General features: G+C 31.3%; 3 protein-coding genes across 5 annotated transcripts in view; 2 read left to right on the plus strand and 1 right to left on the minus strand.

Moving 5' to 3' along the window:
• Positions 1-19,122: 19,122 nt before the first annotated feature.
• On the minus strand, positions 19,123-41,136 carry LOC134691097 (protein PFC0760c-like). The gene is made up of 12 exons (XM_063551326.1): positions 41,030-41,136; positions 31,099-32,523; positions 29,343-29,480; positions 27,508-27,711; positions 26,894-26,995; positions 25,883-25,993; positions 23,898-24,079; positions 23,187-23,332; positions 22,120-22,165; positions 21,518-21,704; positions 19,979-20,105; positions 19,123-19,518 (listed from the first exon to the last, which is right to left on the minus strand). The coding sequence occupies exons 2-12, from the start codon at positions 32,432-32,434 to the stop codon at positions 19,467-19,469; spliced, it is 2,631 nt and encodes an 876-aa protein (XP_063407396.1). The 5' UTR covers positions 32,435-32,523; positions 41,030-41,136; the 3' UTR covers positions 19,123-19,466.
• A 60-nt stretch (positions 41,137-41,196) lies between these two features.
• On the plus strand, positions 41,197-51,282 carry LOC134691098 (MRN complex-interacting protein-like). 3 transcript variants are annotated; one of them, XM_063551329.1, is made up of 5 exons: positions 41,197-41,311; positions 43,868-43,987; positions 46,136-46,276; positions 49,279-49,487; positions 50,335-51,282. In XM_063551329.1, the coding sequence occupies exons 2-5, from the start codon at positions 43,868-43,870 to the stop codon at positions 51,233-51,235; spliced, it is 1,371 nt and encodes a 456-aa protein (XP_063407399.1). In that variant the 5' UTR covers positions 41,197-41,311; the 3' UTR covers positions 51,236-51,282. The 3 variants fall into 3 exon arrangements, with proteins under 3 accessions (XP_063407399.1, XP_063407397.1, XP_063407398.1); XM_063551327.1 differs by lacking the exon at positions 41,197-41,311 and adding an exon at positions 41,341-41,407; XM_063551328.1 differs by lacking the exon at positions 41,197-41,311 and adding an exon at positions 41,360-41,424.
• An 8,443-nt stretch (positions 51,283-59,725) lies between these two features.
• Positions 59,726-72,089, plus strand: part of LOC134691100 (endoplasmic reticulum-Golgi intermediate compartment protein 3-like) — a 21,294-nt gene continuing 8,930 nt past the window's right edge. The window contains exons 1-8 of the mRNA XM_063551332.1: positions 59,726-59,921; positions 62,485-62,643; positions 63,133-63,252; positions 66,466-66,497; positions 66,965-67,032; positions 67,432-67,655; positions 68,131-68,162; positions 69,569-69,665. Of these exons, the coding sequence (XP_063407402.1) occupies positions 59,825-59,921; positions 62,485-62,643; positions 63,133-63,252; positions 66,466-66,497; positions 66,965-67,032; positions 67,432-67,655; positions 68,131-68,162; positions 69,569-69,665 (829 nt within the window). The 5' untranslated portion in view covers positions 59,726-59,824. The remainder of the gene's footprint in view (positions 59,922-62,484; positions 62,644-63,132; positions 63,253-66,465; positions 66,498-66,964; positions 67,033-67,431; positions 67,656-68,130; positions 68,163-69,568; positions 69,666-72,089) is intronic.

The raw sequence follows: 72,089 nt of genomic DNA on the forward strand, positions 1-72,089 counted from the left end.
ATATTTGACTGAGACATAAAAAGTTATATAGTATTTTTCTGTATGTACATGCATGAAGAGCACTAGTAACAATTTGTTCTATTATTGTGGGTTGATTTTTTTTAGAAAAGACGTGCAACTTAAAGAGATAAATATTTCTGGAGATAATACACTTCTCTACAAACAATGTTGTTTTAGAAATGTATTAAAATATTTTTAGCGGAGATAAATCAGATTTTTTTTCAAATGTGTAACATCCCTAATTCTAGGTTGCTTGATTTGCTAAGAATTGCTTATTTATTAAGTTCAAACCATGCAAACATAACTGAAAAAGGAGAGATGCAACGCTGTCAAAATATTTGTCTCTGAACTAACTAGATGAATAAGCTATTATAATTCAACGTGAGTGTGAAGATAAGACAGTTTAGTTCTGACAAAAACTTGTAGAGATACATAATGTAGTCCAGAAGATCAGTAAAAACATTGGACTGATTATCAAACCACCAAATTTGGGATGGTAGTAGTTCTGGGTGTTTCAAGCAATATTACCTATTATATGGACCCACCTCAATATGACAGCTGTTTTAAAGAAATTCGACTTCATAGATCTCTGGGCTTCAGAGTCGCCCTCTAAACAATTAAAAGCATTTTACTGTAATATTTAACATTGCCTAAAAGTGGGAGGTTTCGCTAGGCACAAAACCAGGTTCGACCCACATTTTTTTCTTAAAATGTCATGTACGAAGTCAGAAAATGGCCACTGTGATATTATAGTTCGTTTCTATGTGTGTTGCATTTTAGTGATGTGTTTCTGTTGTGTCGTTCTTGTCCTCTTATATTTGATGTGTTTCCCTTAATTTAATTGTGTAACCCAGATTTTGTTTTTTTCTCAATCGATTTATGAATTTCAAACAGCAGTAAACTACTGTTGCCTTTATTTACTGACAGTACAAATTAATATAACACTTTTAAAATTGTACTGGAAAGAGGATTAACTGTATAGGTATACATAAATTCAAAGAGGTTCTATATCTATTAAAATTATTCCAAGACTGATATCTTGAATTTATTTCAATATACATTTTACTTAAGAAAGTATCTGGAAAATCCAATCCAAAACTTGCTAACCATTATCTAAAACATCAGGATATCAAAGAGTTTAAATTCAGACATTCCAAGAAATAAAAAAAATGCCAGAAATAAGGAAACGACTGAAAAACAACTATCATATTCATTGCTTTTTACTGAAATTTTCCGAAATTAGTTAGTATCAGCTCATAACACAACTTTTTTTTTAATTTATCACTTATATAAAAGATAAGAACATGTTTGAAAGCCTCAGATCTTGTTTTTTATAACTATTCATACAATGTCAACTTTTTTTGTGGAAATAAAATCACTTGAGCATGTTGAGACTTTAAATAGATGGGATTTAAATTTAAATCATTTTTAGGTTATTAACTTCTATATAGTTAGATGCACCATTGAAATTTAAACCTTTTTTTAGGTTATTAACTTCTATATAGTTAGACGCACCATTGATATTTAAACCTTTTTTTAGGTTATTAACTTCTATATAGTTAGACGCACCATTGAAATTTAAACCTTTTTTTAGGTTATTAACTTCTATATAGTTAGACGCACCATTGAAATTTAAACCTTTTTTTTAGGTTATTAACTTCTATATAGTTTTGGTGTTATCAGATAAACTTCCTAACCTTTATTTAAAAAATGCGTTTTTATCAATATGTAAGGGTCGTTCATTTCTGTATTCTTTAATGCATTATGTAATCTTTTTTTAATCTTCATATTTTTGCCCATTTTTTATCTGTTCGTAAGATTTTAGCATCCGATTATTAAATATTTTTTGGGACTTCGTAATATTTATAATCCTTTGTATTACATTGACATGATAAGATATTTGATGTAATCACACTTATCAGATTAGACAGAATTTTTTTTCTCCAGCAAAACATTTCTCCTCACTGGTGTACACATTCATTGTGTGAATCTTATAATGATGTATTTCTCATTTTTCTATAAACTGTTGGGCAATTGAATATTAGTTTGAGATTTATAAGAGCAATGTCATAAATATTTGACTGAGACATAAAAAGTTATATAGTATTTTTCCGTATGCAATTACATGAAGAGCACTAGTAACAGTTTGTTCTATTGTTGTATTTTTTTTTAAATAGACGTGCAACTTAAATAGATAAATCTTTCTGGAGATAATACACTTCTCTACAAACAATGTTGTTTTAGAAATGTATTAAAATATTTTTAGCGGAGATAAATCAGATTTTTTTCAAATGTGTAACATCCCCAATTCTGGGTTGCTTGATTTGCTAAGAATTGCTAATTTATTTGGTTCAAATCATGCAAACAATCTTAATAATAGTTCAACTAAGATAAGTATTTTACAGCAAACATAACTTAAAAAGTAGGAAATGTTATGCAATCAAAATAATTTTATCTGAACTAACTAGATGAATAAGCTATTATAATCCAGTTGGAGTGTGGAGAGAAAAAAGTTTAGTTCTGACAAAAACTCGTAGAGATACAAAATGTAGTGAAAAACATTTTTATGAGGAAGCTAGACATGATTCTGGCATTAAAAATAAACTGAAAATTTTTAATTTGAAACACTAACACACGAAGTTTCAACAAAAAATCGGAATTGGACAAGACGCAAAAGCGAAACTCCGCTTTAAAGCGGAAGAAGATCATGTCTGCAATGAAAGCTTCAAATTTGACATGGTTGCCCCAGTAATATTATTCAGTATCTAATGTATACAATCATTAAAACTAGACTTTAAAAATACAGGTTAGGGGTACCTGATGAGGAATGCCTTGGCCTAAAGCCTAAACCGAAACACCAGGTGTATCAAATGATAATAGACTAGACATGTGATTATAATCAATGCTATTTTATGACGAGATTCAATCAATCAAACATTCATATGTACCAATACGGATCAATTAAGCCTCTTCATGGCTCATTGGATTGGTTCAGGACACGTCTTATATTTAAAAGCTCATCCATCATCTGTATTTAATGGTTTTATAATTGGTGAAACGATTCGCTTTATCAGATCCTCAAATAATAAAGAGGACTTAGACTCTCAAATTTCGCTCTTCAAAAGTAAACTCTTAAAAAGAGGATACAAAAAATTAGAAATAGATCCTTTGATATTTAAAGCACTCGATAGAAGCAGAGCTAGCACATAAAAATATAGAAACAAATCACGGGAAAATATTCCCCTATGCTTCATAACTAAATACAATCCCATGGTTAAACAACTAGGCAAAACCATACGAAAGCACTGGCACATTATTGAAAAAGACGAAACTGCTAAACAGCTCTTTCAGAGACCACTCATTATAGCCTACAAGAAGCAAAATAGCTTGAAGGACATGCTTACATCATTAAAACTCAGATAATTCATTGAAAAAAACAAAGCTAATACTGTAAACCATACTTTGAAAATCTAGGAATACGCCAGGTGTCGTGCCCCAGTAATATTATTCAGTATCTAATGTATACAATCATTAAAACTAGACTTTAAAAATACAGGTTAGGGGTACCTGATGAGGAATGCCTTGGCCTAAAGCCTAAACCGAAACACCAGGTGTATCAAATGATAATAGACTAGACATGTGATTATAATCAATGCTATTTTATGACGAGATTCAATCAATCAAACATTCATATGTACCAATACGGATCAATTAAGCCTCTTCATGGCTCATTGGATTGGTTCAGGACACGTCTTATATTTAAAAGCTCATCCATCATCTGTATTTAATGGTTTTATAATTGGTGAAACGATTCGCTTTATCAGATCCTCAAATAATAAAGAGGACTTAGACTCTCAAATTTCGCTCTTCAAAAGTAAACTCTTAAAAAGAGGATACAAAAAATTAGAAATAGATCCTTTGATATTTAAAGCACTCGATAGAAGCAGAGCTAGCACATAAAAATATAGAAACAAATCACGGGAAAATATTCCCCTATGCTTCATAACTAAATACAATCCCATGGTTAAACAACTAGGCAAAACCATACGAAAGCACTGGCACATTATTGAAAAAGACGAAACTGCTAAACAGCTCTTTCAGAGACCACTCATTATAGCCTACAAGAAGCAAAATAGCTTGAAGGACATGCTTACATCATTAAAACTCAGATAATTCATTGAAAAAAGCAAAGCTAATACTGTAAACCATACTTTGAAAATCTAGGAATACGCCAGGTGTCGTGCCCCAGTAATATTATTCAGTATCTAATGTATACAATCATTAAAACTAGACTTTAAAAATACAGGTATGGGGTACCTGATGCGGAATGCCTTGGCCTAAAGCCTAAACCGAAACACCAGGTGTATCAAATGATAATAGACTAGACATGTAATTATAATCATTTAATGCTATTCTATGACGAGATTCAATCAATCAAACATGCATATGTACCAATACGGATCAATTAAGCCTCTTCGTGGCTCATTGGATTGGTTCAGGACACGTCTTATATTTAAAAGCTCATCCATCATCTGTATTTAATGGTTTTATAATTGGTGAAACGATTCGCTTTATCAGATCCTCAAATAATAAAGAGGACTTAGACTCTCAAATTTCGCTCTTCAAAAGTAAACTCTTAAACAGAGGATACAAAAAATTAGAAATAGATCCTTTGATATTTAAAGCACTCGATAGAAGCAGAGCTAGCACATAAAAATATAGAAACAAATCACGGGAAAATATTCCCCTATGCTTCATAACTTAATACAATCCCATGGTTAAACAACTAGGCAAAACCATACGAAAGCACTGGCACATTATTGAAAAAGACGAAACTGCTAAACAGCTCTTTCAGAGACCACTCATTATAGCCTACAAGAAGCAAAATAGCTTGAAGGACATGCTTACATCATCAAGACTCAGATAATTCATTGAAAAAAAACAAAGCTAATACTGTAAACCATACTTTGAAAATCTAGGAATACGCCAGGTGTCGTGCCCCAGTAATATTATTCAGTATCTAATGTATACAATCATTAAAACAGGACTTTAAAAATACAGGTTAGGGGTACCTGATGAGAAATGCCTTGGCCTAAAGCCTAAACCGAAACACCAGGTGTATCAAATGATAATAGACTAGACATGTGATTATAATCATTTAAAGGGAAACTTCGCAAAAAAATCAAAAATTGATATTATGTTCATGCTGTATAAAAATGCTCAAATTCATAGATATTAAAGTTTTATTCCGCTAGATAAGCGATCACCATCGATTTTAAATTTAGAGTATTAATTCTCTGCGTTCCGCCATTTTGTCCTTCTTTACCGATTAGTGAAACGATATGTCTATAAACCACAAAGAAACAAAACTACAGTAACCGATGTAGTCGTAATTGCGTGTCGATATCTTGTCAATCGTACGGTTGTTTTATCCGACTCACTAACCATGGTCTGTTGTTTTTAAACTTGATATTGGAATTAGGTGAAAAGTCAAAGTTGAAATCATAAGTAAGTGTTCCGTGAAAATTGTTTTCGAAAATCTAATTTATTCATAATTCTTTAAAGTAATAAACTGTTTTCAAATAAATTTTGATCTTCCCTCTTCTGATCACCAGCATGGCTAAAGGTATTACTTCCAAAGGTATTGTGAGGGGTGTGAGGTGACACGTCCAGGTATTCAAGCGATTTCCTGTAGGGATTCCAAGTTCACGCATCGTTTCACTTCTGCAGGTACTGATCAGTGTACACGGCTGATAACATTTAACTTTCCATTTTGAACTATCAGATGTATAATATACAACTCTGTCTTACTTGTCATTACCAAACTCATACGCTTGTTTATAAATAACATTTCTGGTGTAAAGAATATTATTCATAAAAAATATAAACAATACCCAAAAAATAAGATTTGATGAAATCAAAATCTATTTAAATATTTTTTCCAAGGGTCAATTTGGGAAAATGTAATATATACTCATTGTCAAAAGTGAAGGACAGATTGGAACATACCAGTAATATTGATTTAAAAAAATGTACGCACTTGCCCACGATTCGTTTATACGACTGGATAGAAAGTTACGGAACTATAGCGCAATTTAAAATATATACATGTATACATTGAACATAAGAAAAAAACATATAATTTGAATACATAGGAGTAAAACTGTTGTAAATAGACTAGTCCACGTATGCCAACAGTATGTAATCATCGAATGTCGATAGACTATTGTATACCAGAAGAAGAGAACCAATTTGATTTAAATACAGGTCGATGTATAACTTTTGCTTTGGTTCATTGAAGTTGTGGACATAGTTAAATCACAGATTTATATTTCAATAAGATTGTTCTCGAACAAAGGAAAGAATTCTTCATCACAATTGTTATATATGCCACTGGACGAACACTAATTATCCCGATGGAATGTGAATATTTTGCTGGGAAACTTTTGAGTATCAAAGTTTCAAATTAATTTCGGGATTTTTTTTCTTGGTATTCAATAACAGAAAAAAGAATAAATTACTTGTCCGCTAAATAGGGATAATCTTGTCAGATGAAAGACTTTTAGTTATATTTAAAAAATAGGGAAATATGACATTAAATTGGTTCTGTCTTTTTTTAAACATTGTTAAAAAGAGGTGTGTCTAAGGTGAACGCCACAAGAGCCCTGTAATACTAGTACGAGAGTATAGCATGTTAACATTCCTTCTCAATAATATGGTTGTATTGGAAATCTTTTCATACAGATTGACAACTCATTGTCCGATATGCATGTAATATTCGCCACATGACGCCCATAGTTCTTTCTACCATCATCCTCTTATTCTCTATCAAGAAAATCATGATAGGAAATACAAGAACGGAAATATCGTATCAATTGTGAGATATATACTCCGTATGCAGGTACTGCTGGAATGTTGCTACTTAGAAATGGAAATTTCACAATTGGAAAGTTGAAATCATCTCTTTTGTCGTAAAGTTTTGTTTTCAACCTACCCTCATTGTCAATTTCTAGATGTAAGTCAAGATATGAAGCCGACTTAACTGTATCTGTAGTATCATGTATCTCTAGTTCGATGGGATAGATGCGTTCCACATAGTCACCAAATTTTGAATTCTTTACTGAAAGAACATCATCTATATAGCGGAAAGTAGAGTTAAAGGATATTGATAACTTCTTATCCTTATAGAAGTTCCTGCATGAAGTCAGCCTCATAATGATAAATAAACAAGTCGGCAAGTAGAGGGGGACAGTTTGTTCCCATTGGAATACTGACAGTCTGTTGAAGAACACGTCCTCTGAACGTAACAAATATGTTGTCAATCAAGAAATCATGCGTCTTGATAATATTAGTTTCAGAGAATTTTTTGTTTGAATCAGAGTGATTCTTTACAAAGTAGGATTTATCCCTCCCTAAGACAAGATAATTGTATCTACGTTGGTCATTATTTTTTATGAAGCAAAGTAATACCAACTCTTTCAATTTGTCTTTTAGTTTGGAATGTGGAATACTTGTGTAAAGAGTAGAAATGACAATTGTTTTGATACCTTTACAAGATGAAAGAGAGTTAGATTGTACTCTAAAAGATCTTTGGAATCTATATAACAGACGAGAAACGAAAAATTCTGAAACAAAGCAACTACTGAACATCTGAATTCTGACATGTTCGTTAAGTAATATCCCTTTGTTGCTAAATGGTTGTAGAAATAACCTCTTGGTATTACTTTTCTCAGGTTAGAAAATAAAACAACTATCTACTTAATGATTGCCAGATTGTAATGGCATTGGCTTGGTGTCAACAGACCAGAAAAGTACTCTTATAAAAGTGTTGATCAAAACTATAATTTTGTGAAAGTGTTCAAAATGTGCATATGATTTATTGGGCCCATTCACACCTCAGACGCGTACATGCAAGTACAATTTAATAACATGAATAAATTAGAACACTAGATAACAGGCTAAAAAGTGTACGCCATGGGACAGGGAGATAGGAGAATAACGTACTGAATATAAATGAGTGTAACCTGCAAATATATAAGAAACGGAATACATAGCTTCACATAGCTATGCACAAATGAGCATTCATTTCTAAAATCGACGTCTTTGCAAGTTTTGCCTAATGTCTCTTTATTAAATGCCTTGATTACCGCTAAAGTAAAAGACACGGTGAAATTGTTGGTTGCTTCCATTAAAAAATCAAAATCACAAAAACTCTGAGGAAAACAAAATCGGAAAGTTCCTAATCAAATGGCAAAATCAAGAGCTCTAGCGCATCAGACGAATGGACAACAACAGTCATATTTCTGACTTTGTACATGCATTTTCTTATAGAGAAAATGGTGGCTTAAACCTGGTTTTATAGCTAGATAAACCTCTCACGTGTATGACAGTCATATAAAGTTCTATCATATCGAACAAAACAAATAGACAGACATAATAGGAAAAAATGTCAAAAAATGCCTTCAGCAGTCACCGTTGTGTTATTATCTTAATCACTATGAAAACAGATATATAAACAAACATTTACCATGACACAATAAATGCAGAGCCATGTCAAATGCAAGAAGAAACAGAGGTGATGGAATCACTAGTTCAAATATGTCCTGATAACTCTGGAGATGTTTCTCTCGTTGAGTTATGGTTTCTCCTGATGGCCCATATTGACCTTTCGGTGCCTTCCTGATACCAAGTACGATAATATTCCAGTCAATAATGCAACATTGCCAATTTCGGGCTGTCGCTGGCCTTGATATTTATGCATTATGTACAATCCTTCGAGTGGATTCTGATTATTTTTTATGTTGGAGTCTCTGTACGCTCATGGTGGGTTACTATGCCTTTCTTCCTGACTGTACCTGGTAAAATCGTCTCGATTTGCTGTTTGTCGATTCGTTGGCTATTGAGATGTTTTTTTACAGAGGGTTGTCATGTGATATTAGCGAGAAAAACAAGAAACAGATCCGAATGATGCAAGACTTCAACGGAACTTTAAACTAATCTAGTGATAATAGCAGAAAAAATAGCAAATGCAAGAATACGTAAATGCAGGCGACAGTAGTTTGTCGATATCAAAACAGGTCAAATTTCATTCACTTAATTGGTTCATCTTGTAAATGAATTAAACCGTATCAATCACAAGAATCATTATCAAATGGACCAGTTTTATAATTTTATACGCCAGGTGCGCGTTTCGTCTACATACGACTCACATGTGACGTTCGGGTCAAATAGTTAAAAACAAGTATAAGGTTGAAGAGCTTTTAGCAACCAAGAAGACAGCTTTGCAAATTAATCCTAAAGTATTTACAACAGTTCAATTCTCATTTTTCAAAACTACCGAATTCAAATGAAAATTTTAAAAGGAACAGTCTATTTAACTGACAAAACCTAACGCTCTATTATATGAACCAATGGAACGAATAAAAAACCAATTCTAACATGACGTCCTTCAAACGCTTGAGTACACACCCGTGGTAAAATATGTATATATTGACAAGGCTATTTCGATTGTACTCCCATGGCATATGCTTTTTTATGAATGAGGTACCCGACGTCATAGAAAGATGACGTAAGAATATAGGTTGCATTTCTGTAAATATTGACAATGCAATTTCCCATAGGAACTCCTTTTACGGCTAAAACTGTACCACTTTTACTATGAAGTTTTGAAAAAAATCTTATCCTAGAATTAAAAGTTCATATGCACTACAATTTTTTTCAAAGGTCAAATTATAGGGCTGTGCGGCATATTTTCAACGTTTATATGCCCTGAACTTCTCAGAGTTTAACCTAACACTAATTTTCTTAACTACCCCTACCTCGAATGAAAGGTTACCACAGATTTCAATGTAAACAATATGCACATGTATATTTACTGGTAACATTCCCAAGGTATGTCTCTATGAAATGGAACACAGAGAGCATAACTGGGAACCAGAATGTAAACAAAATTAATTTTCTATGAATATTCAAGATCTCCCCAAAAGAGGCGTGTTTTGAGAAACAGCTTTACTTACAAAGTGCAACCTATACAAACATTTATTCAAATAGAAAACTCTCTAAAATCAGTTTTTCTCACATTAATACTCATTTATCAGAAGTATAGCCTTAACGAAATCACTGCCTATACTTTAAGTTTTTCTTTACTGTACATTTTATACCCCCTCCCCTGTTTCAATTTTTTAAAGAATTTGAAAAGAAGACTTCAATTATTGCCAGCTTACCCTGTTTGCATATTTTCTGATAAAAAAATGCCTAGAACCTTTTTGATAACATATTGAAAGCATATCAGAATACTATAAATGTAATGTTTAGCAGTCAATTCCTTACAACATTCAAGATTATATAAAGTATCTAATCCAGCCTCTGTCTCCAATCCACATCTTACTGTATGCCTATTTGTCTATTAAAGTACACATTTACTGTCTCAAATGGTCAATTTAGAATTTTTGTCACAACAGTATTATTTGTAACCATATATCTGACACAATTTAGAGTCCCTTATTACAGTAGAAAATTCAATAAAAAAAAAAAAAAAAAAAATCGTGAAAAAAATTTTCATTGTACTAATAAACTCAAAATCGTTCAATTTTTTTTGTCGCGTTTTTTGAATTTCCGGATCTGCGCAGAAATCTACTTCCGTTTCCGGTCTTGTTTACATGAGACTTTGAATAATGTATATTTATCAGTCTAAGAAAGAAACTTATACTAATTCATTTAAAAAAAAAGTGTGTTATTAAAAAAACTTTACCTGATGACAGCGTTTCTTTGTTCACATTGAATATGACATCATAACTTAAATAACGTCACAACTAAAATCCCTAACAACAGAACCAAAATCGGAAATGTTACGGTATTTCCGTTTCTCTTTTTAACATTGTTGATTTAAAAAAAAATCATAGACTTCGTCCCCATTCACAGGTAATACCTACCTCATATTATATATACAAGAAGTGTTCAAACAAAGCCATATTTGCAATAGTTGTATGTATGCAGATACCAGTCTGAGATATAAATTCACTTAAAAGTTATAGAGATGAATGCTAACATTTGATTTTTTTGCATAACTTTCAAGCAGAGTTATTTTTTTCTATATCAAGAACTTAAAGATCATAAAATCATCGCATTTACAACTTAAATATTTGTTTTATGACCCAGGGGTAGGCAATTTTCTCTGTTTTTTACCACTGGGACCTCAAATTTCCTAAATCATTCTGCTGTTTCTAGCAATTTGGAATATTTAGTACATATTCAGGATAAAACACTCTTTTGTAAGTTTTGTTGAGATATTTTTGTTTTTGTAGCTTGTATTCATTATGCCGTGGTGATACAAAAAAAAAGCAGATGTAGGTGTAGCGGCTTACTTTTGGGTTATCGAAAGGACACAAACACCCCATAAATAATATTCAGGAAGGATCTACGTGTTTCAATGACTGCGAAGAGTAAATATAAGTACTTCTTAACAATTTAACTTTCATATATGCAAATAATATGAATCAATTTTGTATCCAGGACTTTAAGTAAACCATGCATACTGTAAACTGTGAATTTATGATTTTTTTTAAATGGCGTTGTCAATTTGTTTTCGATCTATGAGCTTGAATGTCCCTCTGGTATCTTTCGTCCCTCTTTTCTTCTAGTTTTGGAAGAATCCTAAACCTCAACTTCATTTAAATCTGTAAACAAGTGAAATAAAACAAATGCCGAACTCCAGGAAAAAATCAAAACAGAGAGTCCTTTATCAAATGATAAAAACTAAAGCTGAAACCCAGCAAACGACTTGAAAACATCTGTCATATTTCTGACATGGTATATGCATTTTCGTATGTAGAAAGAAGGTGAATTAAACATTGTTTTATAGAAAACAAAGCCTCTCACTTGTCATGCAGTCATGTAAGATACACCCACTTACTAAAATGATAATCAATTATGATAAAATGGCGAAATTGTTGTGTTTTTTCAAAATTATTTAATTGCTAAATAACGTTTATCTACAACTTGATGAAAATGTAACGCTATAAAATCAGTTTAAATCCACCATTTTCTACATAAGAAAATGCCTGTACCAATTCAGGAATATGACAGTTGTTATCCATTCGTTTGATGTGTTTGAACTTTTGATTTAGTCATTTGTTTAGCGACTTCTCGTTTTTTTAATTTTCCTCAGAGTTGAGTATTTTTGTGATTTTACTTTTTATATGACTGTGAATTGCAATCTACCTCCATCTTAGAATATTTGTTGTTTGGACAGTAAATTATTTGTAATTTGATTTGATCACTTTATAGATATGATTTGTTTGTGTAAACTTTAATCATTCTTTGGTTTTTTCTTGGAGAGGCACATTTTGCCAAAACGTTTTTCATAAGTCAAGCAATTATTACGAATATAAAAAAATGTCTATTAGTGACCTAATTTTACATATGGACGGTTGGTAAAGTTTAGGCTCTCACCATATTAATTAACTGGTAGACTGTATTATGTAATATTTAGTTTTAGTTGAACAATTTTATGTATATAAATTCATCTTGGCATAATCTAACGAGGAAACATTTGTGGTATTCTATAGACAGTTGTTTGAAATTCATTCGTTTTTTTCTGTTTTTGGCTTCAATTATACCGTTAATATCATCTGCCTTTTATTTGCCGTTTCATTCCCGTTTACCAAATTCATGAAATTGTTTAATGTGTTATTTTCAATTATTCTACTTTTATGAACATGCAAATAGTTTGCATAAAATATTTTCCAGCCTAATCAGCAGTTTCATTGTTATTGTAGTTTGTATTCGTTCCAGTGTTCAACATTGGCTTATCTAACATTTTAAATTATGACCCTTATTTTATTATTTTTTTCGGTTATGTAAAGCTTTTAAACACGTTTTTGCATTATAAATGTTTCATATAGAATTACTAATCTAGCACGAAATTAACAGTCATGCGCACTCTGTTTGTATAACATTTTAAGTTTTCTTGTTTAACATAGTGCACCAAAAAACAGTTTCCGCCTTTATAAGACACTTAATTTTTATTGCATTATAACTATTCAAACGATATAAAATTATTTTTGTGAAAACAAAATCACTCGAGCATATTGAGTCCGTTTAAATAGATCAGATTATACGCACCATTGAAATATTATCCATGTTTAGGTTATTAACTTCTATATAGTTGGGTGTACCATTGAAATATAAACCATTGTTACGATAATTTACTTCTATAAAGTTATAGTGTCATCAGACAAACTTGTTTAACTTTATCAAAATATTTGAGAGTTCTTCACTTCTGTATTCTTTAATGTATTAGGTTATCTCTTTTAAATCTTTATACTTTTTGCCAATTTTTTCTCTATTTTCGTTAAATTGATGCATCCGATTATTTATTTTTCATTATTACGTTTTAGACCATCATTATCTGCTTTATTTTCTTGTCTGTTATCCTAATTTATATATATTCTTAACATTAATATATGTATTTTTTGTTTTTGGGTTAAGCTATGCAAACCTGTTTTGCACTTAAAATTTATATAACACAATAAGCAGTGTATATGCACTGGCATGTGCAATCTGCTTGTATAACATTAATAATCTTTTGTATTTTATTGACATGATAAGATATTTGGTCTAATCATACTTATCAGATAAAACATTTCTCCCCACTTTTGAGGCCCCTCATGGGGGTGTCCTAGTAATCACATAATCACCATTTGTTTGCCAATATAATCACATAATCATTAAATATGTGCTTATCTTTAGTAATCAAATAATCATAAACTAAAAATACAGTCCTAGGTAATCAAATAATCATGAAATATTTGGCTTAATAATCAAATAATCATTAAAAAAACGGCCAAGTAATGCATAATCAAAAATCCCATGAGGGCCCTCACTTTTGCACACATTGATTGTGTGGATCTTATAATGATGTATTTCTCATTTTTCTATAAACTGTTGGGAATTTGAATATTAGTTTGAGATTTATAAGAGCAATGTCATAAATATTTGACTGAGACATAAAAAGTTATATAGTATTTTTCTGTATGCACATGCATGAAGAGCATTAGTAACAGTTTGTTCTATTGTTGATTTTTTTTTAAATAGACGTTTTAGTTGAGATAAATCAAAGTTTTTGTAAATTTGTAACATCCCCAATTCTGGATTGTTTGATTTGCTTAGAATTGCTAATCTATTTAGTTCAAACCATGCAAACAATCTTAATAAAAGTTCAACTAAGATAATTATTTTACAGCAAACATAACTAAAAAGTAGGAGATGTAATGCAATCAAAATAATTTTATCTGCACTTACTAGATGAATAAGCTATTATAATCCAGTTGGAGTGTGGGGATAAACCAGTTTAGTTCTGACAAAAACTCGTAGATATGCAAAATGTAGTGAAAAACATTGTTATGATGAAGCTAGACATGATTCTGGCATTTAAAATAAACTTAATTTTTTTAATTTGAAACCCTTACACACGAAGTTTCAACAAAAAATCAGAATTGGACAAGACGCAAAAGCGAAATTTCATTTTAATGCGGAAGAATATCATGTCTGCAATGAAAGCTTCAAATTTTACATGTGTGTAGTTGTGGGAGTTTCAAACAATAAAATGTTGGACCTATCAACATGGCAGCTTTTTCGAAGAAGTTCGACTTCATAGATCTCTGGACCACAGAGTCTCCCTCTAAACAATTAAAAGCAGTTTACTGTTATATTTAACATTGCCTAAAAGTGGGTGGTTGGCTAGCCACAAAACCAGGTTCAACCCACATGTTTTCTTTAAAATGTCCTGTACCAAGTCAGGAAAAATTACCATTGTTATATTATAGTTTGTTTCTGTGTGTGTTGCATTTTAGTGTTGTGTTTCTGTTGTGTCATTCTTCTCCTCTAATATTTGATACTTTTCCCTCAGTTTTCGTTTGTAACCCTGATTTGTTTTTTCTAAATTGATTTATGAATTTCGAACAGCAGTATACTACTGTTGCCCTTATTTATTGATATTAACAATTATCATAACACAATATTGTACTGGAAAGAGGATTACCTGTATAGGTATATACAAATTCAAAGATGATCTGTATCTATCAAAGTTATTCCAAGACTAATATCTTGAATTTTTTTCAATATACATTTTACATAAAAAAAAGTATCTGGAAAGTCCAATCCAAAACTTGCTAACCCTTATCTAATACCTTATAACTAAAGTTTAAATTGAAGATTTTTCTTGCCTTTTAACATTTTTCGTCACAACAACAGCTTTCTTTTCTAAACTATCTTCACATGTGTTTATTTATTGTTCTTTACATTCAGAAATTCCAGGGAAAAAAAAAAGCAAGTGAACAAAACAAGAAATCTTTTTGCACTTTATTTTAAGTCATTCAACAGCAGCAGTGTTTTTACTCTCTGGAGGTATAAAGCAGTAAACAGAATAGAAAAGTTAGAATTATCTCCTTGTAGTACAGAAGATATCACAATTTCAAATTTATTTCCTATGGTAATTATAAATTTAACAATGGGAAACTCATAATCATACATTTTTACTATGGTAATCACATAATGTCAAATATAAAAAAGAAGATGGGGTATGATTGCCAATGAGACAACTGTCCAAAAGAGACCAAAACCACACAAAAATTTATAGCTATAGGTCACCGAACAGCCTTCAAATGTCTTTACTATTGTAATCACAAATTTTACAATGGTAAACTTATAATCACTTATTTTTTACTATGGTAATCGAGATTCTTTGCTTTGATTATCACAATTCTTAACTGTACATAGTATTCCTACTAATATATTTTCTTACTGTGATAGAGAAATCTCATTTTATTTTTACTATAGAATTATCATCACATTTTTTGTACATATTCTATATATGATAATCTCATTTGATTTTATTATCACTAAGTCAAACATTTTTACCATGTTAAGGTGGTACCTAGCACTACAGGGAGATAATTCTGTAAAATCAGCTCAATGTTTTAATTACGTTGTGTTGTTAACAGAATATTAAGCTTCTCAATGATCAAAATTCGTTTTTGTCAAACTGCTACATACATTGTAACCAGTGAAATTTTTCTGATAAATGGTTTGTTTTATTTTTTTTATTTTTTTGTCAAAGGGTCACAGTAAATACTTTCTCAAAAGTTTATGAAAATTTCAACGAGCTCAATTAATTTTAGTGAAGGTGTTGGGTACCACCTTAAAGCAATAAATCAGTATAGTTGAGAAGTACATCAGAGTGTGTATAAAGTGCCCTAAAATTATATTAGGCTCCAAAATGATTGAAATATTACTAATAAATCAGTGCATAATCACAATTTTTTTTAATTCAGTTGATTGGACATTGTGTGAATATAAAATAAGTGGTTTTACTGGTAATGTATTTAATAGTGTAGTTGTTTTTCAAAAACAGTTTCATTGCGTAAAATAAAATCTGGAAAATGAAAATTGGTGAATACTCTTGTTTATAAGAATAAAGTATCTCAAAAATCAAATTTTTAAGGGTAAATAATAAATTAATTTACCCTATAGAATGAATATGGTGAACTAAGTAATAAAATTCTTAAAAATTAAAGGTGAGATTTTTCTTACTTTATTAAATGTTTGTACAGAGTAACAGTCAAATATTTTGAGAATTTTTTTAAGATGAATCCTTAAAAAAAAATGGCAAAAATTTATGAAAATTCATGAGTCTTCAAATTTAGGATAAAAGTTAGTTACAAAAAATATTGAAAATTTGCAAAATATGAGAAATTGCCTTTCTCAACAACAATATGGCACCATAAAAATCATTTGCACAACCAATTTTAGAAATATAAAATATTTAATAAAGAAGTAGACAAGCACAATAACACATTATTACTGAGCAAACTTTTTAAATGATTGTTTTGCCTTTAAAAAAATAAAACAACATTTTGGCAATAGCTGCACTGCAGTTTGGTCTTAGGTTTGCAATCAAACAAACAAAAAGCTTAATAAGAGGATCAACATGTGTAAAGTTTCATTCATCGATTTGCTCTTCATAACATATGAAATATACTATACTGTGGATTCATTTATTTTGGTGGGTACCAATTTTCGTGGTTTGAGGAAACCTTACATATTCGTGGATATTTAATTTCGTATTTTTAACAAAGTCTACACTCATTCCTTTAGAAAATTTGTCATTCGTTGAACATTTGAATTCGTGAATCCCCTGTACCCACGAAATCCACGAAAATTGGTATCCAACGAATATAAATAAATCCACAGTATATAATAAAATATGCACATAAATACACAGTGTTAATCATCTAAAAAAAAGATTAGTATGTGTTATTCAATAACTACTAGTAATGTTAAAAACAATAATAAATTTTTCATATGACCATCTATTCAATGCAAGCAAAGAATTTCATATGGACATTTTGAATAAAAAAAACTATAAGGTAAATAATACATCAATAAATGCACTGGTCAATGAGCAACAACAATGATTTGTATCCTTCATCAATGAGCAACATTAGCAAATAATTTCCCCTTACTAAAGTATTTTGGCAATAATTTTCATGTTTCAATTTTTGCTAATTATCTGCACCTGCTTGATACGTTCATATTTGAAATATAAGGCCAATTCTTGATTGTTGCACAAAAATATGTTGTAAGGGAGATAACTCTATGAATTTTGAAAAACATTTTTTTGTGTCAGTACAATATATTATCATTTATTTAAGAGTGAAAAACTTGGAAAAAAATATGACAATCATTGTCAGAAACATACAAGTTATCAATCTCAAGGTTACTCCTCAAGATTTGACATTTTATATTGCACTCAAAATTAAAAAACTAGATAGGAATATAAGATTGCTATAGCATCATTATTATTTGTGGAATACCAATTTTTATGGATTGTGTGGCAGCAAGTAAAAAAAATAAATGTTGAACAAAGTACAAATTTTCTATAGGCCTGTTAAATCACAAAAATCAAATACCCAGGAAAATTGAAGTTTTCCTTTCCACAAAAGTTGGTACCACAAATATAAATGTATAGACAACAGTATACAACTACATAGAAAAAATAATCAGTTATAACAATTAGAAACTCATAATTATAAAATATGTATAATATTAACAATAAATCAACAAAATAATAGTACTTCTATTAAAAAAAAAGATAAAGAAACTAATAAAAAATTGCAAAAAAATCTTTTTCAAAGATAAACAGTTCACAACCTTTTTACAAAATCGTTCCTTTTATAGCAATATAAATTTTACTGTAAACAATTTGAGATTTCTTAATTCAAATACTGTATAGAACCTATGTTCAAAATAAGTTTACACATCATTTTACATATTTTAACATAATTTGTAATTTATTCTAAATTTGAAAATAAAAAAATTTAATATGAGGAAAATTGTAGTAAAATCATATATGTAACAAATATCTATCTATGCTAAATTTAACTAAATCATAATATTGAATTTAGTAGTAATTAAACCTTTATTGTATAAAATCAATTTTCCTATTTATTTCAGATCCAAGAATTTGTAATTAAAGATTACACATTATGAATATAAACAAAGATTATATGTGTGACTATACTATGAAACATAATTTGTATATTCAACAATAACTCATTTCAATAGTCAACAAAATATAACAACTAAAACATAAATGGAATATACAAGACCATATATATTGTTCTATGAAACAAGTCCCCTGTTAAATGCTGCTCGATGACTCCTAATTTTTTTTTAAAACATATCTCCCTTCTTGAACAAAGTAAAAAAAAAAACATTTTTATTTTTACATAGAACAAGGTGTATATACCATAAATCATATACATAGTATAAAATTAACAAACAAAAAAAATGCAAAATCTAATCTACTCAACAAATAACAATTTTATCAGAAATAAAAATGAAATGTTCTGTCATGGAAGAAAAATTAGGAATGTTAATTGCTATATATATATCCTGAACAATAAAATAAACTATGAATACAAAACAAAATATATATTGATAAAAAAAAAGTAGGAATGGTATACATGAACTTGATGATAAAATGTAAGAAAGATTTCATATTCTTTAATCAATGGCCTTGACAACTTGTTGTTTTATATTGTTTCGATTTGAGAAAAAAAATTTCTAGATTTTAAATAGAAAAAAATCATCCATAAAGCTTTCACATCAGTTTTCTTCAGTTATTCAAGTTCTTTCAAAAAATAAAGTAATGCTTTGACCCTTTGGATTCATTACTGCTTCATGCTCTTATATAAAAGAAATATGGTCAATAGGAACCAGTTAGCAGGAATGCAAATAAAGATTTATGGAACAGGGATTCAGTTTAACAAGTTATCACTGTACATGTGTTAGACTTTCTAATCAATCCCAGTCAAAAGGAACCAGTTAACAGGAATGTATACTCAGATTGTGGTACAGGGATCCAGTTCAACAAGATGTCAATCAACAAACAAGAGTTATCCTTCTTAATCAACCTTGATCCATCTCTGTATTGATTTGGACAGCGCCTCGACCCATCTGCAAGAAAACAAACACATTTGTATTACAAATTTGTAAAGTAGATAAAAATCTCTGAATCTAATAAAAACATTCATTAAAAGATCTTTAAAGAATCTGTGAATTAAAGATTTTTTGCGAAAGTATGAGTTGTTAACCCATCTGTTTTCTTGGTTTTTTTAATATACAAATTGTTAATTAACCTTTGAACTTCTTCACTATTTTTAGTTCAAAATCTGTAGCCAAATATTTTGCTTTGAACTATGAAAACATTCATGCTAAAATCTTATACATTTGTATCTTGTTGTATTATTAAATGTCATGTTTGACCAGCAACTCATTTCACAAAAAATATCTTCAGAAAAAAAATCCTTGCAAGACATGAACATTTCAGCACAACTTCAGATAAACTTGTCGTAAGTTTTTTTGTGAAAAGACTATAACTGGTATACATTTAGTATCTACTTTAATTGATATTTACCTGTTTTTATCTGTTTCATTGTCAGCAGCAAAAGTAAATGGTTTCATTTGAGGTTCTGGTGGTTTTAATGTGAAGGAAAACTTCTTTGATGATTCATGTAATGTGTATCCATGGAGATGAGCCATTCCTGAAAATATTAAAACATTAATAATCAACACCAACCTAAATAAACTACAAATTAACATTTTTAATTTTTATACAATTCACAAATTTTTCTTTATTATTATATCTGATTTACATAAAAGTTTGCATGTATTTTTGAGACTGAACTTTAGATTTGCACAAAACTTACATCGCAGACAACAATGCTCTGAAATCGAATGTAGGATTGCTATGACCCTAGATCTCTCACATGACTTTTATCCCAGGCTCAACAATAAAAACAAACAAGTTGAGCTGTAAGTTAATATCCCCACTTCAAGTGTTTGGTAAACCAAAGGTTATGAGCAGTGATTGTGAACACATAAATCATATATAACATGGTAATTTGAAACTAAAATTAAATTTTCAGAAAATATCAGGAAACTTTAGCAAGCAGTTCTTGAGAAAAAAATAACATAAATTTTACAAGACAAAAAAAATAAAGATCAACAGAATTACACAAACAAGAATATCACCCTCCTTAAGGAGTAATGTTTATAAATAACTATAGATTATCTGGTTCTCTTCAAACTAATATTGTAAAATATCAGCAACAAAGAAACCAAAGAAATTTCAAACCACACAGCAAACTGGCAAAATATTTGCTTCCCATTGTGTCAACTGGCTGATATTTTAGATATCTATTAAAGTAGAAAACTTGATAATCTGTTCATCATTTCTTACTGCTCTGTTCCTCAACATTTAGACAGTTAAAGGCCCTCACACATTGTGATATGACTGATGATATCTTCTCACTTAAATTGACTCTTCAAAGTCTTAACAAAAACAAGAAAGTTTACGTAGTACACAAATGCCCCACTAGCACTATCATTTTCTATGTTCAATGGACTGTGAAATTTGGGTGAAAACTTTAATTTGGCATTTAAAAACTAGATAGATCATATATAAGTGAACATGTGTACAAAGTTTCAAGTTGATTGGACTTCAACTTCATCAAAAACTACCTTGACCAAAAATTTTAACCTGAAGGTATAGACCCACTTATTTAGACCCAGCCTGTTATTCAGATCAGAAGTTTTTGTACTATCAAACTTCGGGGAACCAGTACCCTCTAATATGCAATAAAAGGTATGTTGATTCTTTCAGCACAAGTCAGGATAAGATACAGTTTTGACATGAAATAACTGCCACTTTATTTGAACTTAAGAAAATGTAGCCATAAATGCTTGAAATTGCAGAATTTAACATAGGAAGCAATGGGGCTATGAATTAGTGGTTTTATACTTATTAGCGGGACATACGGATGGACGAAGGACAGACAGACGCAGGGACCAGAAAACATAATGCCCCTCTACTATGATAGTTGGGGCATAATTATAGAGCAACTGAGCAGGGTGGTAAAAGTGAAGGGATGCTAAAATTAATAAATCTTCTTGCCTTGAGCCCTTGGTGAATACATATTTTTGTAATAGTATATACAGGCGTCTTTTAAGACACAATATCTTTTCTGCCAAGTCTTTGTAGCTCGAGCACACTTCATTAAAGATCCTGAACATTCAGGTTTTCTCACTTCAAGGGCAGGTAACCCAACATTGTGGCTTGTGACATCCATCCAAGATTCTTTCTGAAATAAAAATTTTAAGAATTATAAAAGCCACTATTGAATGCATAAATGTTTCTTCAAACAGGACAATAAAACTGTATTTCATTTTGCTTCGTAAAGCTGAGTCAAACAAGACTGAAAAAAGCCAGTATTCATGAAAAATCTGATATTGATGTGATTTTACTACATGTACCAGTATGTTATTGTTCTTAGATGTTGTTGGTTGCAGGTTTTTGAAATCTGTGTGTTAAATTTATTCACTATTTATCTATATAATCAAAAGTTTGGTATCCAACAAATAATAATAAATCCATTGTATTCTTCACACCTACAATGTACTTTTATTCATTATCTAAGACTTTTATCTTTGCAGTGATGAATTTACTGCAAAGAGTATTTTGTAATTTTGTAAAAAAAAAAAGTAACTAATCCCTACCCTTTTCTTAGATGTCATTGATGCTTCATTCATTGCTCCAACCCATCTAGAAAATAAAACAGAAACATAAAAGACAATTGAATGGCATTTAGGAGATTTATTAAGGTAAACCTCAACACTATAACTAAAATAGATTGCAAGAATTTATACCTCCTTCATTGTTTGTTGTAAATATGCCTTCAGCTCTACTGCCGTAAAAATTGGTATTATTGAATAAATTAATTGAAAATAATGGACTACTTTGAAATTTTCTCTATAATCTTCAGTTATTGCTGTTTAGACAGTTGTCAAGCTATTCTTTTCTTTAGATGACAGTGATGACTTATTCAGATGATATTGATGGGTGTACATTTGACAATATCCCATCAAAGTAGACTGAAATAATCAAGGTCAAATGTTCTGAGAAATTTCTGGAATTTTGCAGCTTATAGTAAATTTTATGCCCACCTATAATTCCATTTTTTGGAAAGTTTTTTAGTATTGGTCAACTTCACAGAAATCTTTTTTCAGTGAATATTTTGTACTGAGCATGATAAAATAGTTCAATCTGTGGTGTATGGGAGATAACTCTTGATAACTATTTCAAAATCAAAAATTTTAAATTTAATGAAAATTCCATGTGTTTGCAATATTCTGTCTGATGATTTTGAGTATGTTTAAGTAAGTATGTACAAAATTGGATATATTTGTTTTATGTCTCAAATAAATGCTAAGATAACTTAAGGAAGATTTTTAACTGCAAAGCATAACTCAATTATACATACATTATCACTTGAATTCAAACAATTTTACAAATATATGTCTGCAGTCAAAACAATTAAAACAATCAATCAGACTTGTTAAATTTCAATCTTTCACATTTATAAAATAAAACTCTATAACATAGTTATTTCTCCTTTGCCACCAAGGCTACACAAGTTGATCTGATTGGGTAAAAAAAATAAACCAGATCTCAGCTGTCATTTAAGAAAAATTTACGGGACATAATTTTTCAAGTGTAACTCTCATTTTCAGAACCTCTCAGGACTTTTCCATTGAAAAGCTGTAAATTACAATGACTGACTGACCTGGCCATATCCTCTCTGTTCTCTACACTAAAATAATAGGTCTTTGCTCCATATTTCTCAGCTTTAAAACAGAACTCTTTACTGCTGTCTTGGTGTCGAGAAACTGTGTAATTTAACATTGGTATAGCTCCCAAAGGGTCTACATCCTGAAATGGAATATATATCCTTTAATAAACAGCATCGGAATTAAAAGTAAAAGGTGACAACATTTGTGTTTGCATGTTTATCACTGAAATTACATCTTTCAATATGAAAGGAAAGAAATATGTTTTAGAAATGAACAATTGCTCACATCCGCTTCATTTCAACTTTGATGGATTTTTTTCTCATTGCCAACATACCACATCTTCTCATTTGCATATTCCTTATTTAATCCAAACAATGAAAGATATAACAAAACTAAAGTGTACTGATAATCCTAACTCATGTGCTTGTTGACACATATGGTTGGCTCAATCCATTTTTATCTAAAAATCCTGTTCTAAAGTTTCTAAATGAATGATGTTAAATCATTGGTAATTTTTTGGACTACTGTAAACCAACTAATTCACAAGTGATTTATTTTTAGTGAATATACATCTTCACAAAAAATGTAAAACTTGATTTTTTCTTATTTATCTTCATTAAGTAAATATTACACAAAGTAAAGTATCTGCGTAAAAACATTGGTTTACAGTACATGTTTTTTAATAGAAAGCGTTGATTCCATACCCCTTGGTTTTTATAGTAGTACAAACAATTGTCCTGCCTCATTACACAATATCGCCTTTTCCAGGATCTAAGGAATGTAGAACCCTTTTGTTTATACAGGTAACCAGATATGACTGGTTTCTGTAAATCTCTGATATAGTGAATATCTGCATTAGCTACCTCTATCTGTAAAGTCTTAGTACCTGAAATGTAACATGAAATATGATTGGTTAAGCTGCAATCTTATTAAAATAAGTTGTCATCACTTGCTCCTCGATTTTTTATATGTTGCACACGTCGACATATAAAAAATCGAGGAGCAAGTGATGAGAACTTATTTTAATAAGATTGGTTAAGCTGTCAATACAGATACCTTGATTGGTTGCTTAGGACATACATGTGATGGACTGTAAAACTCAGATCAGGAGATTTGGAAATTTTGGTCAGGAGATTAGGACTCAGATCAGGAGGTTTTTTATCGACATAAATTTTGTCGTAAATGTAACCATATGATGTAGAAATTGTGTTTTTTCTTCAAATTTCCATCAAATTGTAATATGTTTATAGTACCCTTATTGCCTTTCTATTTGAATAAAATAAAATATTAAGAAGAATCTGTTTCTTGTTTTGTTTTGTTTTTGACAAATGATTGTTCACTAGTTGCAAATATTCAATCATTATACTTATTTATCTTATCTGTATAGATTTGTATTCATGTCTCCATATTCTCCTTATCATTGGTAACTCTATAGACAAATAAAAAAGAAATAAGCTCTACATGTATATTTGCAACATCATAAATTAATTAGAAAAATAACATACAATAACACTAGTACTGCATGGCTTTTTTTAAGCATTAATTTATGAAAGACATATTTGTAGAAAACTTAAAATGACTTAAACAGTGAAAAATGTTATGCTATTTCTTAGCTTACACAATAAAATCTAATAAATACTCCAATTCTCAATTCCAATTTTTTTTTAATTTACCAGGATTTATACTAATTACAACTTTTTGTAGTCTAAATGTACACATTGTAATTATAGTGAGCTGGTGACATTGATAAAAAACAGATTTAAAATATAAACTTCAATTTAATCCTTGAAAGGAGGTCCAGATTGCTAATACAATTTATAAATTTATATTTTTCTATTTGTCCCAAAACATTTAAATTAATTTAATCAACATCCTTTTTTGATTATTTGATTAAAATATTAATCATTTATAGCTTTCTTACAATTTACATTTTTAAAAGCAAAATAACTGAAAACAGGATAAAACAAAGGGAAGTAACAAACAAGTATTTCAATATTCCTAATACACATCGTTTTTATAACACAACGGCAGTTAGCCAGAGGTAAACATCGTTGATTACCAGTATGTTTGACACCCAAGCTGTCAAGTGAAGCCATATAATTATACATCTTCTTTGGTGTACAGGTAAAATTTAACACAGGTGTCAATTACACCCGTACAGTAGTAAAAAGCGTCTAAAAATTTTCATTCATGAAATATTTCATACACGGGAGTTTTTTCTCCTAAACGGGAGGACGGGAGGAGACCCCTGAAAACGGGAGTTTTGTACTCCCGTCGGGAGGTTCACATGTATGTTAGGATGTAAATGTTTATGGAAACAAATTAATATAGTGCAATTGCAAATTCATTCTTCAGACTTCATCTTATCATATTTAAAGTTTAAAACAAAATACTGAAATTTTATACCATGCAAAGTGAAAATCTTTTGGAATTTAAGCTATTTAGAATGATTGATTTCGATATAATACTGTTTTAACTTTGTTTACATCATGTATACTAACTGCGGAATAGTAACTCTAATTTTCTTTGTTATATATTTTTTTATTTTTGATGATCTCTGGTCTGCAAATTATTAAAAATTTCAAAAGCACCTAAGAGCTATGGTTCCACAGTTAGTCAGAGTTAGAGAACAGACATATTATGTATAATGTGATACAGATAAATATACAGACTAATAAATGATACATACTCTGTTGTGTAAGAGAGATAATCCTGTCATGGGTGGCTTCTAGAACTGATTCACCATTTACCATGAGTAAAATCTGACCTTCTTTGACACCTGCTCTAAATGCTGGACTTTCTGAAGAATAAATTAAAAAAAATTTGAAATATACAAAATAATATTTAAAATCAAAACAAGATTTGCAGAACTTGTTATAGTCACAAAAAGTCTCGAGCATATAAGATATAGACATTTTGGTTATTTTATTCCAACTTTTGCCATCCTACTGTATTTGATGCACTTATACTATTTGACCTATTAAGTTTTTCACAAAAATATTGGATTTAAGTTTAGAATAAACAATATGACTATGGAAATAAACTCCATGCTTAAGACTTGGTATATAAATATACATGTATTACAAAATACCACTCAATTTGTCATTTTGAAAAATAAAATATGTTTAAGCAAGACTACAATACTATCAAAGTTTTCATCAAACTTTTCATATCATATCTTTTTTTCTTAATTCCATAGCAAATTCTATGTGTTGTCTTGTTTTTTGTGATAGTAGTCCTAATTCAAACTTCCTTTCCTCTGTTGTATAAGAGGGGGCCCGATCTCGTCACACTTCAGTGATTCTAAGCAACCATCTTTTTTTTCCAAAAAAAAGGGGGGGCCCTGTCCCTCCCCCTAAATCCCCCTCTGGACACCCGCACACATGTTAAACCCATCACATTCTGTTCTCATTCAGGAGCATGTAATTCAATAGTAGTCGTTTGTTGATGTATATCATATTTGTCTTTCGTTTATTGTTTTGTAGATCATTTAGATTGTAAGTTTACTCGATTGAACTGTTTTATATTATGTTTTGTTTTTAATAGCTTGCTATGTGTACTGGGTTTCACTCATTGTTGAAGGACATGTTTTACTTCTAAACTTTGTTATCACCATACATTAGCTTGTTCTAAGGGAAAAGAGCCTTTTATGGCAAAGTTTTAATGTATCTCAGATGATTTTGCATAGTTTTACCCCTACCTGAATCCACTCCAGAAACTATAACAGGATGTGTATCTAAAATATGTAATCCAAATCCATTCTCTTCTGATTTCTTCTCCAATGTTACTACTCTTTCATTGTCTGAAATAATACCGATATCACAAAATTAAATTATAGTTATTTATATAAAAACAATGATTATAAACTAAGCACTTTTTTTTCTGATAGCATTATAAATTAGAATACCAATTTATACTGATTTTACTGTGTTAAAGTTTATGTAGAAAAATATTTTTCATCTGACCTTAGTACAACTGAGGCACTTTCAAAAATAAATAAATTTCTTATTGATGCAATTTTTTTTGCTTTATAATTATCAACGTTTTTTTTTTTATCCTTTTCCATCTAATTTTTCCACATTTTTTTTCTTCAAATTTTTTATCTAGATATAGGAAGATGTGGTGTGAGTGCCAATGAGACAACTCTCCATCCAAGTAACAATTTAAAAAGTAAACCATTATAGGTTAAAGTACGGCCTTCAACACGGAGCTATTCATTTTAATTTTTCAATTTTCAAAATAATAAATAATATATAGATATTGTTTTGCCTAAACACATTTGCACTGAACAAAACATAATTATAAAGTACATACCAAATACTCGACAAGACATCCTTTCATATTCCTGTTGACTGTTTTTTCTTTGAATGAAACATTTACGTCGAGTCTGGAAACTCCGTTTAAATTCACTCTCTGATGCAGTGGTTGTCGTAGAATCAGATCGTTTATGATGTGGCTTTATTCCATTAGATGTTCCATTCATAAATCTTGGTGATATGTTATCCACAAAAACATCATCTAAATTAGAAAAAAATAAATAATAATTATTTCAAAAGAACTATAATGCTGCAAGTATTTAAAGATTATCTATGATTTTGAAAACATTGGAAGTTTCTTAGCTGTAGGAGAAACACAACAAAGAAGTTTCCTAATTTAAATTTGAAAGAGTAAAGATTAAAAATAAAGTGATGTGGATGACTGCCGTTGAGACAACAGTATGTTTCTCAATTTTTTTTAAAATATTCATGCATTCATATACATGATATACATGTATATGCAATTAAAGTTATTACAATTTTACTTCTTTTTAATTTAACAGTTACTACATGTTGTTTCTGTTTTGTCTTCTTGAATAAAAGTGATGATCTATATACCAAAAATATAAATAGGATTTCAGAGTAAGTTGCAGAAGAAAAATAGCATCATTTTCCTATATTGCATGCATATCATGTATATTGTTGTTCATATAGTCATTACAGTACTGTCTTGTCAGCAATATATCATTCAAAATCTCTTTTTTTCTCAATAAAAAAATATCAATGCATTGATGTCATTCTACATAAAAATTTACACCTACCCATTGCTACTGTTTCCATCATTTTGTCCAAAGTAACACATACATGACAAAAACAAATTAATTGTACAAATAGACATTTAACACTTTTAATTGACAATTTATCACATAAACACCTTTTAGACAAATTATCTTGTTTATCTATCAATTAAGCCACCATTTCTATGGTAGAATCAGTATTACTTAGAGTACTGATGTCAATGATGTAGGTAATTTCCATTCTCTATTCTAATTTAATGGGTAATTTATTACTGACATTACTTACCCTGCAGGAAAACTAAAGTACATGTAGATGAATGATGGGTAAGATAATAGTTTTAAGATATTTATTGAGGATTTGGGACTTCTGAAATTTCCCAGGGCTGGAAAAAAATTGCATAGAATTTCCAAAAACAACCTTCAAATAATAAATATGATTTTTCAAATAATTTCTTATATCTAGTAAATGCATGCTCTATATTTGTTGTTTCTTGATTTTAAAAAAACATACTGTCTTTACAATGTCAAATGAATGTGAATATGCCTTTTGTACATCTCAGAATGATTATTAAAATGCTTGTTTTGAAATTAACATTTAAAAGTTTTTTATTAACTACTATTTGCTCTGTTGACACAATTTTGTTTTCAATCTAACTACAAGTCCTTATTGATTGTTGTTTCAAGTGTTATAAATAGTTGATACCAGTTGCATAAGACCTGAAATCAAAGTCAATTTAAATTTTTGCTTACTTCTTAAAACTTTTAATGGAATGCATTTGTTCTTTTTATAATGATACAAAAATATCAAAAATATATTATCCAGGGTTGAAAATATGAGGTATGCCCAACTGACTATCATGACTTTATGAAGGCAAGTTTGATCTTAAATTGATGCGTCCATATTACATTTTGCCCCTCTTTAACAATTGACCATGATTAACTTCATTCTGGCAACTCAGGGCAAGTTGAACCTATGATGAGCTTGCAATGCCCTCTAAAAAATATATTTGCTAAGCCCCACCGAGCGATCTTTTATTTCTAATATCAGAGCTATCATTCAATAAAATGTATCTATTAGGCTTATATTCCTACAAACCTGATTTCCTGCCATCTACCATATCTTCTTCATTCTGATTCTCTTCATCAACTTCATCAATGGAGTCCTGCATTACAGGATGAGGAGTGTCATCCACACAAATCCAACAGGAATTCCTGAAACTCTCATTGTAAATACCTGAAAACATTAAGCAATTTTAAAACATGTATAAGCTTGTTTTAACATTAATGATTCCAATTTGTCTAAAGTTGTGTCCGCAACATTTTTTTTACGGTTTTATAAAGGACTTATTTCTACTTTTTTTTCAGAACGGTTCAACTTGTTAAAATGACTATTTTTCAATGTTAAAATTTAACATGTTTAATCTTTATCAAATAGTCCCACAATCAGTTTTCAATCATATGATTATGTATCCAAATCTCAAATATTTCACCAGTTAATTTTATAAAACATCTTACCCTATTTGTACATACATTCCTTAATAATTAATTCCCTTTAATAGCTATTTATTATATGAAGACATGCCTCATTACACTTGTAACACCCAGTTAACGACTTAAATGATCATCTAATATCTCATAATTCCTATAGATATATTTCATGTATTTGTTTATAAGAAACAATGTACAGTACATGTATGAATGTGTGCATTATAATGATAGTAAATGGAAGGTTCAAGATCAGCTTCAAAGGATTTCGAAGGTCTAAATAACAAGATTTTATTTTAAAAAAGCTCATCAAATATATATATATATGAACATTGCAAATATAGAATTTTCCCACATGTTCTAGCTTCAATACTTTTATTATTAAGTATCTGCTTTAATTGCACCTTAACACAATTCTTTATTCTAATAAGAAAATTGGGAAATGTAGATCCTCTAGTCTTGTATTAAACGCAATAATAGATTATAGTTAATATGATAAAAGGGTGTAGTATCTAATAGGTAAACGAAATTGAATTCATTTGTTAATATTCATTCATTCAACAAACTTTTTCTCATCTATATAAGAAAATTCTACTTCCTTGTCAACTATGTAAACACAACAAAATAAGAAATGTTTCAAATTAAATTCCTATAAATCATTTATGCAAATTCATTAAACTGATAATTAACATAATAAAAAGTTTCATCAAATTTATCACCCGGATTAATTAAGTAAAGAAATAGTTTGGTCAACATGCATACCACATCTTACCTGGCTTAAGACATATATCACTGCTTACTTAATAAAACCAACATTTATAATTTATATAGATATATATTGCATGTAATGTAAGTAATTGCTTACATGACTTAATTCTTGGGCAAATTAACATGGTAAAAATAAAATTTTACCAAATTGATTAAAACCTTTTTTTCAAAATTATACTTGTATCATGGTCACCTGGATACATTCTAATCCAAATATAATTTTAATGTCTTATAAATAAGGCTATTTTGATTCATTTTTTTTCTGTGACACCTTCCTTCACCCATCATCAATGATTATAGGAAGTCATAAACCAATTGAAATACTCACTGCCTTTTAAGACGTCATAATTATTTAAACTAGTGTATATAGATATAAATATTTCAAAAACATATATATACTACATATGCATGTATGCATATCATTTATGCAGACATAGTGGGAAAAATGTAGCTAAATGTACATATACATAAGAACATCTTTTCTAAAAGAGTAACTTTACTATCTAATTTTTTTTGTGATTTAAACTTTACTGTTTTTCTAAATTCCATGAAAAAATCAAAACAGAATTTTTTTTTGAATGGTTGCTATGGTAACTTACCTGTATCTTCATCAGAAGAATCTTCCGAGTTCTGATCATCATCCATATCTTTATGAGATTTCTGTCGTCTGACTTTTGGCTTTTTTACTTCCTTGATTGAACTTCCCTTATCTATTGAACTTTCACTGATAACTTTATTATGTTTACCAACATCCCCACTTGACTCTCGACTCCCCGACAATTTGTTGACATTTTCCGTAAGCTTAGGAATCTCTTCAGGTAAGTTGGATGATTTGTATCCACTACTTCTGCGGACATTTTTGTCATCATCATCCTCATCACTGATTTCCTTTAGGAATCCAAACACATCACTAACAATTTGTGTAGTTCCTCGTCTAGGACTTGGCATTGTTACAGATTTTGGACGAAGTCTGACAACCTCTTCTTCATCTTCATCATTATTATCACAACCATTTTTCAGAACTAGGTCATTTCTCACTGTATTTTTCAAAGTCTCCTTACTCGAATTTTCTCTTATTACTTCAGTTTCTGAATGCGTATTGACAGAGAGGCCATTTTCTTCAACTTTATTTTCGCTAATTTCATTAACTTTATTTTCAATTTTTTCAATATTATTTTCCTCAACATTTTTTTCATCCACTTTTTTTTTATCAACAATTTTTTTAATAATTTCATTGTTTTCATTAATTTGATTTGTGTCAACTTCATCAACCTCATTTTCAATATGCCCTTCCTCTTTTTCTCCATTTGTTAATGCTGTTGCTATGACTGCGTTGTTATCTGCTGATACTGATGATAGCCTATCACAACCTTCAACTGGTAACCTTTCAACTGAAGACATTATGTCTCCACAACCAGAATCACAATCATCATTTTTTGTCACAACCAAATTATTTTGTGAGCAAATACAACTTTGATCTGGATTATTATCTCCCTTAGATTGTTTTTCTTCAGAGTTATCTCCCACTAATTTAAAATCTGGAATATCTATTTCAGTGGAGCCATTCTCTTGCTCATTGATAATTATTTCTGAGTTTTTATTAAATGATTTGTTTAATAAATTTTCCATGTCTACGATTTCAGAAGATTCCAAAGCAAGATTACAGTTTTCATCCTCTTGTTTACATTTCAGGTTCCCATGGCAACCAAATTCTTCATTTTCTACAATGTGTCCATTGATACTCTCTCTGTAATAAATGTCGTTTTGCACTTTTCCAGTTATTCCAGTCTCACTTACCGCTCTCCTCATACAAGGAGTTATGATAGGCGCTGTATGCTCAGGTATTGCGTATTCGGCAGATTCCAGAAAATCAAATGCTTCGTTAATACATAATGTTGTCCTCTGCCCAGGTCTATTATGTTGAATTGGTTCCATTTTAATAGTTATAACATACACCAAGAAGTAATTATTATTTGATTTTCATTTTAGCCTGCTACTGGTTGTACTCATCTCAGATGGATAATCTAGAATTGAAATAACAAAACAAAATTGAATTGCTGTTCTTGTAAAAAGTCTTGCAGATTCTATAAAAGATTTATTTGTCAGTATACCAATTGTCAAAGCTAGAAGGTGAAAAAATTTGAGAATACAAACATTTAACATTTTTGAAATTGAGGCTTTAATGGCCATTTGATGCTAGCCCATAAATTCTCAAGTGAGGCCTAAATTAAAATATTGTTTGTTTCCCCAATCCTGACCGTGCCAAGCCAGGTGTGGGTAGTTAGGTAGGTAAATAATTTTATTTTTCTAAAAAGCTTGAACATTATCAGATAATTCGGCAAGCCTGACAATCCAAAATGAATAAAATAATATTTGACTTAGTTTTGACAATAAAATTTTATGAGTAGCACCAATTTTGCAGGGTCGGTTGGGATTGGGGAAACAAACAATATTTTATTTAAGGCCTGATTTTGAAAAAAAAAAATATTTTCATCATTTTCCTTGTCATCAATGGTCATTACAATTTTGCAATTCAAAAAAAAATGTTTTGTAGTTAATAAAGTAGGTAGCTTTTTTTTTTTTTTTTTTTATCTCTGTTCATTTTTTCTTGACTCCAGGTGATTTAGACATATTGTCTAGATTTCATCTCTCTCAGTCAAAGTTGATTACGTATAGGTGGATTTCGCAATTTTTTAGATACCTTTGGTCATCAGTCATTCAGTATTACTCTTAACATGAATAGCAACTGCTAGAAAATATCCAAGTTTTCCATTTATAAATATACTGAGCACTATTACATGTGTATAATATAAACTAAGCAATTGCAATTATTGGCCATCATTATTTAACTTAGGTTAATAAAGGACCAGGGGTAATCAAAATCACTGGGATGGATGGAAAATCAAATGCATATGATATTCAGGATATTGCAGAACAACAACATGTGATTTGAGTTTGAGACCAAGTGACAAGTGCTAATAAACAAGGTAACAGTGACTGCTTTAATTAGTGTTTATGATCAGGTCGTTCCTGTCCTAAAGTCATGATAGAAAATTAATAAAATAAAATAAAATTGGAACTGGATCCACACGAAAGCCATATAATCATGATATCAAAATACACTATTTGTCCGCAATAGGGCTCTTCACAGTTAGTTCAATTGGGTCATATTGAATAGGGGCAGATTTTCATCATGTTCATGATGGTGGTAAAAATAGTGTTAAAAATACTGGAAACCATCATTGTAACAGAGCAGTTGCTTGGAAACACATATAGGATTTCCCAGCCTTTCAATTACTATTTCCATCTTTTTCTAAAAAATCTGCCACTTATCCAATATGGCTGAACTAACCGTGTAGGGCCCTATTATACTGGACATCACTAAGTTTCCTTAAAATTTTGACATATCATAATAAAAAAATTCTGATGCCACAAGGGAACAGTGACTGTTGAATGACGTCAAAATTTCAAACAGATTCTCAGGTAAAGCGGAACAAATTTCCAAATAGTGACCATTAAGGTGTATGCAGATAATTACGTGATTCTCTGTCAGAATGCATGTTTTGAAGAGAAAATAACTCCAGACACATCATCTTAAGAGGGAAGAGGTAATGGTCAGGGGCAGATCCAGGATTTTTGAAAGGGGGGGCAGAGATTTTTAATTTTGCTGAGCGGAGCGAGGCGAAATTTATTTTGGTACCTTTTTAGGCCTAAAAACATAAAATAAGTGTAATATGCACTATTTAAACGATTCCTGGCTTGGGGCATGTACATTTTATAGTTGCTGTAAAGTGTAAGGGTTGGACATTTTTTTATGCTGTATTCTCCCTATTAATTGTTTACATAAAATGATAGTATTGATCCAAAGCTATGTACTGATATATTTGATGTAGGTAGGACTTGTCAGTAAAAAATAGACAAGGAAATTCGATGAAATTTACAATACGACCAACACGAGTTAAAAAAGACAAACAAGCAGTTTTAATCAAAATGTTTGATTGAAATGTTTCACCCAACATCATGAACATAACTTAGAGAACCGAAGTGAGGGGTTCCAAATCCACCAAAGATTACGAAAGTGTCTGAAATGACGACGAAGTTAGAATGAAGGTCGACAAATGGAGACCTAAAGGTCACACCCAGCAGGCAGGTTACAGTCTGGTCTTGAAAAAGTATTCAATATATATAAGTCCGGCGAAACAGACATTCCAGTCAGACATGCAAACCCCGGCCACAAAAAAACTACGCCCATTTTTATTCATCATGTTCATTTCATGCTAAATAATTTTGTTGCAAATTTTCGTTTTTAATAGCAAAAAATTTGTAAGGGTTCTGGATACAATCTTATGATCATAAATAAGCTTCTGTTCAAATTTGGTGCAAACCAAGGATAGTTCAAGAAAGATATTAAAATTTTAAAAACTTTAACCACAGAGTGAATATAATGTTTCCCTGCAGAAACCCAAGTCCATTTAAAAGTAAAATATGGAAAAAATGGATTTATTTATTTACAAAATTTACTTCTGGATACTATCTTATGATCATAAAAAAGCTTCTGTCCAAGTTTGGTACAAACCCAGGATAGTTTAAGAAAGTTATTAAAATTCTAAAAACTTTAACCACAGAGTGAATGTAATGTTTCCCCTCAGAAAAAACTAAGTCCATTTACATTTATAAGTAAAATACAGAAAAAATGGAATTTTATTTTTACAAAATTTACTTATGGATACTATCTTATGATCATAAACAAGCTTCTGTCCAAGTTTGGTACAAACCCAGGATAGTTGGAGAAAGTCATTAAAATTCTAAAAACTTTAACCACAGAGTGAATGTTTTGTTTCCCCGCAGAAAAAACTAAGTCCATTTATTGTAAAATACAGAAAAAATGGAATTTTATTTTCACAAAATTTACTTCTGGATATAATCTTATGATCATAAACAAGCTTCTGTCAAAGTTTGGTAGAAATCCAGTATAATTTAAGAAAGTTATTAAAATTTCAAAAATTTTAACCACAGAGTGAATATTTGTTGACGCTGCCGACAGAATGTAGGATCGACAAAAAGTGGACAAGACTATTGTTTTCAATCCAGATATGGCCCAAATTTTTGTTTCGAATCAGTCATTTTATTCTTTCTCAAATATCTCAGACTGCCTCCTCAAATCAAATGGTTCGTACATGAGACTTGAAATTTTTCTAGAGCTTATACTAAAATTGAGAATAGAAATGGGGAATGGGGAATGTGTCAAAGAGACAACAACCCGACTATAGAAAAAACAACAGCAGAAGGTCACGAACAGGTCTTCAATGTAGCGAGAAATTCCCTCACCCGGAGGCGTCCTTCAGCTGGCCCCTAAACAAATATATACTAGTTCAGTGATAATGAACGCCATACTAATTTCCAAATAATTTATTGTACACAAGAAACTAAAAATAAAATAATACAAAACTAACAAAGGCCAGAGGCTCCTGACTTGGAACAGGCGCAAAAATGCGGCATGATGACTGGGGATCATTATTCAACTTTGTTATTTATAAAATAAGCTGGGGCATTTAGGGTTAAACATGTTTTCGTAGGTAAATAATATTATGGAACTTATTTTTTCATGAGCATGACGAGAGTGTAATAGTCTATAGAGTATAATATTTATTATTATGCTTCAGTGTGTTTCTTCTATATAAAAAGTAATGAAATAGTTGTGCTATTTCATTCCACAGAACCATTTGCCAGTCAATAGTTTCAAAGACTATTGCCCCGGTGAATAGTTTCATAATCATCTTTCCCGTACTTTTTCATGCTTATTTTTCATTGGACGATAATGATGTCATTGACTACTCTGCTTGGTTACGTATGCTTTACAACGTCAAACTTCCCCTAATATTGTAAACGGTGGAATCTGTTTGTGTTGATTGTAATTTCACTCATAAAAAGCAAAAGTGAATTTGCGTTTGGTGTATTTTAGCTAGAATTTTTTATAATAGATATAGGAGGATGTGGTGTGAGTGCCAATGAGACAACTCTCCATCCAAATAACAATTTAAAAATTAAACCATTATAGGTTTAAGTACGGCCTTCAACACGGAGCCTATGGCTCACACCGAACAACAAGCTATAAAGGGCCCCAAAATTACTAGTGTAAAACCATTCAAATGGAAAAACCAACGGTCTAATCTATTAAACAAAACGAGAAATATAAACACAGAAAGTTTAACACAAGTATTTCTAGTCTTGATTGAAATGAATGAAATATTTATTAATACAAAACGAATTATAAAAAAAGTATAGATCATCATGTGCATATAAAGTTATGTGACATTTTTGTTTTCTTTCAGATGATATATATGCACTTTTAGAAAATTAGTTATTTGGTATATATACTGTAAATTCAGAAATTATTGCGTGCATTTATTACTGTGATTTTGTCATTTTAGACTTAAATGCGATTTTTATTTTTTTAAGATTTTGAGAAAAATTCTGTTAAATTCCATAAAATATTTCATGCGAGTTTAAATTATTGCGTTTACAACTCAGTAGCATTTTTCGCAATAATAAAAACCTCGCATTAATTTCTGAATTTACAGTATATAAAATACTTAATGGCTGTAATCAGAGTGTTCAGTACAATAAAACACCTAATGACTGGGTGTGCGGGTAATAGCAAGTTTGTTGTCCCTTCTCATACCAACTATTGCTCTCGGCTTTGTCTCGAGCAATAGTTGGTACCTCAGGGACAACAAACTTGATATTACCCTCACATCCAGTCAATAGGTGTATACTATTACTTTCTGTTTGGTGGAATAGTGAAATAGAAGTCAATACGTTCTTGCTCAATCCTATGTCGCTTTGAAGGTTTCCTGATTGTCATGACATCCTCAGCCTAAGCAATGTGTATTACTGTAATTTGAATTTCAAAATGACCGTGTGACGTTTTTTCGGGTTACACTAATGTCCTGACAATGTCCTGACAATGACCTGACAATGTCCTGACAGAAATGAAAATGCTTAATACTTTTTTATTATTGGAAGGATTTACTTGAAATTTGGAATCAAGCAAGATGAGAACTTATATTTAATAAATAAAATTTAAAAAAAATTAAAAAAAAATTTTAAGAGTTAGAAAACTTGACCTGACCAACTTGACTTTGAAACTACTAATGTCCTGACCGATATGAAACGGCTAAAAAATGTTTTATTATTGACAGGATAGACTTCAAATTCGATACCAAGGAAGGTTATTACATTTGATACAAAAATATAAGAAAAAATAAGAATATAAATATTTTCAAGAGTTAGAAAACTTGACCTGACCAACTACGTACTCCCGTGACTAATGTCCTGACCGATGTAAAATGCTAATAACTTTTTTGTTATTTGAAGGTTCGACTTCAAATTTGATGTCAGGAAAGATTCTAACATTGAAATACAGAGATATAAGAAAAAATATAAAAAAAACTAATTTTAAGTGTTAGAAAACTTGACCTGACCAACGTCGACTCTGTACTGACTAATGTCCTGACCAATGTAGAAAATGCATAAAACTTTTTTTATTTTTTAATGTATGGATTTCAAATTTAATGTCAAGGTAGATTATAATACTAAATATATTGATGCAAAAAAAGGATTAAAAAAGATAATTTAAAGAGTTAAAAAAGTTGACCTGACCAACGTTGACTCTGCTCTGACTAATGTCCTGACCGATGCAGAAAAAAATTAATCAAGTTCCTTACCAAGGAAGATGATAGCAATAAATATAGGAATTTATGAGAGAGAAAAAAAACGCTGAAAAAAAATAGTTTTTTTTTTTTTTGAAATGTTAGAAAACTTGACCTGACCAACTTGATATTTGTCATGATGAATGTCCCGACCGTTATAAAGATATCAATAACCTTTTTGTTATTTATTGGGATATTACCAAGTTAGGTATCAGGGAAGATTAATGCATGTAAAAAAAAATATTTTTAGCTTTACCTCACCAATGTTTACCTTGTCCTGACTATGAAGAAAAGACAAATATTATATAACTGTTTTTTTTTTTCTCTATCTAAAGACAGAATATACTTAATTCTTTAAATTATATTGATATTTTTTTTATTTAAACATAGTAAAGAAAGAACTTGGATGCACTTTTTATTATTCGTAATATATGTGTATAAGAAAGGCAAAAGACATTGACATAATAAAATTATATTTCTGTGTGATTCTAACATAATTTTACTTTGAATGCTTGTAAAAACAATATATTGACATCAAAAGAAGCCCATTTCCTGTCCTTTCTTTCATGTTTATGTTATTTGACATGTTTAATCCCTCATTAACTAAACAACAAAAAATGAGTGAAATAAATAAGAAAAATATTGTTATGTAAACCAAGGATTTGTATAGTCTCACTATACAAATCCTTGTGTAAACACTCCAATTTGTGTTAATTTTAATTAATGTATGTGTGAATAAATTTTAATTATTCATGTCACTGTCTTTGGAATTAATTGCATTCTGTACATCTTCATAATCCTTTCATATTAAATGTAGAAAAGGCGCATTTACTTTAATATCTACAGCATCTCTAATCACATATCACTTTTCTCAGTGATATTAAACTTAATTATATCCCTTTCAATAACAAAAAAGTTATTGAACGGTCAGGACATTTGTCATGATATAAAGATCAAGCTAGTCAGGTCAAGTTTTCTTACATTTAAAAAAATAACAAACATTTTTTTTCATAAACTTGTATTTTGATTATTATAATTTCCCTTGGTAAGGATCTATAATTAAGTCAATTCTTTCAATAACAAAAAAGCTATTAACATTTTCTACATTGATCAGGACATTAGTCAGTGCAGAGTCGACGTTGGTCAGGTCAAGTTTTCTAACACTTAAAATTAGTTTTTTTAATATTTTTTCTTATATCTCTGTAATCAATGTTAAAATCTTTCCTGACATCAAATTTGAAGTCGAACCTTCAAATAACAAAAAAGTTATTAGCTTTTTACATCGGTCAGGACATTAGTCACGGGAGTACGTACAGTCAGGGGTACTACTTGTACAAGTGTATTTTATTTACTTGAAGAAGTAAAAAAAAATATACATATATAAGTAAATAAATAATGTTTAAATAATCTCCCCTTCATTTTCTCAAAAATTTACTTGTATAAGTAAATTTTTCTTACAATCCAACAAAAGTCCTCAAGTTTTGAGATGTAAAATCATGCCTTTAATGATTTTTCCCAGGTTTGCTCAAATTTTTTAATTAAAGTTCAATGTTTCATCTCATTAGTTCAACAAAGAAACTGATTGCGCAAAGATCTTAAGTATTTGCGCAAGGCCTTCAAAAATTGCTCCTTGGGGGCTTGTAAATGAGCAGTGTTCTGAAGATAACAGACAAATGAGATTTTCATTGTCCATGAAATTGCACTGAAATGATTAGTAAAGACATCTGCAAAGAGCAGATAATTTAAAATTCTATTAGAGCAAAGAAATCCAAAGATTTCAATAAAAGAAGATAGGATGACTTTTTTACTTCTACAAGTAAAAAAATATGAATGTCTAAGGGACATAACTCAGCCAATATTTTTTTTTACCTATACAAGTAAATAAAATTCACTTGTATAAGTAGCGTACAAATTTACTTATATGTGTATATTTATTTTCACTTCTTCAAGTAAATAAAATACACTTGTACAAGTAGTACCCCTGACTGACGTAGTTGATCAGGTCAAGTTTTCTAACTCTTGAATATATTTATATTCTTATTTTTTCTTATATTTTTGTATCAAATGTAATAATCTTCCTTGGTATCGAATTTGAAGTCTATCCTGTCAATAATAAAACATTTTTTAGCCGTTTCGTATCGGTCAGGACATTAATAGTTTCAAAGTCAAGTTGGTCAGGTCAAGTTTTCTAACTCTTAAAATTTTTTTTTATTTTTTTTTAAATTTTATTTATTAAATATAAATTCTCATCTTGCTTGATTCCAAATTTCAAGTAAATCCTTCCAATAATAAAAAAGTATTAAGCATTTTCATTTCTGTCAGGACATTGTCAGGTCATTGTCAGGACATTGTCAGGACATTAGTGTAACCCCGTTTTTTCAACGCACTGGTCAACTCCACCATAGCAAATCACATGACTTTGACAATCAGTAAATACCAGCGAAAAATATATTTATAAGTAAAGAATTGTCGTATAAAAATTAAATACTCGGGAAATGGCAAAGTTCACGAAGTCTAGTCTGATTAAAAATTTTACAATAAAAAAATAAATAAAAAAAAGTCGGCCCTCTACGCCCCCTCTGAATCCGTCACTGATGGTCACCAGTGAAAGTTCTGGAAAGAAACTCAAGCTCTATATACTACATAAATGAGTAAATTCTGAGAAGTTAAAGATATCCAATTTCAAAAGCAGAACCCATCCACACTGACCACAGACACTTGTTTACACATGAATCATGATGAAATCCTTGGAAATTTGCCATCTTGTCAGTCCTATACTTTTCAGGCTTTTTTGTTAACTAGAATACCTATAACTTACCATAATAAAGTTCTTAATTAAGCCTGTATAGTTGATATATTCTAGATAACCAGCATTATTTTTTATTGTGGTTTCTTCTCATTAGCAGAAATCAACTTCCTTGTTGAAAAAGAGGCTTAAGGGATCCTGACATTTTTAATATATTTTATTGTAAACAAAATAATGGTTTGATGCCAAAGTGTTGGGAATTAACTTATATTTGAAAAGCTAACATTATATGTTCTTATTACTTCCTAAAATAATAGACATTGTTCATTTAAAATTAGGTAAACTACTGGACTTGTAAGTGGTTTTCTTTTGCACAATAATGACTCCACATTAGGGAATTTCCATAAACATTAAATTTAGCGGGAAATTTAACTGGCGATTTTTAACAGTGTGAGTGTATAGTGAAGGTATACTTCCTCCGAAAAAACAAAACTCTTTAAAAAAATCATCTGTAAAGCTGTAATTTCTGAATCATAATGTATACATACTTCATCCTTTTCATGTCTATAAAATCAAAACACAAAAATGTAGAGAAATGACTCAGTATCCAGGCATTTTTAAGATTTCCAGCCAAGGATAAATAAGGGTTCCAACTATATGTCCCCATTCAAATGTGTTGATTGTTATAAAAAAGGAGGGTTCCAACCCCCTTCATGGGGGTCTAATGAGGGGGACCTTTATAAATCAGGACTCCAGGAACAGGTGTTTTAGGTTTGGGATTTCTGGATTGACCCTTTTAGGTTCCGGGAATTCTTTATTTCGAGTTTCGGGATGAGGGGGAATAGGACCTTTATCGGAACTCAGAGATCGGGTGTTTGTAAGCTCAGGATTTCGGGATTGACCCTTTCGGGATCCAGAAATTCTTTTTTCGGGATTTCGGGATTTTAAGTCCGTGATTTCGGGATCTCGTGTTTTTAAGCCTGGGATTACGGGATCAGGATCCCTCCTACCCCCTCTCCGGCATGGGAGGATTTTAATTTTTTCATTTCGGGACCTCAGGATTTCATGTTTCAAGTCCAGGATTTCCAGACCCCTCTTTTCCCATCCCGTTTCTCATGACCATACCAGCACATTTAATTTATGTGTCCCGCTGTACTTTGTTTCCTAATTTCTTCTCTTCTTCTTCTTCTTCCAGGTAAGTAACCGGATTCATTGCTGAATGTTAATGGTTCCGCGTGAAAACTTTACGCAGTGTCGGGCAACACGGAAAGATTTCTCTTGGCTATTTACAATGTACATTTAAAACGTTCGCAAAAAAGTATACAATTAAAATGATTTACAACTGGTTTTTCCTTCTTCCTTTCAGAGCATGACTTCAGGGCAGCTCTGAATCCCTCAACGGTGTTGGTTGCTTTAACTGTTGTTGGTAGGTTGTTCCAGTCCCTGATTGTCCTTGGGAAGAAAGATTGGTCGTAGGTGTCTGTACTTGTTCACTCTTGGAAGAAGCAGTTTTTACCTCTGGTCCGGTTATCATTCGGGGTCAAATATTGGTGACTGTCTATATAATAATAACTTCATGCTGGATCTTGAATAGCATGCATAATCTATTTGTTTTCCTCTGTTCTTCGATGCTTTCCCACTTTAGATTTTTTACCATATTTATGACACAGCCAGGTGTTCAGTCTGTTTAGTTGTTATTCACAAATCGTGCAGCTCTTTTCTGTACCTGTTCAATTGCCTTGATTTTATTTTGGGCGGTTATGTCCCATACCGTGCTTGATTATTCACCTTTCAGGCTGAAAAAAAATCTGCCAATCCCACATCACTCTTTAATAGACCCCAATAAGACCCACCTTGATCGGCCACTAGCTGTCCTGATCCTGATCTTTAGGTCAAAATTGACACAGGATATATAGACGGGACTTGATACGGCCTAATTGCAGCTGATTTATTTACAGTCATTATGACATGTATGAGTAAACACTGGTTAATAAAGATACGATACGGAAACCATTAACCAGAGACATGTAATATTATACAATTGTATTATATGTCTCTGCATTAACACACATGTTTAAAACATACTTTTAATTATTTCTTATAATTTCTATAAATATCATTCAAACATGTCAAACTAGTTTTAAATTGATGCCAGTGTATCAAATTTGTTATCTGTCACATCAAATTTGTTATAATTGCATTCATTTTATCACAGAATGGTACAGAATGCAAACAGGGTAATAAAAAATAGCACCGATTACGTTCCCAAATTCAAAAAAACATCTTAAAAACCATGACATCAAATAAATCACAATTATTTGAATAATTTTTTATAACAAAATATATCTACGTATGTTATGATTTATGATAAAACTTATATTTATTTAGGATTAGAGTTATGTAGGTAATAAAGTGAGAAGTTCTGATACATGTAGTTTTTCAGTCAGACGCTACCAAAATCCATAAATCTTGTGAAGTCTCTTGGAGTTAGAGATGTTATCAATTTTATACTGAAAAGCCTATCAGATTCAATTCCAGATAGACATATATATACTGTTTCCAGATTTACAAAACTTGTCTCGCTAAATCACTTAATGGATCAACCTGAGATTTATACTAAAAAAGAAGCAAAAAATACCATTGAATGGATTCTCAAAGTCATAATTCAAAAATAAACTGACAACCTTAATTAATGGACTTCATGTATGGCAAAAAGAATTAAATGACCAAAAAGGATATACATGTACATACAAGACACAACATAGTCATAGACTTTTAACTAAAAACTGAGCAACACGAACCCCACCATACAATCAGTGCATTTTTGGGGGAAAATTAATCTATCTTAATTTGCTTGTCTTCAATGTACTAACTCCATTATTTCTTATAAAAAGTTATTTCTGGTTTTAGATGCCTCAAGAGTTCAATGTTTTACAGTGCTACAAGTGTGAAACATTTCAAGTCCATCAAGTGAAAAAAGCTACAAAATGGAACTGTAAATTATGTGGTGAAAAACAGTCCATTAAAAAGGTAATTATTAAATTTCTACCCATATCCAACATAAACTCTTTCCAATTGTAATCAGGGGCCACAGTATTACAATGTATTACAGTAACTACTGTAATCACTAGCCAGTCAAAACAACTAATCTTAAATTATCAACAAAAAATTACAATGATTTTAAAAGGTGTGAAATATATATGTGTATCTGTCAAAATTTATAAAGACAAACAAAGTAATTGTTTTTATCTGACATGTTTAACTTAACAGGAGTTATATGTATACTGAAAGGCTGATAAATTTTCACACAAAAGATATATATAGTTTCGATTTCACTATTTTTGTATTTCTGATGAATCATGAAAACAATATATCCCCTACTTAAACAAAATGTTATGGATGATCAAAATCTGAAACAAGAAAACAGCTATTTAACAAAACACATATGGCTAGGTATAAAAAAAAAAACAACTTTGCACTGACAATCTTACAGTATTTTTTTTTTTATTGTTTTATTATTTTTATTGTCCCCTACAGCATGTATAGTACAGTATAAAACACTATCAAAACTATAATTACCACTGATTTAAAAAGTCAATTAAAGTTTTATAACAGATCAATGTTACATCATGTAGACATAACTGTACTGATTTTTATACCTGATCTAGCCTCTAGGGGCATTCTGTTTATCTGCCTGTGCATCTGTTCATCAGTCTGTACAACTTCAGGTTAAAGTATTTGGTCAAGGTAGTAGTTGTTGATGTTGAAATTCAATTAACTTGAAACTTAGTACACATGTTCCTTCATGTCCTTATGGTATGATCTTTCTAATTTTAATGCCAAATTAGACTTTTGGTGGTTACTTTTGGCCAAAATTTCAAGGTCCACTGAACCTAGAGAATGATGTGAGTGGGGCATCTGTGTACTATCATGACTATGGATAATGATTTATTATTGTTTTGAGCTGAGCTAGATATCATGGGTTCCAGCTTTACAGAGTTATAACAGACTAAGTTATTCACCTGGGGTCATTTAAGGAAAATGTGTCATAGGACTAAACACTAAATGGCTTCATGATTTGCTTTTTGTGGTAAAATTTTTCGTGGAAAAAGCTCCAATTGAATGATCATGTATTTAACCCATTCATGCTCTCATACAATTGCATATAGATATTAGGAGATGTGGTATGAGCATGATGAGTGCCAAATTATGAGGAAACTCTCCGTCCAAGTCACAATTTGTAAAAGAAAAAAACATTATAGGTATAAGAAGTCTTTAACACAAAGTCTTGGCTCACACCAAACAGTAAATAATATAAATTAAAAAAAAATTGTTTAGAGAACAATTATTAATAAAGGTCTTTTCACCAAAAACCCTGTATTTTGATATGAAAGTAGTAAGATAAGGTTTTTTAAAAAATGTCATTTCATCGTCAAATGATAGCTTATTGTATGTTGATTCCAAAAATATATGGTTTCTATAACATATATTGTTTTTGAAAATAAGTGAAAATACAGAAAGCTAAATTCAAAATGTAGAATATGACCTTCACATTTGACCTTGGCCTAATTGTCATTTTTTTGGGCCAAGGATCTCAAATCAAAAGATCCTAGGTCTCTATCACTTATGGTTTACTACAGGATAGAAATTCATATCACTTATATTAAATGCATAGAGAGAAATAACTCGCGTATGGAGTGGTCATAACGCTTCGGTCAAAACAGAACAAATCATGGAAAGGATATAACAAGCTATTTTATAAAATAAATTTGTCGCTTTCTATTATGGTTACGGAGGCACAAGGAAAACAGTTTTTGGGAGATAACTACTACAAAGAAAATTATTTGGTTACACAGTGTAAATTTCAAAAGCACATAAACTGTTCGATATCATATACCAAATATCTAAGCGACATATTGCAAAACAAATATTTATTGCAATAACGAAATAAGGCGGAAGAAGAAAAAAATAATCAGAAGAAAAACAATAGGTCTATACACAGATGTGGAAAGACCTAAAAAGAAGATGTGGTAATATTGCCAATCAGGCAACTCTCCACAAAGGACACAGAAATTAACAGATGTAGGTCACCGTAAGCTGATACAAACCATTACAGCTACGAATTGAATACTGCTAATATAACCCATTAAATGCTTTGATATGTTTACATTTGAGCAGGTATGTGGAAGAGGATCTGGTTATGATTGTAGACAGCATGTACAGAAACTAAACTTATTACGAGCTGAACAAGGAAACAGGGATGAAACCCAGTTTAACTCCTCAACAGATGTTGATCAAAACAGGTGTTCATTGAAACAGGTACTGTAAATTCAGACATTATTGTGGCCATATATTATTGCGATTTTGTGATTTTAGACTAAAATATGAATTGAATTTTTGCGATATTGGGAAAAATCCTGTTGAAATCATATTTAAAAATTCAAAATGTGAACAAAGTTATAGAACACTACCTGAAGATATGCATACAATAGAATAAATATAATCTTATTAAAGGGGAGATAATCTACATTGTAGTTTTATTGTCGAGCCTTCGATCCTACATTCCGTCGGCGGCGTCCACAAATATTCACTCTGTGGTTAAAGTTTTTGAAATTTTAATAACTTTCTTAAACTATACTTGATCAGACCTGCCAACTATCCCGATTTTCGCGGTATCATCCCGATTTTTACCCCTCAACCCGAATCCCGATATCGGGATTGTAAAATTAGCTAAAATCCCGATTTTCAACAAATAAACCCGAAAAAATTATTGTTTACCGATTTTGAAGTTTTTCTGATCAATTTTAAAAAATCAATCATTTTACCTGGGGACATATTATGACAAGTTAATGACCCTTCACTAATCAACAGTCACAACAGGTGTCCTAATTAGTGGTTGTATGTAATCAGATTACCTAATGGATCGTAACAAACCTCAAAATTAATTTGTATAAATTTGGTCAAACAGCCTTTCAATTTTAATCAATTTATCATACAAGCACAATTTGCAACATTTGCCGTAGTTCCACAGCAAAATCATAATTAATTGAAAGATGAGAACTGTAAAGAACTCTCAAGAAAACATCGTTTATCCTGAAATTTGTTTAATTTTCGAAACCAGACTTCGTATGTCTGTTGATCTAAAATCGACGCCATTTTGTATACACTTCTACTGTGTTACTGTATAAGCCTCCGCAGATAAGAGCACCTCTGAATACAAAGAAAGATAACTCAAATTTAATCCATTTTCTCATTGATACTAATATAAAGACCATGAGTAAGACTTAATCAAAATCTGTCTTCATCCTTCTTACTTTAGGACATGTAGTTTTAGGTGTTTTGAGTCAAGGTTCATAGATGAGAAGGTCTTTGGAGGGGGGAAAAGGGGGGGGTCTCTACTTTGAATCCTTTATTTTTAATGCCATTTTCTCTATTCCTCAGTTATTTTGTCAATTTTATAATTTAAAAGTACAAGAATCATGCAAATAAAAGTAACCAAGGCCAACAAGCTCATCATGAGTATACCAAAAGAAAAAAGATGAGAACTTGAGACTATTTTAGGAGTAAAAAACAATGCTCACAGAAAAGTCGCTAAAATTGTAACCCTTAAAAATCTTGTCGTGCGCTAAATCCCCCATGGAGATTTTTAAAAGTTGGCAGGTCTGCTTGATTTCTACCAAACTTGGACAGAAGCTTGTTTATGATCACAAGATAGTATCCAGAAGTAAATTTTGTAAAATTAAAATTCCATTTTTTCCTTATTTTACTTATAAATGGTCTTAGTTTTTTCTGTGGGGAAACATAACATTCACTCTGTGGTTAAAAGTTTTTAGAATTTTAATTACTGTCTTAAACTGGTACCCTTAAACTATCCTGGGTTTGTACCAAACTTGAACAGAAGCTTGTTTATGATCATAAGATAGTATCCAGGAGTAGATTTTGTAAAAAAATTAATTCATTTTTTCCCTATTTTACTTTTGAATGGACTTAGTTTTTCTGCGGGGAAACATTACATTCACTCTGTGGTTAATGTTTTTAAAATTTTAATAACTTTCTTAAACTATCCTGGGTTTGTACCAAATTTGATCAGAAGCTTATTTATGTTCATGAGATAGTATCCAGAAGTAAATTTTGTAAAAAGATACATTTTGTAACTCCATTTTTCTGTATTTTACTTTTAAATGGACTTAGATTTTCTTCCAGTTAACATTACATACAGTCTGCAGTTCAAGTTTTCAAAACATTAATTAGATTCATTAACTATCCCAGATATTTACCAAACTTGGACAGAAGGTTCTTACAATCATAAGATAGTATCAAGAGGAATATTTTTTTATACCCCCGCTTTAAAAAAGGGGGGGGGTTTACTGTTTTACCTCTGTCTGTCAGTCAGTCCGTCCGTCAGTCAGTCCGTCCCATGAAACTTTCGTCACATTTTTCTCAGGAACTACACATCCACCCTTTCTGTAATTTGGTATCAACATTTATATATGTCAGCCATACCGTGTGATGCGTTTTCAGATTCATCACTTGACAACTTCCTGTTTACCGAACACTTGTCTGATTTTACACATGATAGCCAAGTTGAAAATTTTCGTCACATTTTTCTCAGGAACTACAATACAAGGATTTCTGAAATTTGGTTTCAGGATTTATATAAGTCAGCTATACCGTGTGATGCGTTTTCAGATTCATCACTCGACAACTTCCTGTTTACCAAACACTTGTATGATTTTACACATGATAGCCAAGTTGAAAATTTTCGTCACATTTTTCTCAGGAACTACAATACAAGGATTTCTGAAATTTGGTTTCAGAATTTTTATAAGTCAGCTATATCGTGTGATGCGTTTTCAGATTCATCACTCGACAACCCTCTGTTTACCGAACACTTGCATATTTTTACACTATTAATATTATCCACTTGCGGCGGGGGTATCATCAGTGAGCAGTAGCTCGCAGTTTCACTTGTTATTGATTTTTTTCCTCATTGTTGTTGAGCCTGCAATTTACAGCAAAAGTAGGCGAGACACTGGGTTCCGCGGAACCCTTACAAATTTTTTGTAATAACATGAGCAACACATCAGGTGCTTAATGTGGAGCAGGATCTGAGATCAACCCCAGTTTTTGGTGGGGTTTGTGTTGCTTAGTCTTTAGTTTTCTATGTTGTGTCATGTATACTATTGTTTGTCTGTTTGTCTTTTTCATTTTTAGCCATGGCGTTGTCTGTTTATTTTCAATCTATAAGTTTGAATGTACCTCTTGTATCCTTCCACCCTCTTTTATGAGTTCACTCATAATTCTGGTTAATTATTTTGTAGTATGATGATGATGATAATGACTTTGAAAGGATTGAAAAACTACCTCAAATAGAATCAGGGAAGTGGTCAAAGTATGTTGATATTACAGAAGAAATGGGAGATAACTCAGAAACAACAGATCAGCCTGATGAGTTAGGAGAAGAAATGTACACTACAGATAAAAGTGAATATGACGGTTTTCAAAAACAAAAAAGAATGGCTAGAAAAAGGTTTGTGAAGTCTTTTTACAACATTGCAATGCCTCTTACAATGGAATAAGAAATAAAAGTTATGCATACCTGGTACCCAATGTGAAGAAAAAGAACAGACACTTTTCTGATAGATATTTAAGATTAAAACTGCATGAAGCATAAGCAATAAAATGATAGATGAGTTTATTTCACAAGATAAAGATAAAAGGCATTAGGTTTGAGCTTTGATAAAATTAAGCAGATCTTGGCATCAGATCTGAAGCTTATACTAAGAAAAATTTGGACATTCCATAATAAGTAAAAATACTTTGCCATTTGTTCAAAAATACCAATCAACTAAAAATTACTGTTGAACCCTATAAATTTCAAATATGATTAACAAACAGGATCTGACAACAATATTTAATCCATGCTACTTTTTGTTCTGGTAATTATCATAATGACCAATGAAATTGCTGCCTTCAACTTTTTGATGGTGTTCAACATTATGACAAACCTATACTGTACTTAGATAAACACTTTTACAACCCTATACATTTACAAAATCTCAGACAAGTAGTTCAGCTTTATAAAATGATTGATTATATTTTAGTTTTCCTTTTATCATAATGGCTATTCCAGAAAAAAAAATGTAAGGGGGGGGGGGGGGGGGGGTGATGGAAGGCACATTGTATAAATAATACATGGGTGATGGGTATCAGAGCAACTTTTCACACTATAATGCACTATAATTCTCAATTACAATTGTCTGAGTGGCGGGTGCAGACAAAAACTGCCTTCCAACCCCCCGTTTCTGGATGGCCCTAATGGTATGAATGATAATGAATGACAATAATAATAAAAATTAAGTTAATTTTTTTTTCAGAAACTGGCAACAAAATTCCAAAAGAAGTGATGAATATGCTGAAAACAATCCTACATCATCTGCCAACAATTTTAGGGCAAACCATCCTTTCAAAGATCAAAATGTTGCTATGGATACAGCTTCTGACGAGAATATATACAACAAAATCAAAAGTAGAAATAATCTTTATAATCACAAAACAGATAAACCTTTTGGAGGAGCTAGTCAACAAAATGTTTCTAGTTTTACAGGTCATAATGCAAAGGTTAGAGGTTACACATCTGAATTCACTCCAGATATTAATGACACAAAGATAAACAATTCATTAAAATTTACAGATATTTTTGAATCCAGGATAAATCAAGACAAAACAGCAAAGTCAAAGGAATCCACAAAAACAATTGAAGCAAAGAGTTCTAAATGGGGACAATTTGTCGAGGACGAGACCATGAGCTCTAGTGATGATAGCGATGATGAACAGGGCATATATTTTACTGTTAATCCCGTCGAAAAGTTTCAGGAATCTCAGTCATCACAAGAAGAAGAGTCCGACTCTTCAAATTGTCAAAAATATTTTCATCATAAAACTGAGAGGTCACCTAAAGGGTTTGTCACAAACAAATTTCCTGCCTTCAAGAAAGAAGAGTTATTTTCTCCCCAAGTCATGAATGGGGTCAAATTGTCCCAAGACATTGTTACTAATTTTTCAAGTCATGTCTTATATCCTATAAATACCAATACTAATGCAACAGGTTCTATTATGAAAAAGGGAGGTAACTCAGCAAACAAACAAAATTTTCCTCTCAGCAATAATGCAGATGACACAGAAATCATCATGAATTCTAACGAGAAATTGCCAGGTACAAAACATTTGTTTAAAGTTGATGACTTGAATGATGAGGACTTAGATTTTGAAATTTGATAGAGTTCAAAATATTTGATGTTAATGAATGAATAAATTATCAGTTTAATGTTTCAGTGTTTATGTCTCTCACTGTTTTATGAGATTCCATGTTTGCATATGTGAGGTGCTGTTATCCTTGATATATTCAATACATTCAAGATACATTTTACAAATAAAAAAGAATAGAAAAATATAATTGTCTGAATTGAGGATTTGAAAATGTCTTCAAGTCTGATATCTTTCTGCACAGGCATATAATATAAAAATAAAAAAGAAGTAGTGGTATGATTGCCAATGAGACAACTATCCACAAAAGACCAAAATGACACAGACTTTAACAACTATAGGTCACCATACGGCCTTCAACAATGAGCAAAGCCCATACCCCAAAGTCAGCTATAAAAGACCCCGATAAGACCATGTAAAACAATTCAAACGAGAAAACTAACGGCCTTATTTATGTCAAAACATAAAAGAAAAACAAATATGTAACACATAAACAAACGACAACCACTGAATTACAGGCATCTGACTTGGGACAGGCACATACATAAATAATGTGGCGGGGTTCATTATGTGTTCATTTTGAAGCAAGATCATTAGCCTGGATATTACTGTTAATCTACCATTTATTTTTTATATATATTCTGTAATATTTTAAGAAAACAAGATTGAATTTACATGTATTTTCTATTTGTTTTTTTGATGTGACAGATCAAAAACTATGGGTGTGTTTGGATATATGCCTGAAGCAGCCTATGGTTAACCATAGGGTGTGTTTGAATATACATGCCTGAGGCGGTCTATGGTTACCCATAGGTACCTATGGGTAACTATAGGCTGTCTCAGGCAAATATCCAAACACACCGTTTATATTTCAAAGAATGGGATTTTTAAAAACTGAATAATTTAAAGCAAAGTTATCAAAGACCTTGATTTTACATCTAATTTTCTAAATAATAAGAAAACATGTAGAAAGGCCAGAGACATATATACACATATATCTCTGGAAAAGCATATACACCAACACATGAAAAGGTTCTTATCTGTGTTCTTTAACAAAATGTCTTGTTCAGTTAAGGCTCACATGCAGTAATGTTATGAAGCTATATAAAGGTTTTAAGTTTCATGAATATCATGGAGACAAATTTGAATTTTGTTAACTTACTATTAGCACTGCATAGCCACATTTTCATGGTTCAGTTTTAAAAGCTTTTAGCAAAAAAAAATATCTACAGAGAATATTGTCTTACTTACATTACATGTGAGGAGTGTTGCAGGAATTGAGATATGGGTTCTTATTTAGAAACTTTGAATTTTATAAACAGAAAGTGGAAAAGCTAAACAAATTATATTACATCTATAAACATGCTTTTTAATGTTAAGGTTCAGTCAGACATGTCGGTTGTCCTTGGCCTCATTTTCATAAAAGACTACATAGGTTATTGTGTTCTCTTCACGTCTTTTGACCATCATGAAAATGTGATGATAAATTGTGGGAATGTGATGCTATTGGTAACAATTTTTGTCGCAGAAAGCTCGACTAAGGGATAGTATTCTGGCTGCAGCCACTACTACAGCGGTGTTAGCTAACTTCTTAAAAGCTTTATATTTTAGAAGGTGAATGACCTGGATGCTTCATACATACTTTGTATAAAGATGCCTCATGTTACGATGTTTAGGTCTGTCACATATCCATTAATGTCCTTGGCCTCATTTTCTTGGTTCAGTGACTACTTGAAATAAAAGTTTAAGATTTTTTGTAATGTTAATTTTTCTCTTAATATGAGTAATAGAATAACTATATTTGGTATGTACGTACCTTGCAATGTCCTCATGTCCGTCATACTGTTTTCAAATAACTTCGACCACATCTCAACAAGGTTACGTTTTGGTGGACAAGTCTATATAACAGATACTATAGGCAATAGGTCTTGTATATTCGGTATATGGAAGGAGTGACAGGTGTCAATTGACCTTGACCTTATTTTCATGGTTCAGTGGTTTATATAGTTAAGTTTTTGTGTTTTGGTCTGTTTTTCTTATACTGTATGCAATAGGTCTACTATATTTGGTGTATGAAATGAGTGTAAGGGTACATGTCTAGCTGACAAGTGACATCTGACCTTGACCTCATTTTCATGGTTCAGTTACAAATCAGAGTTAAGTTTTTGAGTATTGCTCTTTTTTTTCTAATACTATAAGCAATAGGTCTACCACATTTGGTGAATGGACATATTTTATTATGTACATGTCAGTCTCTCAGGTTTTATTCAACCTTGACCTCATTTCCAGGGTTAATTGCTCAGTGTTAAGTTTCTGTGTTTTGGTCTGTTAGGTCAACTTTATTTGTTCATTTGTTGTATGAAAGAATTGGAAGCTATACATGTCTGTCTGGCATGGTTCATACGACCTTGACCTCATTTTCATGGTTCATTTGTCAATATTAAGTCTGTTTTTTAGAAACTATAAGCAAAGTTAACCATGTTTTGTGTATTGAATGATTGTAAGGTGTACACGTTTTCCTTATTTGGTTTATATGACCTTGACCTCATTTTATCGGATCATGTTAAGTTTATGTAGTAAAGCTTAATATTTAGGACTATCAACATAATCATAAATGATTAGTAAAGAAGGTGAGACATTTCAGCGTTTGCACTCTTGTTCTGAACATTGTCTAACTTTATGAATGTGAGGTTTTAATTTCTAGAAACAAAATATTACTCTAGAATTACTCTAACTAGGATGCTGTATTATTATTGGGAAGGACACAGTTGAAATAGGTCTTTTCTCTTCTACAACTGCAATGTTCAGTTAGTTTGAGTACTAGGTCAACTATTGTATTTATAGTAATATTGCAAGCTATGCTGATGGACGCCTCCGGATGCTGACATGTTTTCATTTCACTATTTATTAATTTTCCTTTATCGTTGACCTCATTTTCATGGTTCATTGGCATGTTGATATTTTATCTTTCTTCGAAGTAGAAGAACAGTTGCAATTTGTTAGAATGGTTGACCTCTGCTATAAGTAAGTGCAAGTCCGTCCAATTTGGTCTTATTCTGATGGTCTAAATATCCATCTGGGAGAATTCATCTGACTTTGGTCACTTCATGATTCATAAGTTCGTGTTATAACCTGATAACGGGGCCTGGGCAGTTTCTGAATTACTAGTATAAGTAAAGTAAAAATTAAATAAAATCGGCAACTGTACGTGATATGTTATCCGCATGATGACTTTTGAGTGATTGAAAGTAGTTCATTACTGCCGTATATGATTCATTTGACCTCGAACTCCTTCATATCATTGGCGGATCCGGGGGTTGGGAACCCCCTTTTAAAAATGGCTAGATCCACCACTGCACATGTATTGGTGAAAGCTAAGTTATTACATCAGACGTCATTTATCAGTCAAAATATGATGTGTTGTAGAGAACCAATGTAAAGTGTTATGTCATCTTCCATGGACCTGCAATTTAAGGGCAAGTTACTGTATTAATTACTTTTAATTAGACGTTCGTGGCTTAACAAAAAGCAGAAAATACCAAGGGGACAAAATTGAAATAGAGAAATAGAATACAAAGGCTAAAAAGGTGTAATTTCAAAACAATAAAATTGAGAATGGAAATGGGGAATGTGTCAAAGAGACAACAGCCCGACCATAGAAAAAACAACAGCAGAACTTAAGGTCACCAGCAGGTTTTTGTCGAGCCTGCAACTTTTGTTGCAGAAATCTCGACATAGGGATAGTGATCCGGCGGCGGCGGCGGTGTTAGCTCACTTCTTAAAAGCTTTATATTTTAGAAGGTAGAAGATCTGGATGCTTCATACTTTGTATATAGATGCCTCATGTTACGAACTTTCCGTCAGTCACATGTCCAATGTCCTTGACCTCATTTTCATGGTTCAGTGACTACTTGAAAAAAAAGTTAAGATTTTTTGTAATGTTAAATTCTCTCTTATTATAAGTAATTGGATAACTATATTTGGTATGTGCGTACCTTGCAAGGTCCTCATGTCTGTCAGACAGTTTTCACTTGACCTCGACCTCATTTCATGGATCAGTGAACAAGGTTAAGTTTTCGTGGTCAAGTCCATATCTCAGATACTATAAGCAATAGGTCTAGTATATTCGGTGTATGGAAGGACTGAAAGGTGTACATGTCCAACTGGTAGGTGTCATCTGACCTTGACCTCATTTTCATGGTTCAGTGGTTATAGTTAAGTTTTGGTGTTTTGGTCTGTTTTTCTTATACTATATGCAATAGGTCTACTAAAATTGGTGTATGGAATGATTGTAAGGTATACATGTCTAGCTGACAGGTGTCATCTGACTTTGACCTCATTTTCATGGTTCAGTGGTCAAAGTTAAGTTTTAGAGTTTTGGTCTATTTTTCTAATACTTCATGCATTAGGTCAATTATATTTGGTGTATGGAAATATTTTATGATCTATATGTCTGTTACGCAGGTTTTATTTGACCTTTACCTCATTTTCACTGTCCATTGCTAAGTTTTAAGAGTTTGTGTTTTGGTCTGTTTTTCTTTATTTATAAGCAATAAGTCAACTATATTTGTTGTATTGAATAATAGTTAGCTGTACATGTCTGCCTGGCATGGTTCATCTGACCTTGACCTCATTTTCATGGTTCATTGATCAATGTTTCATTTTCTTGGTTAATGTTGAGTTTATGTGACAGTTGTAATAAAGCTTTATATTTAGGTCTACATGTATCAAGTATAAGTAAAGATGGCGAGACATTTCAGTGTGTGCACTCTTGTTCAATGTAGCGAGGAATTCCCACACCCGGAGGCGTCCTTCAGCTGGCCCTTAAACAAATATATATTAGTTCAGTGATAATGAACGCTATACTAATTTCCAAATTGTACACAAAAAACTAAAATTAAAATAATACAAGACAAAGGCCAGATGCGCCTGATTTGGGACAGGCGCAAAAACGGCGGGATTGTGAGATCTGAACCCTCCCCATATACCTCTAGCATAGAAAACTAAGTTGATCAACATGACCGTCATCAAAAACAAAAGTGACATTGGGTACTCTAGAATGGTGGGTTGATCTTGGTCCACTAGATACACATAAAGACATCAAAGATAAATTTAGATGTAATAATCAAAGAAAAGGGGCGAAATTGTGGCTATGACAAATGCAACATACTCGTGGTCTTCTTTAAAACACTAGGACGAATTCTCGACCCTTGCTTCAAATATTGCGTGTACGCAGCAACCATATGCCATCAAGGAAATCTGATAGATCTCCAAAACTCTGGAATATATATACACTCCAATCGCAGGCACTGCTGAAATGTTAATTCGTTATTCAGGATCTCCTGTATAAAAGCAACCTCATATGATTGAAGGAACATTTAGGGATGAAGTGGAACACCGTTGGTTCCCATAGGAATGCTGATTTGAACCACGTTTTCCAAGCGTCACAAATATGTTGTCAGTAAAAAATATGAGATTTTCTCATTACTTGGCGTCTGTCGTCCTTTATTTTACATACAAAAATGGTCTCTGATGAAACCATTGTACCAAATTTATCACAATCATTATTGGGGTATCTAGTTTTTAAAATGTCTCCAATAACCTTAAAATTGCTTGTCAATCATAATAAAAATAGAACACAGGGGTAAAATGCTAGTGTTGTTTTTTTATCTTGAAGACTGCTAGCCTAAAGATAGAAAAGTGTGACGACCACAGAACTACATAAAAGATTTGTTTATCATTATCTTAAAACCTATCATTGATAAAATGAAACTTTGAATAGCAAAAAGGAATGACATTTAAGACCATTTTAAGTCTCTGAAAGAAGTAAAATGGCTGATTTCGGCTTGAAAACGAATTGAAGTTATTGTTCTTTAATGAAGATTTTCACATGCAATTGTTTGAGTTTTTTTTACCTGTTATCTTAAAACTATATTAATTAAACAGATAGAAACTTTTATAGATTGCAAAGATAATCACCCACTGTTAAGATCTACAAAAAAAGTTGACTGACGAAATTATCAGAGGAATCCTTAAGAGAGTTATTGCTCTTAAATGACTAAATGTTTGCGTTTATTGCAGAATAATTTAATTTTAGATGTTACAGTAACGCGTCTTCTGATTGGCTGACGTTATTTTGTTATCAGCCCATAGACATAATTTAGTCATGTGACCGTTACAACATCAACGTTTTTAATGGTTTTCTACGGTTTAAAATGGAATTTAGAATTAAATTATAAGAAATGACTGTAATATTTTTTCTGTCTATTCGAAATAACATAAAAAATGCGGTGCACACTGTTAAATAACCCGCTACGCGCTTATTCAGTGTGCACCAAATTTTTTATGTAATTTTTTCATAGACAGAAAAAAATATCATTCCTTAATTATCTTTGAAAACTGGAAATGATGGACTGACACTTTAAAAACGCAAAAATAGTCAGCAAGGCATGATCTACAAAAAGAACTCAACATGGCCTATATAATATTCAGCATGGCAGTCGATTTCTTATTTGAGGATCTCTAATGACAATGATCACTATTTTTTTGGGTATTTAAAAAAATGATCAGTAAGACAGGATGTCACTAACAAATAAGTCAATTATTGCCGAGATCGTTAGCATGCAGACACATACATATTTTCATCAGTAATTGTCCATAAATGACGATTTTTGTTCATGCTTTCCTGTGTTTTGAGCAAAAACTATTGTGTAAACCAGAGACATATAGTCCATGGTTCATGGCGTACATACACATAGCTGAGCGATACTGCTTAACTTGAGAATGGAAACGGGAAGTATGTTAAAGAGACAACTCGTCTGACAAGAGCAGAAAACAACCAATGTCCACCAATGTATAAACCTCCAACGCAGCGAGAAAATTCCGTATCCGGGGGCGGGTCTCTAGTTTTGTAATAGTGTTGTCGACCGGGTTTTTTTCTCTATCTATTTCCGAGTTTTGAATATCCGCCAAGGCTTTTTTTTAATTCTTTTTTCTTATTGTGTTATTTCTTAAATGCTTTCATCAACAACAACAAAATAGTTTTAACATATGTCATACTTCTGTCAAATGACCATAGCCTAAGCATGGTGCAGTGATTTATATTGTACATCATAGAGTGTGTTAAATAGGCGGATCCAGCCCCCCCTTTTTTTTTCGTAGGAAAAATTTGGTTGATCGTATAGGGAATCATTGAAGCATGACTGGCCCCCTTAGGGAACGTTCTGGATCCGCCACTGTGTAATGTTTGTAAAAAATTTGAAGATGAAGAACACGTTTTCCTTCATTGCAAAAAAAAAATAACCATTAATATTTTCAATTTTCATATTTACATCGGCAAAGTTTATACCTTAGATATTTTGAAAATAGTGTATTTCAGTCAGTTGTGGAGTCAGCAGTTTAATCGAGACATTTTATGGTACCCTTCCACATCCTCAATTCAATCCTGGACCCGCGCATGTTGACGAATCATGTCCATGAAAAAGTTAAAGAGGCTACGAACAGAGACCTATATACTACACTTAAGGATATATGTCAGGCTATATGTCAAACCTACGAGATATAAAGATAATAGGTCATAATACATACTTGAAATGTGGCATTTTTGTTCAATCAATAATGAAAATTAAATGGTGAAATTTCAGCAGGCAGTTGTTCACTTTAGCCAAAATACGATAAGAATCAATGCTGATAAATTATTCACTTGCAAGTGAATAATTCGACGTCCGAAGACTGAATCCGTATTATCACCTTCTCTGAAGATGGTTTATGCCTTGGAACATTATATCTAACAAAATATATGATCCTGGTAACGCAAAAACCAGGCTTTTTCAGCTATTGAAAGGAAAATAATGTCAACATTGAATGTGAAAAACAATGTTAAGCCATTTGGTTGAATACCCCTAATTCGATCCTCAATAAATCATTATTTTACAGATAAAAACGAAGATTCTCTTATTATTTTAACCTATAATATAAAATCAAACACACCTCAGTATAAAAAATCCTATTGCATGTGCTCGCTATCTACTTATATTATACTATTTATGTCTCTTTACATCGTGTTATATGACTCGACAGTCTTCGGAGGTCACACTCTCGATGGTTGATTAGATGGCATCTATAGTGAAATACACAAGAAATACTGACACATATTATCGAATACTGTATCTTAATTCTTTTATTATAAAGATAAAAATTTCAGCAAGATATTGTATAGTTGAAACTAGTCTAACTATACAAATCCTTGATTTCATTGTTTTGTAAAAAAAATATGAGAATGTAAGTCAATTCGGTGAACAAAAAGTTGATAGCTTATGTCACTTTAGGCTTGTCATTTACAAAAAACTCTCGTATTTGACCATATTTATTATGCGCACTTCCAACAAGGACTGTCACTATGAGCAACTGTACTATATGTGTTCTTTCTGTCTTATCTCTGTTTTGTGGTAATCGGATATTTTTTCCAAAATACTCTAGTGTGAAGACCAGTTTGCTATCCACTTCCGGGATCAATACACGTTCGTTGTTTCAATTCGCCGACACAAATTGTGTTTATTTCAAACTTAAATTGATTTTGTATGTTAAATTGAATGGAAGAAAATGAATAAACAAAATGTATTCGAGAAACTGCGTCAGTTCGATGCTTATCCGAAGACGTTGGAAGATTTTAGAATCAAAACATTCGGAGGAGCTACAGGTAAAAGTAAAAATATATGATATCCCTCCAAAACAACTACAAACAGGTAGCTGTCATGATCTTTTTGTCATTTTATTGACATGATTAGATACGACAACCACAAGAAAAACACCTGTTTCATAAACCATGTCAGACCTACAGTGGAAGACCCATATCAACCAGACAGTAGGCAAAGCATCAAGGACACTAGGCTTTCTGAGAAGGAACCTAGGACGGTGTATACCAGAAGTCAAAGCCAAAGCCTACATCACCATGGTCAGACCAACCCTGGAATACGCCTCCACTGTATGGGACCCTTATCAACATAACCTTGAAAAAGACCTAGAACAAGTACAGAGAAGGGCAGCTAGGTTCGTGTACAATGAATACCAAGACATATCCCCAGGTTGTGTCAGCTCCTTAATGAATAGACTAAAATGGGAGCCTCTTAAAGATGGCTGCTGCAAAGACCTACTCACCATGGCATACAAGATCCGCAATAGATTGGTGGATATTGACCCCTCTAATTATTACAAACCCAGAGATTCAAGGACCAGAGGAGGCCACCGCATACACCAACAGCGCACTCTTAAAGATCAATACAGGTACTCCTTCTTCCCAAGATCAACCAGGGAATGGAACACTCTACCGGAAAAAGCCACAACAACAGATACACTAGAAGAGTTCAAGGCCAGCCTTACCATCCTGCCAGAGGCCTTGACAGAACAGAACATATTTTATTTCCAATTAAGGGCCCACAAGGGGCATACAGAGCATACATGAATAAGGAAAAAGAATATTAATTTGATAGATACATAGATACAAACATTATTATACATACAGTAACAATACAATTACTAACTCATATTCACTTTAATAAATTTACCAACAGCATTAAGGACCTGATTGTCTTCACAGTTTAATAAATAAATAAATTTATGCTGATTATCCAGTATAGAAAAATTTGGAATTCTTTGGCAAACAAAGTCAAAGAGAGCATCTCTATCTGATTTAAAATTTTCACAGTTAGTTAAAAAATGGATTTCATTTTCAACACAGCCAGAGGAGCATTTTTTGCAAATTCTTTCATTTCATGTGACAGGAGCTTCACACCAAGAATCCGGGTCCGTTCGCCCTGATTCACGTTTGCCATACTACGTGTTCGCCCTGATACTTGTTCGCCCAGGGTCCATTCGCCCATATTTTTATTTATTTCTGTTTGTTGTCCAGTCGCATAATTTTAAATATGTTAAAGTTTGTTAACAAATTGACAGAATATTTATATTGCCGCAATCATTTTATCATTTTTTCTTTGATTTACAGAGTAGAATTGGTATACAATGTATTTCTCTTTATTGATATTTGTTAACAAAATTATTGTATTCAGCTGTCAATCATGTATGTATGCAGTATAACTGAGACTAGGACTGTCTCCGAGTATAATAATGAACTTGTAAATCCGTTTCATAATTTACAGTTCGTACATCATTGTGTTTATCAATTTCAAGCTGAATATTTTATCAAAACAAAACATTGGATTTTTATTAATAATCCATCAAAAGACAAGTATCACAATAATCAGTGATCCGAATTATTTTGTCATTGAACAGTTAACGATCCTAAACAAGCCATTAACTTTTAAATATTTCCCTGTTTCGATAAATTTCAAGAATATATAGCATAGAAATATCTGAATAAGTTTTTTCAACTTCAATGCCCTGAATATCAGTATTTTTTTAGTAGGGCGAACAGACTCTCTGGGCGAACGAACTCAGGGCGAACATGTTATTAGGGCGAACGATCCTGATACCACACACCTAGAACTCCTTTGACCCCAGATGTACATAGTTTTATTTGTAAATAATTTTCTTGTAAATAGTTTATATTAAGTGAGGAGGGAAGGCCTCATGATTTAACGAGCAAGAGTCATTTATACACTCAAGAAGAGTCCGACTCTGTACTGAAAGAAGAAGAAGAAGAAGAATATTTGACAATTTAAAACACTTGACCTGTCATATGCAGTCTTCACAATAATCTTTTAAATCTACATGATCTACAGACAGTGAGACCTTATTAAAAGCTGATTCTATCTGACATGTCTATAGAGATGATTCTACAGACCTTGATTTTTACATACCTGGGCTGGTGGTTCAGCGAGAAGACTGCTTATGAAACAGTAAAACAAATACATTGCTTTGAACATGTTGAAGTTTGATTCAATATTGCTGAGAGAATTTTCTGTAAATTTATATTTTTAGCGACTATACTACATGTACTTAGTCAATTTCATTATTATGGTGAAACTGTTCATTTCAAAGTGGGTCTCATTGGGGTCTAAGCATGCTGCTGGATTGCCGATTTTTCGTAAGCGTAACAAGTGAAAGTCAAATTGTTGTGCAGTGAAAATTGAGAAATATTATCAAACAGGATACGGGAAATTGCAAGAAAATGAGAATTGCTTCAGAACCCCCCAATGAGACCCCTTTCAAAGTTGATTTGTATTTTAAGTGGCTATAGTCAGTTTCATCATCATGATTATTACATGTTATTCATATAAATATCAGAGTTTGATTTGTATTTTCAGTGACTATAGTCAGTTCCATTATTATGGTGATACTGTTTATGTCAGAGTTGAACTACTACCTAACATATGAAGTAACACCAGAGTTGTTTGTAGACACCTCTAGAGGACAGAAATTAAAGATAAATATAGAAGTTAAATTCCCTGTTTTACCATGTGCATGTAAGTATTTCAACATTGATATAGTTTAGACCACTTTGCTTTAAACTTCCTTTCCAAATTTTTTTTATTGAAGTACATGTATGTAAAAGTACTAAGTAGGCATGAAAATAATTATAGCACAGTCATTTGACAGTAGGTAGCTATAGGGAGACAGGAAACAGACATAGATTTTGTTTTTACCTAAGTATGGATGTATATTTCATGATATTACGTACACTTGTATGTTGAAGTGAACAGTAAAAAGGGACTACTTTTCTTCATTGTAATTGTATAATGATTATGATTTAGATTTAAATATAGATCCCATACTAGACGTGGTAGATGTACATGATGTATTTCAATGTATTTCAATGTGTATAGCTATTCAATGTGCGTCATTTTATGTTTTGTTCAGATTTAGATATAGATGCCGTAGATGTACATACATGTAATGTATGTAGTGGACAACAAATCAATGTGTTTCATCTGATCTTTTATATAATATTTCAGATTTAAGTATAGATGCCATGGATGTATCAGGAGAGCAGCAGATAGATGTGGATCATCATTTATGGAAACAAAGAATAGATTTAGAAGGAAATAAAATAGATGAAGCACCGGAGAAAGAAGGTACTATACAGAGTGTATAATAAATTGTCAACATTTCATTTTAAGACAAAAACATAATCCATTCCTACACATTTGATATACTTGCAATAAAAAAAAATTTGCATATTTGAGTAGACATGTTAGATATGCAGTCTGTGTCATAATATTTTATACTGTTACAGTATTTCAAAAGCTTAAAAATGAAATTGCAGTCTAACATGTTTCAAAATGTTCGGTCTCAATCATACATTGACCTATAATGGTTTACTTTTTATACGACCGCAAATTTTGAAAAAATTTTCGTCGTATATTGCTATCACGTTGGCGTCGTCGTCGTCGTCCGAATACTTTTAGTTTTCGCACTCTAACTTTAGTAAAAGTGAATAGAAATCTATGAAATTTTAACACAAGGTTTATGACCATAAAAGGAAGGTTGGTATTGATTTTGGGAGTTTTGGTCCCAACATTTTAGGAATTAGGGGTATAAAAGGGCCCAAATAAGCATTTTCTTGGTTTTCGCATTATAACTTTAGTTTAAGTTAATAGAAATCTATGAAATTTTGACACAAGGTTGATGAACACAAAAGAAAGGTTGGGATTGATTTTGGGAGTTTTGGTTTTAACAGTTTAGGAATTGGGGGCCAGAAAAGTGCCCAAATAAGCATTATTCCGGGTTTTCGCACAATAACTTTAGTTTAAGTAAATAGAAATCAATGAAATTTAAATATAATGTTTATGACCACAAAAGGAAGATTGGTATTGATTTTGGGAGTTTAGATCCAAACAGTTTAGGAATTAGGGAATAAAAAGGGACCCAAATAAGCATTTTTCTTGGTTTTTCGCACCATAACGTTAGTATAAGTAAATAGAAATCTATGAAATTTAAACACAAGGTTAATGACCATAAAAGGAAAGTTGGTATTGATTTTGGGAGTTTTGGTCCCAATAGTTTAGTAAAAAGGGGCCCAAAGGGTCCAAAATTAAACTTTGTTTGATTTCATCAAAATTGAATAATTGGGGTTCTTTGATATGCCGAATCTAACTGTGTATGTAGATTCTTAACTTTTGGTCCCGTTTTCAAATTGGTCTACATTAAGGTCCAAAGGGTCCAAAATTAAACTTAGTTTGATTTTAACAAAAATTGAATCCTTGGGGTTCTTTGATATGCTGAATCTAAAAATGAACTTAGATTTTTTATTATTGGCCCAGTTTTCAAGTTGGCCCAAATCGGAGTCCAAAATTAAACTTTTTTGATTTCATCAAAAATTGAATAATTTGGGTTCTTTGATATGCCAAATCTAACTGTGTGTACATGTAGATTCTTCATTTTTGGTCCCATTTTCAAATTGGCCTACATTAAGGTCCAAAGAGTCCAAATTTAAACTAAGTTTGATTTTAACAAAAATTAAATTCTTGGGCCTCTTTGATATGCTGAATCTAAACATGTACTTAGATTTTTATTATGGGCCCAGTTTTCAAGTTGGTCCAAATCAGGATCTAAAATTATTATATTAAGTATTGTGGAATAGCAAGTCTTTTCAATTGCACAGTATTGTGCAATGGCAAGAAATATCTAATTTCACAATATTGTGAAATAGCAAATTTTTTTTTAATTAGAGTTATCTTTCTTTGTCCAAAATAGTAAGCAAGAAATATCTTATTGCAAGAATTTTTTTTAATTGGAGTTATCTTTCTTTGTCCAGAATCAACTTAAATCTTTGTTATATACAATATACAATGTATATTCACTTTTTACTACCAACTGATAAATTTAAATAATCTTTATCATTCAGTGATAACAAGCAGTTTTTTTACATTTTATTTACTCTTAGAATTGCTCTAAGAGAAAACAAAATTTTTAAGTTCATTAGAACACATTCATTCTGTGTCAGAAACCTATGCTGTGTCAACTATTTAATCACAATCCAAATTTAGAGCTTAATCCAGCTTGAATGTTGTGTCCATACTTGCCCCAACCGTTCAGGGTTCAACCTCTGCGGTCGTATAAAGCTACGCCCTGCGAAGCATCTGGTTTAATTTGTTATTTGGATGAAGAGTTGTCTCATTGGCACTCACACCACATATTCCTATATCTATACATTAGATATATCAGAAGTGGCGGTCATTTGCCCATAAATCTGTATCATATACATGATATATGTACATGATGTACAATAAAATTATAATTATCAAAATCTTTCCTGGCTCATTAAAAAAAACCTCATCAAGTATACCTGACTAAAAATTTAGAATGCCATAAATACACGTTTTGTCAATTGAAAGGAATTATTTTAACAGTTTATGAACACTTAATATTCTGAGGATTTATTTATTTTCTTCAATATTTCATTTCGTTGTTTTACTTAAGTTTGCTGTGCATACATTTTATAAGAAAAGTGTGCTTCCATTAAAATCATATGAAACGAGTGAGTGGTGAAAAATAATGTTTGTCCAATTCTTGAACCAATCCATGTATACATTATAAACTTAGTCCTCTCTGTAAGATTTTATCATTATTTTCGCAAATATATCATATAATCGTCAATTTTTTTCTCTCTGTTTGTTATGATTTAACAAATATGGCTGCTCATTAAATGCCGTGTTTTGAAGCCGAGTTTAACGATTGTCACCTTATAGTAAACAAATCACAAAAAGCATGGGTATTGATCACGTGTTTAACATGTATAATTAGATATTTGTTTATTTCAATGACAGATCCATGTGTTTTGTAGTCACTAGATTTTTACGAGGAGGGTTACGCTCGGGTCACTATGCATACGGAAAATATGTCGGCGAATTGCTTGCTGGAAGCAAGCAATTAAAAATAAGTAAACTTCTTCTGAATGTGGACAAATTAAAGAATTTTCCTCAGAAAAAAAGTATATGTACATAAGTTGTATAATGAAAACTATCCATTTAGTTATAAAAAACATATGCATATTTTTTTTTAATTTGAGGTTTCTTATGACTTTAACATTAAATTTGTTGTTCAGGTTAAGTATGGAAATCCACTAAAATTGGAATTCTACAAATTGTAATGGCATGAATGGAAGACACACTACCAAAAATGATTGCATCAATTGATTTTTAATTGCCTTGTGGTAGGAAAAAAACCAGTAGAATAATGTCATGGGTTGTGAAAACTCATTGAATAGCAGTAACTATCACATTTAGGTGTTTTGATAAAAAATGTGCTGAAGCATTTTAATCTTGTATTTATATTTTGTATTTCAGAATTAGGAGATGAATCAAAGAATATAACAACAGTAAGTAATATATATAGTTATCTCCCATTGTTAACAAAAAAAATCAAATTTCATCTCTACAGTCAATTAGTTATAAATCACATCTACATTAAATAAAAAGATGTAGTATGATTGCCAATTCTCCACTAGTGACCAAAGGCAGTGATCTCCCCAGGACCTTAAAGCTCTATGGTACCATTGCGCTATATATTCTACCATCAATGACCATGGTGCTATCTTGAAAGATTTTTAGAAATCCAGTGCTTTGTTAATTTCCATGGTGCTATTTGAAACTTCTTGGGAAAACACCGAAAGGATGTAGAAATTTAGCAACTATAGATGCCTGTACTGCCCTCACTCCATGACTTCGAATGTTTTAAAAGAAAAATATAGATAAAGTTACACTAATAAAACTCAACTTTTTAACTTTAAATGTGGATTTGAACATTCATGAATACATTGATTAATTTTATAATTTTACATTCTAGGCAGTTACTAAACCATTAGATCCCAAAAGATGTGAAAGTTGTTATGGTGCAGAGACTAAGGATGGGCAGTAAGTTTTGAGTGTAAATGAATAATTTGAAATTTTGTTTTGTTCTCATTGTCCTGACAGTGAGAATTATAAGTTAAACATTGTTCGGTTTGGTTAAACCCCACTAGGGTGCTGTGTCCTCTGATAATTATATTGTAGAACTTTTAGTTTCACATTCTAATTCAAAGGAAGGGAAATTGTTTAAAAAGAGGATAAATATACATTGCGCTTTTAAAAAAAACTTGTACAAAATAGGGAAAAAAATGCATTTAGATATATAAATATCATGACATCATAATCATGTCATAGATATCAGAGTGTCAGTTCTTTTTATAACAATCCTCACATAGTCTCATTAAAAACTAAAAACCTTGCAATAATTAATTAATTTACCGTAATTTGATTTACTTTGTGTTTCAGATGTTGTAATAACTGTGAAGATGTGAGAGAAGCCTATAGGAAGAAAGGATGGGCTTTTAATAATCCAGAAAATATAGAACAATGTGAGAGAGAAGGGTGGTCACAGAAGATGAAAGCCCAACAAAATGAAGGTTGTCTGGTCTATGGATATTTAGAAGTTAACAGAGTTGCTGGAAATTTCCATTTTGCCCCTGGAAAAAGTTTTCAACAGCAGCATGTTCATGGTAAATACAAATTTTTATATGAATGTGATTATGACACATGTTTCTAGAATAACATTCACTCCAGACCAGCAGACTCTTAATGTAATTTATTATCTAGAGTATAAAAACCAAAAGGATTTCTAACTTTGCCTGATGGAGTTACAACCTAAGATAATTGTTAAACAATAAACTGGAAATTTACAGAAAATTTTAAAACATGTCATTTGAATTTATGAATTTTATATTGGAAATATAGCATGAAAAATTAACTGAAAATTGAGATACACAAAAATTATTTAGAAAAATAATGTCATAAATGATTCAGACAGAACTAAAGAATCCGTCAGTTTCTAATTCAGCTTGTGGGTTATTGTGTATATTCAATCTTTTATTACACATTTTGTGATAAAATCAGCCCAAATTACAAATCCATTACCTCTAGAAAAATTAACTTAAAATACCATATAAATCTATTATCTGTATTTTTTCCTTTTAGTTCATGATTTACAAGCATTTGGTGGCCAAAAGGTAAGATATAAGATAAATATAATTAACATAGTTCTTAATTGTTTTCTACATGTATTCCATATAGTGTGTCTCATTGGGGTCTGATTTTTTTATAAGCGTGACACGTGAAAGTCAAATTATTGTGTCGGGAAATGAGGTCTAGCAGAACGCTGGAAATGGCAAAAAAATGAGAATTGCATAGGTACATAGTGTAAGAGGGATATGGGAATCTCACAAAACAGTAAGTGGGATCCGGGATCGAACCCCCCAATGAAACACCCCATATAAATCAACAATCTGATTAAAATACTAATCCATTGTCCAATCTTTGCTTTATACTGGTACATGGATCTGAAATATTTCATTCTACTTTGTTTGAAAGACATTTCAGGATTCTCTGGTTTTGTCAAAAAAAAAAATTGAAAGGCTAAAATTTCATTGACTGATTTAAAAAAAATTGGCGCAGAAAGTGAATAATGAGTGTTGTCAGATCCTTATAAGCTTAGATTGATATTTTAATTAGATTTTGTATAAATAAAAAAAGTTCATTTTTGATAACAAAATACTTAAAAACACAAATAAGTGAAAAATTATGTGACAAACATGTATCTCATAACAATATCTGATGAAGTCATACAAATGATACAATGTCAGTTTATTTCATAAAAAACGTTGGTTTTACAATGATCCATCTTTTTCACTAGCTTTCATTGTGCAATTCCTAAGCAATGGACTGAAACAACATATGATCTAAATTACTGCAGAAAGGACTTTCTTTTTATACAAATAACAAATGTTCATATTTGTATATTGCTTAAATTTTATAAACATGCAGTTATTGGAATAGAGCTGATAATCCTAACATGAAAGCAAAAAAAAATTACCATTCAATCATTAGCTCATGATGAAAACTGAATAATTAATATACCAAGAAAAACTGGCTATAGAATTTAATGAATAATAAATGCAATATTGATATCAACAATTTCAGGTAAAATGGATTTTTGATAACAACACAATTGAATGAAATTGTTGATATCATTTTCACCATAATCTGCTAAAGCTTTTTTTATTTAGGAAATACACATTACTGTAAATTCAGAAATTACAGCGAGGTTTTTATTATTGTGAATAATGTGACAGAGTTGTAAACGCAATAATTAAAAAGCATTTGGTAATATTTTAACTGAATTAAGCATGACTTTTCTTAAAATCATAAAAGTTAAAATCGCAATTAAGTTTAAAATGACAAAATCGCAATAATAAATGCACGCAATAATTTCTGAATTTACAGTATTATAAATCTCTTATAACATTTGTATCAAAACTATTTTTAACCTTTCTCATCATCAATCTAAAATTTGATGGTACATTTTGTACCAAAACAGTTACTGATTAACAATTGTATGTATTTTTTTTCTTTTCAGTTTAATCTTACACATTATATAAAACATTTATCATTTGGAGATGATTATCCTGGAATAGTTAATCCGTTGGATAATGTGGAACATATAGCAGACAAAAGTAAGTATATCAGGGAGGAGTGTAGAAGAGGTAAAGGGGAGATAATCCATTAGATAATGTTGAACAAATAGCAGACAAAAATAAATATATCAGGGAGGAGTGTAGAAGAGTTAAGGGGAGATAATCCTGGAATAGTAAATCCATTATATAATATGATACATATAGCAGACAAAAGTAAGTATATCAGAGAGGAGTGTAGAAGAGGTTAAGGCGAGATAATCCTGGAAAAGTTAATCCATTGGATAATGTGGAACATATAGCAGATAAAAGTAAGTATATCAGGGAGTAGTGTAGTAGAAGTAAGGGGAGGTAATCCTGGAATAGTAAATCCATTAGATAATGTGGATCATATAGCAGACAAAAATAAGTATATCAGAGAGGAGTGTAGAAGAGTTAAGGGGTGATAATCGTGGAATAGTAAATCCATTGGATAATGTGGAACATATAGCAGACAAAAGTAAGTATATCAGGGAGGACTTTAGCAGGATCAGGGGCGATAATTTTGAGATAGTAAAATCAATTGGACAATGTTAATTATCATATATATGTTACATAATTTAATAGCAAGTATTTACAAAACTGAGCAGTATGGGAGATAATCCTTATGTAACGTTGTAAATCCATAATCATATTTGGATATAATCCATAAATCTTACAAAGGACACATAAAAGTCATGTTGAAATCTCATTATTGGGTTGATGTTTTGTACAGTGAAAATGTATTAGAAACTAAATTTGACTATTAATGGCTACCCCATTTTCCAAGTACCTTCCCTGTGTATTATGGAGACCAAATGGTGTAGAAGTAAGAAACCTAATGTCCTGGGGGAGTGTTTTAGACTGAATAGAAACAATCTTTAAATAGAAATGAAAACAAGTACATGTAATGTGCAATATATTGAAATAATGTTGATAAAATGAGATGAATTCTTCAATATTGTAACATTATGTGTTAACCATTCTAGTATACATGTATAAATTATATCAGAAAATAATCCTAGAGTAGCAGTTTTATAGCCATATTTAGCCAGTTTGTTTTGCTGTAGAGAAATATCATGTGTGGCTTTGTAGATAAGGAATCAATTTGTGTGTACTGTATAGATTTGTACAACATGCCTTTGTTTCTGTTTAATTTCAAGCGTAACTTACTATAAGGGTTACATTTCTGCAAAAACAGCAATAAGCATGAAAAGAGATGTGGATATGAACAAAAAAAAGATACAACTGGGAAGCTATTTAACTAAGGAGTCCATAATCATTCCACCATAAATATCCTGATGCATTCAAAAGATCTCATTGCATTGTTTAATGGAGACATTGTGGAACTATAGTTGAAAAAATGGTCCATGTCCCATTACAACTATATGAATGGTTCCATTAAATGATTGTAGAATATGGCCAGTTACACTAATAACAAAAGCAAATAATACCACCAGTATGAAAGCATTACATTACACAAGTGTTCCTGTTTTACACTAGTCTTTTAGGGCATATTATAATAGGTTGCTGTTTCAATGTGACCCAAAACTCCATTTTGAAGGCTGTACTTTGACCTATAATTGTTGAATTTTACACATTGTGACTTAGATGGAGAGTTGTCTCATTGGCACCCAGACCACATCTTCTAATTCTAATTAGAGGAGTTGCATTTTACAAGGTGACATTGTGGTATTATTCCAAAAATTGTCAGTCCTACAACTCCTGTTAACTGTGTTGAATTAATTGAACTGTATACTGTGGATTCATTATTATTCGTTGGATACCAATTTTCGTGGGTTCAGGTGAACCACGGAAATTCAAATGTTCAACGAATATCATATTTTTAATAGGCTTTGTATATAGATTTTTAAAAAACCATCAAAAATCAAATATCCACGAATAAACAAGTTTTCAGTAATCCACGAAAATTGATACCTACAAAAATAAATGAATCCACAGTATAATGAGTATGCTGACAAATAATCTTACCAAGTAGGCAAGCTTTCTATCTCAACAGTCATTAGGGATCGTTGTGTTGTGTTTTGAAAGACAGACATTGGCTATATTCCAGAGCTTATGTGCAGTGTTCAGTGTCATGGGAGACTTCGAATAAATTGAATTTGAAATAAGAAATGTTGTATCATTATGGGAGTTCCTTATTCATCAGGGAAAACACCTTGTAAATGCTGATCTTTTCTCACATGTTTTTGTTTTGTTATTTTTGTTATTTGGTTTTGATGGCATTGCTTTGAGTCTATGTACATCGGGTTTTTGTCTTTTTGACACATTCTCCGTTTCCATTCTCAATTTTATTACATGACTTTTTTTGTTCCGGTCATTTAGACTGAACATTAAATGATTAAATAGGCACTAGTTTATTTTTTAAATCTGTGTGTCAACTTCTAAATGTCTTTCTGGAAGTTTGTTGACGGTCTAATAAACATA

This window comes from Mytilus trossulus, chromosome 11 (genome assembly GCF_036588685.1).
Source record: "Mytilus trossulus isolate FHL-02 chromosome 11, PNRI_Mtr1.1.1.hap1, whole genome shotgun sequence".
Lineage (NCBI taxonomy): Eukaryota > Metazoa > Mollusca > Bivalvia > Mytilida > Mytilidae > Mytilus > Mytilus trossulus.

Excerpts from the sequence above, each read along its gene's own strand:
- LOC134691097 (XM_063551326.1), bottom strand. The coding sequence starts at position 32,434 with ATGGAACCAATTCAACATAATAGACCTGGGCAGAGGACAACATTATGT. Across the intron at positions 24,080-25,882 it reads TATCTCTCTTACACAACAGA|GTACTAAGACTTTACAGATA; the intron begins GTATGTATCATT and ends GTTACATTTCAG. Across the intron at positions 22,166-23,186 it reads AACAGAGAGGATATGGCCAG|ATGGGTTGGAGCAATGAATG; the intron begins GTCAGTCAGTCA and ends TTTATTTTCTAG.
- LOC134691098 (XM_063551329.1), top strand. The coding sequence starts at position 43,868 with ATGCCTCAAGAGTTCAATGTTTTACAGTGCTACAAGTGTGAAACATTT. Across the intron at positions 43,988-46,135 it reads AAAAACAGTCCATTAAAAAG|GTATGTGGAAGAGGATCTGG; the intron begins GTAATTATTAAA and ends ACATTTGAGCAG. Across the intron at positions 46,277-49,278 it reads ACAGGTGTTCATTGAAACAG|TATGATGATGATGATAATGA; the intron begins GTACTGTAAATT and ends ATTATTTTGTAG.